The 59,021-nt window shown below is 33.2% G+C and overlaps 2 protein-coding genes across 5 annotated transcripts; one reads left to right on the top strand and one right to left on the bottom strand.

Annotated features, from left to right (window-relative positions):
* Positions 1-6,941: 6,941 nt before the first annotated feature.
* Positions 6,942-33,978, bottom strand: LOC134279367 (uncharacterized). Of its 2 annotated transcripts, XM_062761763.1 has the most exons (33): positions 33,855-33,978; positions 30,721-30,827; positions 30,448-30,588; positions 29,761-29,942; positions 29,503-29,676; positions 28,400-28,573; positions 27,728-27,949; positions 26,970-27,088; positions 26,662-26,809; positions 26,114-26,232; positions 25,875-26,022; positions 25,178-25,238; positions 20,240-20,310; positions 20,067-20,155; positions 19,631-19,793; positions 19,128-19,235; positions 18,761-18,923; positions 17,747-17,925; positions 17,531-17,638; positions 16,975-17,116; positions 16,717-16,883; positions 16,513-16,578; positions 16,008-16,146; positions 15,733-15,905; positions 15,420-15,570; positions 14,942-15,147; positions 9,656-9,806; positions 9,192-9,403; positions 8,543-8,798; positions 8,245-8,357; positions 7,821-7,985; positions 7,424-7,594; positions 6,942-7,322 (listed from the first exon to the last, which is right to left on the bottom strand). In XM_062761763.1, the coding sequence occupies exons 1-33, from the start codon at positions 33,924-33,926 to the stop codon at positions 7,201-7,203; spliced, it is 4,782 nt and encodes a 1,593-aa protein (XP_062617747.1). In that variant the 5' UTR covers positions 33,927-33,978; the 3' UTR covers positions 6,942-7,200. The 2 variants fall into 2 exon arrangements, with proteins under 2 accessions (XP_062617747.1, XP_062617748.1); XM_062761764.1 differs by lacking the exon at positions 16,513-16,578.
* A 7,165-nt stretch (positions 33,979-41,143) lies between these two features.
* On the top strand, positions 41,144-54,340 carry LOC134279366 (caspase-7-like). 3 transcript variants are annotated; one of them, XM_062761761.1, is made up of 5 exons: positions 41,144-41,512; positions 49,718-49,965; positions 51,930-52,105; positions 52,475-52,622; positions 53,841-54,340. In XM_062761761.1, the coding sequence occupies exons 1-5, from the start codon at positions 41,445-41,447 to the stop codon at positions 54,089-54,091; spliced, it is 891 nt and encodes a 296-aa protein (XP_062617745.1). In that variant the 5' UTR covers positions 41,144-41,444; the 3' UTR covers positions 54,092-54,340. The 3 variants fall into 3 exon arrangements, with proteins under 3 accessions (XP_062617745.1, XP_062617746.1, XP_062617744.1); XM_062761762.1 differs by lacking the exon at positions 41,144-41,512 and adding an exon at positions 44,981-45,071; XM_062761760.1 differs by lacking the exon at positions 41,144-41,512 and adding an exon at positions 46,948-47,567.
* The last annotated feature ends 4,681 nt before the right edge of the window (positions 54,341-59,021 follow it).

Raw genomic sequence — 59,021 nt, 5'->3', positions numbered from 1 at the left:
GTGGCAAAGTCCACGTTTTGCTGTGGCCAGGAAACCCAAAATATGTGTCGGATCAAAAAGTAAAATAGGTGGTGCACAATAGCAATGTGTAATAAAGATTCTGTGAAAGTTTCATTAAATTTCACTCAGTGGTATAAGAGGAGTTGTGGATAAGAGATGGGTACCCCAAAGCGTAACAGACAGACGGACATACCGATTACTATATATCCTCCCACTTTTCAAGCGGAGGTATAATGATATTTTGATAGATTGGGGTGTAAGAAATAATTCAAAATAGGATTTTTAGGGGTATCCCTACCCTATTGTCGAAATTTACAAAAAACGTATTGCATTTATTTAAGGAATAACTGTCTTATTTTTCGAATTCATGAAGTGATCAATGGATTGGCTTGTGTGATAATTTGCATAAACGCCGAAGGCGTTTATGCATAAAATTATCACACAAGCCAATCCATTGATCATCTTCATGAATTCGAAAAATCTGACAGTTATTCCTTATATTTACATGCTTTGATTCCGCCAATCCACGGGCTCCAAGCCTGCTTCTCTCTAGGTGTTGTCCCGCCCTGCACGTGTTTTTTTTTTTTGGAACCGCTCCAAAAGATTCATGAGGAAATAAATTACATTTACAATTGGTAATTTTATCTCGGACAAAGACATTGGAAATGTAAATATTTATAGCAAAACACCTTGAACGTATTTGTTGCTTCATACAACATTGAAATCAACTCACGCTAACTTGTAAAATCTAATAATAAACCTGAGTAACTTCGTGACACAGATTCTAAATCAAATTATATATTTTATTGAGCTATCCAGCAACCTATTGAAAACTTTACCAGTGTTTTGTAATTTGCTGTTTAAATAAATCATCTCAAATTATACGCAATGTTCGTAGATGTTATGAAAGTATATTTCATTGCAAGGAGTATAGGAAAAAACATGGGGTTTTCTGAAATTAACAGCTCCTTGATAGAACATTTTAACTGTGAAAAAATAAAATTAAATACTTCTACATTAATTTTGATATATACTCTCTTGAAATACTTATTAAACGACCCTCGTAATACATGTATAACAGACGAGTTTGAGGAAGAAGAGTGACAGACAGGCGGACCAGGGTAACAACAATATACCCAAACTTTATTTAGAAAGTGCGGGTATAATCATCTCCACCGAAGGAAATGCCTAGAATCTGGTCAAATATACATCCACACAATTAATGATTAAATGTTTAAAAATCCTCGGACGTAATGAACATTAGAAATAGAAAACAAACCATATTTCAAAGCAAAGTTTGTTCAACAACAAGTAAGGATATTTTTCTATAAAGTATAAGATTTATTTTTACCTTAAATTTGAAAGAAAACTGTTTGATTACTACATATATATAAATAAAAATATTAATATGGCATTCACACTAGAATAATAGAAGCTGTCATTGTACTTTTATTCAGAGAAAAAAAAACCTATGAATAATTGGGGAATTCACGGCTAGGGAATTCTAATAAATCTTACAAATATGAAGTATCCTGAGGAAGTGCTGATCAAGAGATTTGAATCCGGCTACAAAAGGGGGTAATTAAAAGAAAGTTTCACCATAATAAGTATGAATTGTAATACAAGAAACTTCAATAGTTATGGATGATGAAATCTACAATATTCATAGATATTGTAATATACCATATCCACAATACTCGTTAATTAAGAATCGAAATCTATAGTAAATGCTAAATGGACAGTGAAAATGCCCACCAAACTATGTTTATCTTAACAATAATGCAAAGTAAAATAAGCTCTTAGTCGCAAGTTTCAAGTCCTTGAGGAGTTTAAAGTTAAATATCGTAATAAGTGATAAGGATTTCTGTGAAAAAACACAAGTCAAGTGGTCATTCAAGTGGTAGATATCGAAAACACAGATATTCAAGTATACATGGTGTGACGATATTCTGACAGTAAGCAGAAAGGATGTATTCAGACTTTTAGAAGAATTTACATGAAGAATAGAACAAATTCCTGGAAAAAAGAAACAATTAAAAATCCTTTATTTAAAGACAAGATAGGGTAAGACCCCTTTTTTTCCCTGATTTTTGTCTTTCAGAATGATTCAGTTTATCCATAAAAATCTGTTGTCACTTGCCACAAAATAAGTATTCGATTTAAGCTTTGAAATACACAGAGGTCTCAGAGAGGTCAGAAAATAAGTCAATTTTCGAATTTTCTCATTTTTATGCAAATTTTCATCGATTTTTCAGCTTATTTTGTTTCGGAAAACATGGAGCACAAGGTTGCCTATCTACTAAATATACATATTTTATACACTAGAAGCAAATGCAGTTTACGTGTAAAAATCTCAGATAGGCAAGCTTGTGCTCAATGTTTTCCAAAGACAAAAGTATCTCAAATATAAATAAATTCCACCAGAGTTGAAAAAAATCAGGAAAATGTCTAACTTCTAAACATTTAAGTAGCTTAAATGTAAGCATTGAATCCAAATTAATGCTGGTCTTAAAGCAAGCATCATCATTTCAAGTTCTTAACTACAAACAATCAAGTAAGGGGCCAGATTTGGCCGTTACCCTATCTTGTCCTTTAGAGATTCATATACATATAGTTTTACCATACATATATACATTTTCTGTATTTTTTTATGAGAGAAAGAGAGAGAGAGAATGAAAGAGAGAGAGAACAAGAGAGAGAAAGAGAAGAGAGGGAAGGGATAGTGATATAGAAAAAATGAAAGAAAAAGTTAGCAAGCTCACATACCCCACGCTCCCCCAGAACTCAAAGTGCTGAAAATCCCGGAAAAAATGAAGGAATCGAAATTTCCCGGTAATATGCACATCTACACATTGTGTCCTAAATATCTGCAAAGTTTGAAGAAATTCTGTGCAGCAGTTTAAGATGAGATTTGCGCTGACAATCTGTTCATCCCTATATATTCAAGGTACGGCCAAAAATCAAAGTTGAAAAGTGCAAAAATTCCAAGAAAAATAAAGGATTCGGAATTTTCTGGTAATATCCACATCTACACATTGTGTCCTAAATATCTGCAAAGTTTGATGAAATTCTGTGCAGCAGTTTATGAGAAGCTGCGCTGACAAACTTGTTCATCTCTATATTCAAGGTATGGCCAAAAATTAAGTTGAAAAGTGCCGAAATTTCCGGAAAAAATAAAGAATTCGGAATTTCCCGGTAATATGCACATCTTCACATTGTGTCCTACATATCTACAAAGTTTGATGAAATTCTGTGCAGCGTTTTATGAGGAGTAGCGCAGAAAAAAAAAACAGGACTGACTGACTGACGGAATCAAAACATTTTAACCTCAAGCAACTTGTTGCGTAGGGTATAAAAATTACATAAACAAATTCTTCCAGGGTTTCAAGGCTTCGTCAAAAGTTACCTTATTATTGTTCTTATTTGCAATATACTTAAATGTTTCATACATATATTTGATGGAGGATATCAGTCCATTCAAGGTGAGTTTTTTTTTCTAATTTTGCAAATGATCCCAATATGAATTCTTTCTTTGAATATACAACATAAATATGAATCTTTCTTAAACAGTAATTATCAAAACTGGTCAATAAATCTTGTATTACTTCACTTTCCCAAAAGATGTGTGCAGTAGTTTCTGTCTGGGTTTCACAAAAAGAACAACCATATAAACCTATTTTCTTAATTTTATGTAAAAAGGAATTTGTTGCTAATATTTTATGATTAATTCAAAATTGAAATCACTGAAGTTTTGTATCTTTTGTGAGCTTAGAAGGAAAAGAAAAAATGTTCTCCCATTGAATATCATTTAAGTTAAAATTCCATTCCAGCTAGTTACACAAGTGCAAAAATTTTTTTTGGGACATTGAGAAAAATATATTGTATAAAGGAGTTAATATTGAGCTTATTTATTTAATTTTCACTTTATTGGTTTTCATCCATTCTCTAATAGCAGCTATAAGTCCATTTAACTCAAGAAAACAAGAAAAGTTGTATTGATTCCATATTTCAAAATAAACATATTTACTTCCATAAAAGAACCATCCTCTCTGAATAGATTATTTACGAAAAATATTTCAAATCATTTCTTATAATTTTTTTTTTGGCCAATCGGAATATTTTATCAAAAAAGAGTGGTTCCATAGAGACATATAGGTTCTGGTAGTTTTTTTTTTTAAGAAAATAATAGCCAGGCCTCTAAAAAAATTTCCAAAACATATTTTTCACATCTTTAATTTTCTTGAGGATGTATTTTTCTCCACAAAAAACTACACATGTAATTTATTTTTAATATAAAGCTAAATATGATTTTTTTTTTTCTTGCAATATAACATTTTTCATCCATACAAGTTAAACTCTTTAATACTAATCATCTTGAAACCGCCATCCTTAACATAAACACCCTTTTTTAGTCTAAAAGTATTACTCTCCGTTACAAAAGAGTAAAACATTTAAATATCCATGGTTATTAGTTGTTTTCTGAGCCCCGTTCACACATAGCCGCCGCCTCTACTACGATCAAAGTGTGACCTAAAACCTGTCCGATCGTGACAAATCGAAGGAGAAATACAGTGGAGTCTTCATAAGCGCAGTATCACCCCTACTAATGTGTTCGGAACCTTTCTTTTTCGGTGTTCTGCAATTTATAAAACCCGATGAGTTCAGAGTAGCTCTGGCAGTGGCTCTGGCGAGAGTAAGCGAGACTACAGCGAGAAAGGATAAATTATTCAAGGAAATGTGGCTAGGAAGTGACTAGCACGTGGAGACATGGTAAACAGAAAAGTTATGTTGCGTTTTAGTTTTCACCACCCTACAATATAATTCTGAAGAAATGTACTTCAATCGATCTCTGTTGAATTCATTCAAATTTAAATTATAAGTATTCTCTATGATACAATTTTCTGCTGTCATACATGAATTAAAATTTTTTTATACAGATATTTTGCATGGGAACTGGGACTATATTTTGTAGCGTCAGATTAGCAAATGAGGCACCAATGTGACTTTAACTGACAAATCAGCTGAATGAGAATTGCATTATGGGTTACTACGAATACTACAGGAATTTTACGCTTGATAAATTCCTTTATTGTACTATCGGTGAATACAATTGCCAGGTGGATTCCCTGGCCAATACACGTGATCACGAGTATAGTTATGTAAAAGATGTTTTGTCCATTTAAATACATACGAGAAGCTGCTCGTTTTCCTTACCCTTGAAGTGGTGTTCTGAACTTGACATTAACTACTATTAATTTTATTAAACATATTTTTTTCTAGTTAACAACAAATTAAAAACGCCCGTGATATCTTTCAAAGTTTCTAATGTTTGCATTTTGTTCATAAGAACATTTTTTTTATTTTGCACTCCATTGACATGATCATAAATTGACGTGAACTACGTTTCGAATATAACATGTAAACATATATTTTTTTTTGTAAACGTATTCAATCAACAATTGGTCAGTTGCTCGTTAATTTCCTCTGTGCGCATTAATAGCAATAGTCATATAAGGCAAACAAAGGTTTGTCAGTGTAGATGATCTTACACATTTTTCTACCAAAAGTATCGGTCGCTGAGCTGTAAGTTTTGTAGTAAATTATGGTAAGATATATTAATTGTTAACCCCCTTTTTTTAGCCACCCATTTCTGTTGAAAATCATGAAAGTCTTTCAGAAAGGTCTGGAAACACATTTTTCACAAGACATGTTTTCAGAAAAATAGACTATAGCAATTTCCTGTTTACTGCCAATTTTATTTATAAAACCGGTTCTACCCTATAACCTTTGAATAGGTAAACCTAGACCACGTGTCTTGAATTTAAATCACAATAACATTAGTAGGGGTGAGTATGATCGCGGTAGGGTCTTCGTGATCGGATAGCTCAATTCTCTCGCCACGCTTATTTTGAACATGCTCTAAACAAGCGATGCGGGATCATGGCCAACAAGAATCGGGGTAAAGTCGGGAAAAAAGAGCGTAGTAGAAGCGCCGACATCGTACAAGCAACACGGAAGCATCGTGGAGAGATCTTCGTGATCGCAGTACAGTCGGGAAATTATCAAGCACGCTTCTATACCGCTCCCACTACGCTCTTTCTACGTTCCCACTACGGTCTCTCTACGTTCCTGACGATCCTACGATCTACAATGACCTAACGCCGATCATACCATTTATCAGCAGTTTGTGAAAAATATGTTTCAAAAGTATGAAGTCCCTTACCTTGTGTATAACGTCCCTTACTTGGGAATGGACCTGTTCCAAAAACTTTTACCTGGTCAATCGTCTAGAAATTATGGGTCAGATCCATCATCCGAAGCCAGTCTTTAAAGCAAGAATGGTAGTGTCCATCCCTAGATGCATTATCCTTGCAAGTTTGGTCTAGGCAAGGCTTATCGTTACTTAAAGATGAACCTGCTCAAAAACTCTAATTTGATCAATAATCTGGAAATTTTAAGTTAGGTTCCACATCCAAAGGAACTCTGAAAGTGTCCATCCCTAGATATACATCATCCATTCAAGCTTGGTTCGGGTAGGGCTAATAGTTACATAAGAATATATTTGCTCCTAAAACTTTAACCGGGACGTCAATGCCAGATGTAAAGCTCCTCTCATCTGCGTCGAGGTAAGCTAAAAATCTTACATTGACACATACCCTTGTGCGTGTGTTTGAGGGTTTGCCTGTGTTTGCCATAAATCACAGACGTAAAATGTTAATAAAATTCATCCACATTTCCTGAGACCTTCTAAATTGCACTAGTTTTTTTTGTAGTACATTGAATTCCTGTTGTTATGACCATCTTACATCTGCATGTATTTTCTTGACTATAGTTTTGATTATCGATTTGTTTATTGAAATCTTGCTAAGCATTTATGATAATGAATGGCATTTCTACTGTGCAGATATGGAGACACTTATTTGATGTTGACAGTGCATATATATGTAACACAGGACTGATTTATTCTGTGATAAAAATTACATCAGTATACCTTTAATCATAACATCAAATAACTGGGAAAACTTTACTTATTACTTTTCATTAGGTGCATTTATTCATGATAAAGTTAACACTTCTTTCCTGAGATGATGGGAAAAAACATGAGGAATTTTACAGAATTTACAATCAATAGTCACTGAGGTAACTGTGCTAATATTGCAAAATAAAATTTCAGCGGTCCAAAGATACACATTTAAGTTATTATGCAGCAAGTTTTTCTCTGATCCACTGTAGATGACTTTTAACATTGGTATACACCCCTGGTGAATTTGGATCCCCACAGCCTCTTCCCCAAGAAGTTGCACCCATTGCAGTATATTTACCTTGAAAGAAATATTTTAAAACATTACATAAAAACTTGCTTTTAAGACAAATTGCCTTACATAAAATGTCATTCTTCTATTAAGGTTAAATAAGTACTTACCATTGACTTTGCATACCAGGGGTCCCCCACTGTCACCCTGACAGGAGTCCGCCCCACCCTTTATGTATCCTGCACAGAACATACTGGCAGACAAAGCACCTTTGTAAAGTCTTCGGCATTTCTTTTGTTGTATAATGGGAATTTGTGCGTATTTTAGAAGATTTGGTGATCCTGTAATTTTATTTTAAAAATTGAATTAACATATACATTCTGATACTGTTGAAGCATTTTTACAACATCTATATAACAAATATTCTTTACTGCACCAAATTAGTTTTGTAAACAAAAAGAAACAAAACAAATAACTAATGATTGATGTTATCATATTTTAAGGGTATCATGATGTAATTCAGTACAGAACATGTATATATGTTTAATTTCATGTATCATAACAAACCCAATTCAGTTTTCCCCCATCCAGATATATAACAATCCAGATCTTCGTCGTACTCTGTGGTTTCTGTAGGCAAACAGGCAGGCTGAATGTACAAACCCATTGTAATACCACGGCCATCTTTAGGGGTCACCTTTATCAAGGCAATGTCATTGTCATAGGTGTCAACTGCAGGAAAATTAATGAAATTAAATTAAACTTAATTGAATAAAATTAGACTTATAATTATATTTTATAATGTCATATGATATAACATTTTATTATTAAATTATATTATGAAATTACAATAACAAACAACTAGTACAATACACTATTGTCTTCTGAACAATCCTAGACATTTTAAGATAAGGAAACATCCATTAAAAATAAATGATTCATATTTGTTGATTGATGAACACAGTCAGAAGGGCACAATTTTCATACTAACCATCATACTCCTCATGCATATAAATTTCCTCTATTTGAAATTCTTCTTCGTAAGGATCTGGGTCTTTGTTGTTCAGATCCCCAACTCTAACTAGCAACCTTGATTTCACCTCACTATAATACATTAAAAATTTGTATACTTATTCTAACATGGATGAAATCTGCTCTTTAGTTAAAGAAAAGGGACTGCAATGATATTATCTACTTTAATAAAACGTTAGATATTCAGTTAAGTTCAAAGACAAGCAATATCTTCCATTATGTACACGTTGACATTATCTTTAGAAATAAAAGCTAACTCATCAAAGCAATGCGCAGCACTAAGAATCCAGAATGGACTGAGAATGGTTCCTCCACAGTGTTGGGCATCTATTTGTCTGGTTCTTGTTTTGAAGATGATTTTCCGAATGGCCACTTGCCAGGGAAACATTCCATAGTCGGCATTAAGTCCACTAAATATCTTCAGTGGAGGTCGCCATTCTTCAACTGTTCTCTCTCCTGTGTCTCTTCTTCGTCTAGAGTTAATCACCGATTCTACTGGACGATTGCCACAATCTTAAAAGTATAAAATTTTATTTTCTTTGCTGCTCACTAGCTAATTAATTAAATTCTTTCAAACTTTCCAGAAGGATTGAGATATAGTAATTTTGAATATATTGCAAATTTCGTTTTCAGTTTTCAAGATACTTTTGTCAGGACTCAGCCACAAGCTTTGCTTATAGTATTACTGTACTAGTATGTATAAAAATATTATTGTACCAAATGGGAACACCTTGCAATTCAATAAGCTTTTTTAAAATGTACAACAAATTCTCGAATTGGATGTTAAATAGCAATCAATCAATCACAATATGTAACCTGATCACACTTCAAGCATTCATCTTGCAATAAAAAAAACTTTCTCAAGAAAGAGCCAATTTAAAAAAAAAAATAACTATAGACATGCACCTGAGGGGAGTTCATTTATATCATCTGTAGAAATGGCATCATTAGAAAAACATATGACACCAGCATCCTCATTATGTCCACAGTTATTGATGCCCCATCCAGGATGATCACAATCTACCAAAGATTTCTCATCACCATTGCATGCCACGTCATCCAGATGAATACGGCCAGTTCCTTGTCCAAACCGGGCATTGGAAACTGCGGCCCCACTCCTACAATATGATTATTACGAATAGATCAGTAAGTTTATGCATCAACATCCAGTGTTTGGAAAAATTCTGGGGAAATATTCAAGTAATGAATTTTGATAAAAATCGCAAACTGGGTGGAAGAAACTAAAAAATTCCTTACCTTTCTTGATGATTTAGATACTGACAATCTGAACTCAGTGATTCCCCTACCTCTCAGGTGAGTATTAATATCTTAACAACCGTTAATCTAATTATTGTTAACTATCCCCTCACCTATATCCCAACATTCTACACACAACTTTGGCATCAAAATCATCCCAGTCGTCATCACAAACAGTTCCATAGACCCCATTGTGATTTATTTCTATGGTACCACGGTCCTTGTCCCCATTTAAGTTGTTCACTAAGCGAATTTTTGTTTCAACTGTAAAATAAAAACAAATCTATTAGGCGTGAATTATAAAATGCAGAGACCATCCTAATTCAATTCGTAATTGAAATTTTGGTGTCTAATGGACAATAACCATCTATTCTGAAAATGTGTAGATGCCTTTCCACGAGTTTGTAAATTTTGCACTCTTCGACTTCCACAGAAACACTCTGTCTCTATTTTGTAAATTAAAAATCGTTTTATGAAATTTAGAATAAGAGCATCTATGGGCAGCGGAAAGGGCAAAAATTACCATAATGAGAAAACAAACAATTATTTTAATTTCAATGACCATAAAAACTTAACAAATGATATACAATGCATAATCAACAGACATTTTCGCAGAACAAATATACATTAAAGCAAAACCAACGACCACGTACGTAACAAACATATATGAATGCAAAACCAACGATCATCTTTGCAGTACAAACGTACATGAAAACATGACAAACGAAAAAAACTTAACAAACGTGCAAGCGGTAAATCTAGTCTTCCCGACTCCGTCGGTCCCGGATTTTTTTTTTTTTTTTTTTTTTTTTTTTTTTTGGTCGGCGCACAAAAACTCTTCACACTTCTCAGGCACATTTTCTTTTTAAATGAATTCAATTATATATATATAAAAAAAAAAACTTACACAAATTTGCGTATTTATTACTGAATCAGCAGTATCATCTTCCAAAAAGCGGTAAATGTAGTACTCCGTTATTAATATGAAAACCAAAAACGGACATCGATACAGAGAGACGTTAGGTGTCGTAGATAGTAAAGGTGCATGGACACAGATTTGAAGTTAATATTTTCTGTATAAAATTACGACTTATATATATTAATAGCATTTCACACAAAAATATATTAAAATCTCATTTCATCTAAAAGTTATTAAAACTTCAAAATTTTAGACGGGTTTGATTGACACATCCTTGCACTCTCACAAATTATAGTTTTATTCTAATATTTAGGAAAAGTGGCAATCTTGTTTCAATAACTTTAAGATGAAATAAAAATAACTTCAAATCTGAAGATGGAATTAGTATTTCAGTAGAAATTGGTGGTGGTAATTAAAAAAAAAATGAACATTTAAATTCTATAAAAATTCATAACATCAAAATGATTTGATTTCAAAAGAGATTTTTATCAAACGTTTCATAAAAATAGCTAAATCTAACATTGTACTTTAGTAAAACCATGCAAAATGAAAGTATTGCATTGTTATACATTGACGTAGCATCGTTTTTGAAAGGAGGGGGTAACCAGAGAAAAAAATTCAATCTAGCTGAAAAAAAGATTTAAAAAACTTCTTTCAGTACCATTTTTTTCTCTTTTAATATACATGTACTACATAACCCTTTTTTGACCTTACTCTTAAAATTGGGAAATGTTGCTACGTGCGTGTCACATGATATTTCACTGTAATGTAAGTTACATGTATCATAATAGATTCTTGTAATATTTAAAGAACTGGGGAAAACCAATTTATGTAACAACAACAACCAAAAAAAAAAAAAAAAAAGGACGAAACGGCCTTCAGGAGAATGAGATTTTTTTTTCATTTTATGTAAATTATTTTCTTTCATTTGAAATTTTTAAGATAAATTAAAATAAAAAAAATGAAAAAATTAAAGGGGGATCCGAGATAGACCACATCTATGCTGTAGAGCCTAGGAACATAAACATGTTATGGCAAAGAGTTCTATACGAACAAGCTAATTCAGAGAATTTGTGTCCCCCGCTTAGGGAAAAAGTAAACCATGCGCAGTTCGGGGAGGGGGGTTGTCGGATCCCCCTGACTTAAGTTGAAAAATTATTAAATGTATACATGTACACATACTGAAGCAAATAAAATATATCAATATGAATATAAAGATTTGATTGCTTATTCTTTATTATGAGTATAGAAGATTCCTTTTTATATGGAATATTTATCACTCTGTAATGATGATTTTATGAGTTTGTAGAAGCCACACCTTACAAATTTTTCATTTCACATGCTGAATACTATCATTTAGTTAAAAAAAAAATTTCAGAAAAAAAAAGAAAATACGTCGTCCTGGACTCGAACCCGGATCTCCCGCACGAAATGCGAGAGACATACCACTACACCACGAAGCCTCTATTTTCACACCTGTTTATTTAAACTACTAGTATATACAAAGATGAAGACATACATGTATATATTTTCAAAATTTTACATAATGCATTGTGTCTAATTTAACCTTTATTAAACAGTTCTAATAGATGAAATAAGAATATAGAGTCCGCCGAGAACCTGTTTTATACGTAATAACTCTCCTCATGTCCCTGTGCTAAAAATAACGACATGTAATACAATAAATTCTTCTAAAACAAACGGGGCGGGACACTTTGAGAGGGGTGAGAGAGGTCTTAGGGACTTTTGGTATAAAATTCAATTGCAAAAGCTCAAAATCTTCTTGAAATATCGCCCGGAAAAGAAAGTGTTACACACAGACAGAATGTATATATTTACGACCTTGAACTTTGACCTTTTGACCTCAAAATCAATAGGGGTCTTCCTTAGGCCATAGGAAGTTGTTATGTAAAATTTCATGGCAAAAGCTCAAAGGGTTCTCGAGATATCGTGTGGAAACAAAAGTGTTATAACAGACAGAATTTGCGAATTTATGACCTTGAACTTTGACCCTTTGACCTCAAAATTAATAGAGGTCTTCTTTAGTTCATAGGGAGTTGCCATGCAAAATTTCATTGCGAAAGCTCAAAGGGTTCTCGAGATATCGTGTGGAAACGAAAGCGTTACAGACAGACAGAAAGACGGACAGACGGACGGACGGACAGACGGACGGACGGACAAACCCAAATTAATATCCCCCACTTTTCAAGCGGGGGACAAAAAAAAATGTGTGGGGAATTTTTGAGCATACAAATTTTCTGGCATGTAAATGAGGGTTTTCATTTATTAAAAAAATATACCTCAGTTTGTTGTTTTAATCGCGATTCTACGAAAACATCATTATCCTTTTTTCAGTGGTTTTCGCATTTATAGCTGAGTATTAGATTTACCGCTTTTTTGGTGGTACTGCCGATTCAGTTATAAATACACAAATTTGTTTAAGTTTTTATATATTAATGAATTTTTTTTAACCTAGAAATGTGCCTGAGAAGTGTGAAGAGTTTCTGTGCGCCGACAAAAAAGAAATCGCCAAAATAAAAAAAAAAAATTCCGGGACCGTCGGGAGTCGGGAAGACTAGATTTACCGCTTGCACGTTTGTTAAGTTTTTTTCGTTTGTCGTGTTTTATGTACGTTTGTACTGCAAAGATGATCGTTGGTTTTGCATTCATATATGTTTGTTACGTACGCGGTCGCTGGTTTTGCTTTAATGTATATTTGTTCTGCGAAAATGTCTGTTGATTATGCATTGTATATCATTTGTTAAGTTTTTATGGTCATTGAAATTAAAATAATTGTTTGTTTTCTCATTATGGTAATTTTTGCCCTTTCCGCTGCCCATAAGCATCTTATTAGAAAATAAAGTTACAAGATACGAAAGCCAAAGACTTTCATTTATAAAATATTTTCACAGAAATGTATTTATTTTTTCAAACTTTTTTTTTTACGATTTTGATATTTAGCATGCCAGTAAAACGTCAGAACCGGCGCGATGATGAAACTGGGAGGCGGCATTGTTGGGTTGATTTTTGTCCACTACCGTTTATGTCCCTGGCATATTATACAGCTCAACGCACTTTTTCAACTCACATGGTTTTTCGCACAAATTAAGGTCACATTGTTATAATGTAAAATTGTGTAACATGACAACAAAATATTTTTTGAAAATGATTTATAACTTAATTTTGATCATTTTTCATGACTTTAAACATAATTCACACATAATAATTAGTAGGATTCTTATATACTCTTGGATGATATATTATGAGAGTTTCCAAATGTTTTTTCATGGTTTCTCGTCAACCATCTTTGTATCCGTTCATTTTAAAGCATACTTTTGCATTGCCTAAATACAGAAACAGTGCAGTTTATGTAATCTTTGTATTTTCTATACATTAATATGTCACTAAACCGCAAGATGAAAGAAGTATTTTTTCATCTGTTCGACTGGTTTCCACGTTAAAAGATGGCATTTTTTCAGGTTAACTTTCTGAAATCTAGCATCATGAAAGATACCTTCCAACGCAAAATTTCAAAGTTTCAGACCATAAATTTAAAGAATTTTCTTTTCAATATTTACAATTTTCTATGTTGAAAGATAAACAATTCTTGACTATCCTATCCTTTCACATGATTCTTTAATACAGTTTTGTCAATTTTCGGCGCTGCATTTCTACAAAACCAAGAGAAGTATGGAAAATGTGCAAAGAATCTAGAAAAATACTTATCTGTAAGAAGTAAATTTGAACATTTCAACCAAAAACTTTCAAAGAAAGTTCGATTAATTAATTTGTAAATACGTATGGTAGAACCATACACATTTAACATCATACAATTTATAAAACAATTCCTTTTTAGAACATTGACATTTAAAACTTTAGATAATGATTTTAGAGAAAATGCACCTGAAACTTAAAATATTTAATAATATAGATTATGTCTCGAACTGAAACTCGATAATTTTAAGTTTCATCGCAAGAAAAATGTTACTTTAATTTGAGCGAAAATCCTTGTGAGTTTAAAAATTGCGTTGAGCTGTACAAGACAGTGATTCCTTATATTTCTATTTAATTGTGAAATAAATTATAGATTTATATTATAAAAATATAGACTAATAGATTTAAATTACAGTCCTCTCATGTCCAATTCCATTAGTCCTCGGCAATTGACGTAAAACACATTTAGACATCAACACAAGATTTATATGCCTATTTCACCTCCTCCTTAGCGTTAGACACAAAGATGCACATGAGATTTACATGCATATAAGCCTCCTTAGCCCCTGACCCATAGATTTGCCTAATTTACATTCCGATAGAATTACCAAGAAATCAACTCCTCCAACTTTCAAAGATTTGTCACAGAGAGAGAAACAAATAGAAATGGAAAAATTCCAAAATCATCTCCATTTGGAGACGGCAAAATGACCATACAAACACATAAGAATATGTGTAAATTTTTGAAATTGGGATAAAACTCTACCTGAACCATCTGTTGTGGGAGTTAGTGTGGTGGGAGGGGAATCACAAATGACGCCCACATCCTCTGAATGTTCGCAATTACTGATGCCCCATCCATTGTGTCTGCACTGAGATATAGATTTCTCTGTTCCCTGACATTTCACATCATCAAGAAGAGTTATCCCTGTACCAGGTCCAAAGTAACCTTCTTCTGCAACAATACCACCTCTGAAAATAATATAGTCTTTGGCTGTATCGTTTTCAAATTTGGATAGGCAAAAGTTTTTTCACGATTTGAAAGAAAAGATTGAAAACTATCTTGAATATTTTTACAGCTGTTATTATTCTTATTGAACTTTTACAGAATCCATTTAATAACACAAGTGAAGGCAATATCAATAGGAGAAACACCAACTATAACAATGTTTTGGCCATGAATTGATGTGGAGTTTTAGAAAAAAAATGTTAACAGTAAATCCACATGAAATAGAAAAAATTACCTGTAACCAAGCATCTGACAAATGACCATGGCTTCGATATCAGTAAAGAAGTCATCACATACAGTTCCAGTCTTGTTTTGCACGGTTAACATCACTCGTCCTTCACTCGGAACCGTTCCCTCAATCAACCTTACTCTCACCTCAGGAGCAGCTGTTAAATTAGCTTATGTGATGTAATTTTTTTTATTTTTAATAAAGAATTTAATGGCACAGGGATGCTTTTCTTTGTTTTATTTATTTTTAAACATCTGAGGAATCACAATGGTGCAAACTTGAGGAAGCAATATAATTTTTATACATCTAAAGATCTTACAAACAGACTCATCTTCACAATCAACACCAACGTCTTCTTCATGTGTGCAATCCGAGATTCCCCATCCATCATGTTGACAATCATGGATGCTAGATTCATTTCCGTGACAATTCAGACTATCAAGCCAGATTGTGCCCTTACCAGGACCATACAGCTTAGAGGGTTTACCACCACTGAAAGTTAAATTACCATCTGTATTTCCCACCCAAATTTTACATGCATACCGTCTAAAACCATACAATGTACTCTGATATCAAAGCCCTGTCAATATCTACCTGTATCCAAGCATATGACAGACAACATTAGCATCCTTATTATCAAAGTTGTCATCACAGACAGTTCCTGATCGTCTTTTGTACCATATCTTTATCCGACCTCTACTGGCAACCCCACCACCCACCAGTTTAATTCTCACTGCAATTAAAAGTCTTCTGTAATATGGGAGTAGAATTTCTATGCAGGTACATTTCAAATATCACTTAAATTGCCAAGAAGCGGAAATTGTAGTAGTATGGTCACAGTCACATCTTCCGATCAAGGGGTCTTGCTGTATGAAAAAAGGGACAGTTGAAGGATGACCGAGATTAGGAAGACAGAAAAGGAGATGGGAAAACAATATATTGGAATGGAGAGAACTGAGCCTGGCTGAATCCCAGAGAGTGCCGGAAGATAGAAACAGATTGATAATAGTGGTGGACAAGTCTTTAAAGGATTAACGATATCCATGGAAGACAAGGGGTAAGTGAAGGTGATATTTCAAATTATATGGACTCATATCACCTATGGATGATTGTATAGTGGACTGTGTAGTTGTGGTGGATTTTCTGGTTGTAATTTCAGTAGCACCTACACAGAAGAAATAAAATGATACAACTCACAAATACGAATCTTTCTTTTTTATTTCTTTGAAGGATTTTGTCAACACATACTTGTTAACTGTAAACACTAACTTAGAGAAAAAAAGCAATGGACCTATTTTAGTACCTTCACAAATGACCCCTGCATCCTCTGTGTGACCACAGTTATGTTCTCCCCATGGCCTTCTTGAACAGTCAATAAGAGACGATTCGTTGCCATGGCACTCGACATCATCAAGCCAAATGGCACCTGAACCAGCTCCAAAGGTTGCATCAAACTTGGCCTGGCCACCTCTAAAAAGTTAATGCATAGAAAATCGTAAAACTATCTAAAACCATTTGGTCAGGTGAACACTTAAGAAGCATATTCAATTATGTTCCTTACGGATAACCAAGCATTCTGCAGACAACAGCAGCACTTTTATCTGACCATCCATCATCACAAATAGTCCCTTTAAGTCCATTTCTGATTATTTCAACCCTTCCACTGTTTGGTCCATGTCCATTCACCAGATTCACTTGTATATCTGTATTGTTCATACATTTATATTTTACATGGCTTGTTGAATTTAGTGTCAAAGTATGGTGGTAATTTTCACACATTGCCATAACAAAACAATTATGTAGTTTTCAACATATACTGATAAATGCATTTGTAGAACATTTTTTGTCATATTTATATTTTTACTCCTTGAATACTTTTTTTTAAAAAACATTATTACAGGTTTGGCATGATACCTGATAAATTGATGTTAAAATAGGTAACTTGAATAATGTTTGCAACAGTTAATGTAAAAATTCTGTAAAATTTTGTTAAAATAATAAAAATGTGTACAAAACTTTGTATAAATTTATTTATACGATGTCACAAGTCGTATGTATCAGGCAGTAATATTTAGTTTGTGTAATTTATCATCCTTGATGCATTTTAAAACTCCTACCACAACTGCTTTCGTCCGACCGATCTGAGCAATCAGCTGTGCCATCACATACTTGTTGAGGTGTTAAACATTTATTATTATCACATTGGAATTCTTCTTCCGTACATTCTTCAATGAAAACATATTTTATATAGGTGAAAATAAACCTCTTGATACATTGGAAGTTTCATAAAGCCTCTTAAAAAGTGTTCAGTCGTCAATCTTAAAATGTGTTACCTTTATATGGATAACACACAACCCCTGCAACTTCATATGATGTGCAGTCATGATCCTTCCACGGTTCTTTTTCACAGTCCTCCAAAGTTCTTTCAGTGCCATTGCAGTTTACCTCGTCCAAGAGAAAGTTTCCATTTCCATAACCAAAGGAACCCAATCGTGTAGCTTTCTCTGCTCCTCTATTGTACATAGGTTTTTGTCAAATGGCAAAAAAGTAATATAGAGCGAGAACTTACCTACATTCTGGCAGTTATCAAAGAAGTTCTTAAAGCAGTTACGTTTTCAAAGACATTAATTTTGTTAGCAGTTGAATTTCCTCTAAAAACAATTGTTAGTGAAATTCTTATAAAGTTTGTCCTTTAGTATCCCATTAATTACGTCAGAGTACATGGCGGCTGTAACAGTCGACGGGGGACGCTTAGTCCTCCATAACACTTGTTCCAAATATTCTGAAGTTTTTAGAGGTCCATGCATTCTCTGCTTCCTATTAGTATTGTTCCAGTGGTGGACTTTTGGACCTGATTTCAGTTCATTATCTGTATAGTTCTTATTGATTAATACCGGTATATGAAAATAACGACCTGTATTCAAATTAAAAAGTCCGTTCAAATGATACAAATCTGGAGCAGAGCAAAATCGCACCTCTAAAACATTAGAGGTGGGATCAGCTGCCAGAAGTGAGCATCCCATCCCGACCAGTAACAGCCGCCCTAAACTTAATTCTTGTCATGACTTGGAAGTAACAAGAAAATCTGTCGACAGTTTAGTGTGAAAATAATGGCTTAGCTATTAGTATGAAAAACGTTAGTCAGCATTTGGTTTCATGATAAATTACAATTGCTGACAAAGTCATTGTATCGATCATAGAACTTAAGATGAGACTGTTAAACGATATTTGTCCCATCAACTTGTTTGTTTTAGAAATTGTTCCTATGTAGAAGTTGATCTCTTTTGTGTTGAATCATTTGTTTTTATTTCAATTGAATGACTAATTCACAACAAACTTTAGCTTACCCTTCAAAGCCCATCATTCTGCAGACAACTCTTGCATCTCTGATGTCCCAGCTATCATCACATATAACTCCCCATTCCCCATAGTACTGAAGTTCAACTCTCCCGGAATGGTCATTGTCACCGCCCACTAGGCGAATTCCCAAGGGAGGGACGGTATTCTCAACTACATAAAAAGTATATCGATCATTCTGGCCTTTGTAAAAAACAATATTTTGCATATTAACAATGTCTCCAATCTTTTATTTTTACCACTTTCAAAAAACAAAATCTAATTTTAGTAAAAAAAAAAGTCTACTTTCAAAAATGGTTCGTTTAAAAATTGCCAATGTGTTAATCGAAATAAATATTCAGTAATCTCAATACTCACCGCATCCCTCCTCATCTGACAAATCTCCACAGTCATCGTGTGAGTTACATTGTAAATTTCGCTCGATACAGCGACCATTTTTACACTTGAACTCCCCAGGACACCCTCCTAAAACAGAGTGATATGTAGAGACACATATATTGTATCTACTCTGACAAAGAAATGTCTGAAAGATTGTATTATAGTTGACTATTTAAGGTAGTGTGTTCTAACAGTGCAATTAACAGAGTTGTCAAACCACTTGTGAATATTGTCATGAATTACTCGCAGAAATTTTCAAACAAATTAATGTATTACATGTACGGGATAATTTGTCATGTAATAATATTCAAAGAAAGTGAATCTTTCTTGAAATTGGATCATTGTAATAAAATAAGTATTAGTGATCAAATTGCCTGTCTAAAGCAATTAAGACAACGTTTTGAATGAAATTTATGTCAACTTTTGGGAATTACAAAAGCAAAAACTAAAACCCGTATACATATAAAGCCCCAGAAACGTACTAATCTGCGATTTGAGTTCATAGTAGTCATAAACGGCTGAGTAATCGCCACTTGTTGAGATTCTCTCTCTGTTTTTTGATGACAGAAAACACTCTCTTTTCCCAATAACATAATGGAAGGATCTACAGACAAACCTAGTAGACTGCAAACAGTATCTGGCACACTGAAAGAAGAACAAACGAACGTTTGACTGGTGAACTACTGAAAGGAAGATTTTGTTAAGTACATGATTAAGTTTACATCCTCTAATGTTAACGATTAATTTGTTTCCTTCCACAAAAATTAACCTGTTTAGATTATACTGACATCATTATAATATCTAAAATATCTGTATTATATCCTTTGTGACCTGTTCGGGTTCAGAAGTAATTTGACGAAATATATTTATCTGAAATAATAATACTTTGTCAATTCTTACAAAAGCTATCTTAGTTACCAGTTCTAGTGCTATATTTTCATAGGCCACCTCTCCCGACGACATGATCGCAAAGTTTCCACGTTTTGTAAATAGTGGGACTTTGTATTCTGTAACAGAATTGCATGATTTTTGTCATTAGATGTGCTGCAGAAGGAGAAATTCTGATGACACACAAATCAATCCCAGCTCACCACAGTTCTCTTCATCTTCATTATTTTGACAATCTCTCTCGGCATCACATTGAAATACTTCAGGAATGCAGCTGAAAAATATCAACATGAAAAATTACTTGTTTGAAACAAATCAAAAAATAATTATCCTGTCATAAATAATAAAAACATATCTTAGATTGCAAGCGTATAACATTAATCTCATTATATTCTGAATGTAAATTTATATTTAAAAAATAATTATATGAAAACTGACAGTTCCAAAAAAAAAAATCATTGTTTTTTGTCTTAATGATCGTGAAAATCTAGAAAAGGCCATAGATATATTATTAAACTTCCGTGTATCCATATTTTAATAGAAATCTTAAAAAATCATAGAAGTCTTTCTATTTATAGAATTTATATTTATTGAGTATGCGGAAGACAGAAGAATGGTCATTAAGTAATTTGTTTTTAGTGATTTCCTCCTTCGACATCCATTATCAGCAAACTTAACTACAAGTCGTAGATCAATAAACAGCAAACCGTTTGTGATGCCAATGTAAAGTGCTTTTTAGTGCTGTAATTTCAGTAAATTGAACACAATATTTTTTCACTCTGTAATACACAAATACTAGTAATATAAATTCATCAACAATATGTATTTGCAATTAACAATGAAATATAAAGTAAGGAATGATTTCGATGAATTTATGATTTATGAGATTGTTTTTGAAACTTGTAAATAATGAGTTCCTATTTTGTAATTCTATTTGGTAATTTTAACAGTTAATAGCAATCAGAGACAAAGTGTGAGTTATCAATTTGAGGCATCCTTATCAAAGGTTTTATGACAGCCAAAAAAATGAAATTTAAACATCAGCCGTCAAATTTGTTTCTAGATTACACTCCTTCTCAAACTTATTAGTTTTATGAGGAGGAACTAATCTGGAGATATGAAGAAAGAGAGATAATAAATAAAGATTCAGAATACATAAAACTTGGAAACACAAACTTGAAAGTTGGAAAAACCAAGATTATATTAGGAAAAAAAACCAAAATAAGTTGGAAACAGAAACTGGACTGCAATGTCATTAGAAAATTAAGCAATTATATATATATATATATATATATATATATATATATATATATATATATATATATATATATATATATATATATATATATATATATACACATATGAAAAAAGTGACTTTTTTCCTTGAGTGACTTCGGAGTTATATCATTAATCAAAAAGGTTGATTTTGACTCAATATATCACTTCTGAATTTTTCAAACCTCATCAAGTTTTACTGAATATAAAAAAAACTGCAAGATAATACATTTCTATAAGCTTTATAATGATTATCGTTATATACTAATTAATTTAATCAATATTTTATTATATAAAGTAAGATTACATAATTGGATTGGACATCAGGCATGGCCTATATAAGTCCTCTCCAAGGTCAAGGTTACAAATGTTAAGAACTGACAAAAAATACAATGATGAAAATATTCCTTATAAGTTACATTAAATTCTTTTGTTAACTAACGGTGGGAAAAAAGGAGATAAATTGAATTAAATTATACAGAAGAATTATTACTAAGCTTATGCATATTCGCTATACAATATAATGACCAAAAAAAAATCTAAACAATTAAGATAAAAGTGCAAACAAAACAGCAAAACAGAATAAGTAAAGTGCAAAGAACTAATATTTAAGAAAATACAAAATAGAAGGAAATAGTAACATTTAAAAGTAAATAAATTCAAGCAATGACACTGAGTAAAGAGAAAGATAATAAAGTGCAAGGACAAATTACCAAAGAAAATACAACATATACATGGAAATTGGAAATGCTGAGACTTGAAATTATAGAAAAAATAAGAAATATCTGGATTTATTTTTTATTTAATTACAAAATACTATCAAAATCTTTTTGATGACTTGATGTACAGTTGAACTGCTTCAAAAATTGAACAGTTAATTTTATAAGGTAGTTGCCTATCACCAATTAGCAAAATATTCAAAATTTGATCAGGAGACATTGTTTCTAGTTCTATTAAACTCTGAAGACTTTCAAAAAGTATCATTCTCTGATTATAGTAGGCAGGACATCTTAAGAAAAAATGATAGTTATCCTCGTTCAGATATCCAAACTTAGTACAAGATGCTATTTCACTTAAGTATTGATTATACAGGTGAGCATTTAAATTACTAGATTCATTTCTTAATTGACAATGTATAATGTTTTCCTTGCGATTGCCATAATGAAAGATTTTGACATCCTTTATTCTATCTGCAGCAGGTTTCTTTAAGACATTTTTAAAACATGAAAAAGATTCAATACATTTTGTTTCAAGTGGTAAATTGTTCCATAATCTAATAGTAGAAGGCAGAAAACTGTTAAAATATGAGACTGTCCTTGCTTGAGGTATAATAAAATTAAAATTATCAATATTTCTAAGGTTGTAACCATGATTTGGTGGCATAAAAGGTGTGACCATTTCTTGTAAATAAGGAGGGGATATACCATAAACAGTTTTATAGAACAACAAGAGTTTTTGTCTTTCCCTTCTCTTATTTAATGATTCCCAACCTAATTCTAAATACAAAGCATTTCTAGATGAATTTTTCCTGAGTCCTGTTATTATTCGGGCAGCTTCTACTTGAACGTTTTCTAAAAGATTTGAGAGTTCTTGTGAGCAATTATCCCAAACAATATATGCTACCATATTCTAAGATGGGTCGAATAAAAGCAAAATAGACTTTTACCAATGCACTTCTATCTAGCAGATGTTTCAACATTCTTAAAAGATTTAGTCGAGAACAAGCTTTTTCGTATAAATTATTTAAATGAGATGTCCATTTTGCATCACTTTGAAAAAGAAGTCCAAGATGGCAGTGTGACCTAGATTCACTAATAATGCTACCATTACAGCCAAATTGGACTGGGGGATGGTTATTTGAACTTCTTGTAAAATTTACATTACAGGTTTTGGTTGGATTGAAATCCACACCCCATGTTAAGGCCCATTTATTAATTTTATCTAAGTCAGATGTAAGTGATATTGCTGCTGCATTAACATCATTATCTACCACTATAAACAGTGATGTATCATCTGCAAATAGCCTGGTATTATTAACTAAATTATCAGTTATGTCATTTACATACAGGAGGAAATAAAAAAGGACCTAGAACAGAACCTTGAGGAACACCAGCTGATATAGGTTTAAAATTTGAAAAGAACCCATTTACAGCCACTCTTTGAACTCTATCATCTAACTAATTTTCTATCCATTTTAGTAATGTACCTTGAATTCCATAAGATTTTAATTTAAAAAGTAGACCTTTATGCCAGACTCTATCAAAAGCCTTTGAAATATCACAAAAAATGAATCTGACATCTTTGCCTTTATCTAAATTAGATATAATTGTATTATAAATTTCCACTAATTGGTTGACAGTTGAGTCATTAGGTTGGAATCCCGACTGGTATTTTGTTAAGATATTATTATTTTCTAATATAAAATTGTACAAATATTTAAAAATATTTTTTTTCCATAATTTTGCAAACAGCACTAGTCAGTGAAATTGGCCTGTAGTTATTAACTAAGTCAGGACTACCTCTACCCTTAAAAACTGGGGTAATATTAGCTTGCTTCCACACATTAGGTAAACGTTTTAATTCAAATGATTTATTAAAAAGTTTTGCTAGTGGTTTACAAATAGAGGAGGATAATTGTTTAAGAATTTTTGGTGTTATCCCATCTGGGCCAGGAGGTTTATTTACATTTAAATTGTTTAATTGATCAGCAACATCTTGATATATTATGTTTTATATATATATATATATATATATATATATATATATATATATATATATATATATTTTGCAATTGATTTCGTAATTCGCCACCATTTTCCTGGTGGTATATCTCTATTAAGTATTTTACTTTAGCATGTCTAACCATAGAAATTACTTCATTTCTCAGCTCTCTGAAACGACCCCATAACTTTGGGCAGTCTCTATGTTTTGCTTTTCTGTGTATACGATTCCGTTGTCTTATCCTTAGACGTATACTATTATTCATAAATGGTTTATCACGTGGTCTAATTGTGACTACCTTTTTAGGTATATGTTTATCTAAGATAGCATCATAAGCGTGTAAGAAATTATCATATATTTCATTTATGTTTGAGGAATTAAAGACTGGGGAATCCCAGTTGATTTTATTAAGATAATTTTCTATATCTTTAAAATTAAATTATCATAATTTCTTATGGTGCGTTTGTAAGCATATTGTTTGAAAGTTTTGTATTTTATATCAAAACTAACTGGTGAATGAGTACTACAGAATGGAGATGTAACATACACATTATCTACAATACTTGGATTATTAGTGAAAACTAAATCTATACATGTACCAGGGGTAGTTGAAAAATTTGTTGGTTCATTTATCAGGTTTAATAAATTACTTTGTAGCATTCTTTGTTTAAAAACATTGTTTCCACTACTCAACATACAACATTTATTAATTAAATGAGCCAATTGAGTCAGCTGACGCTTTTTTAATACCACAATAGTGCACTAAATTCAGAGTGAATGGCAACTCATTATGATTCACAATTTTTAAATATATATATTTAAATGGATTTTATAATAATATTAAGAATCCACACGGATTTCTTACCATAAACTCCAACTATACCAACGATTATTGATTCTCTCAAATTGTAATAAAGAAATGTAAGATATGTATTAAATTACTAATTGAATGTATTTGCTATATATAAAATATTGTACTTTGATGTCCAACATACAGTAAAACATCATAAGACTTCACTTTCTATGGACAAGGACCTATTTCCATTGGTAAATAGGTCCTTGAAAAAGACTAGTTGTTTAATCAAATATGTCTGATAATTAATATGTGCTCTTTCACATTGAACAAAGCAACAAGCAATACTTACACATCTTCGGTACTTGAGTGGCAAAAAAACTTGTTAGTGGGACAATCAATCTGTGCAGTAGCTGAAATTTAGATTTACTACAAAAGTAGCTCTTTGATTCTTGTTTCATGAAGCTACAGTGTTTTAATCAATTGACTCAGAGACTTAATGACACCATGCAGACGTTTGATGCAGAAGCAATCAAATTAGAGCCCATAGATGCATTAATGTGTATTCTCTGATATGTCTTGCGATCATCAATAATTAATTTTTTCTGCATTTGAGTACATCAAACCGATACTGTGATTAACATTTACTCAGCAGTTTTATGGCTGCATATTGAGTCATTCATTTGTTTTTTGTTACAGTGTTCGGTACGTGTACATATACATATAGAGTTGAGGAACACGTGATGTACTTTGCTAATATTAGCTTTTACATGCTGGTAATTTTGATTTAGGACTGTATTCGTAAACATGAGGGTTGGATCTTATTATGATGGTTTTAACTCTGAATAATATGGTAATCTTATCCTTGTTAAATTGCTTTATTGTTTGAATAGATATTGAAAAACAATTGCATAATGTAACATTGTAAATTCCCAAAAGGAGAAAATCAGCAGCTTCATATGTATTTCAAAACTAACCAGTGCTAAAAAAATAGAATTTTATGAATATTTTATTCATTGAAAATTAACACGTGATGAAAATGTACTCACTAGTTGTAATTGGTGGTTCAGTTCGTGTCACAAGATCTGAACATTGGGGCACCACACAATAATCGAACTCGTTACGGTTAACCCTTACCCAGCACCACGGCTTGGTGTCCCCATCAGGATTTCTGCACATATTATGATTCCCTAATCCCTGGATTGTAAATATAGTAAAGATAGATATCTATTTGGTAACACCCAAAATGAATGTCCATTTCAAAATTTAAGCAGAACTTGACACCTACTTTTCCAGGGTGTGTATTGGGGTTAACTTTAGAGGAAGACCTCCAGTTCTGACAGGTGTAACCTTTCACTGTTCTGTTGGTAAATCCTCTGTAAGATTCGCCATCCCTAACATAGCAATCTATAACACATATTAAAGAACAGATAATCATTCAGACGGTTTTTTTTATCACAATGAGTGTTGAAAAAGAAACTGGTTGTGATAGACAGACTTTTACAAATAGACTTTTACAAATATTCAAAAAAAACTTTAATTTTTCTCATGATTTACAATCTTTATCTCACAATTTCATTTGAAGCTATGTAAAAATTGAACCAAAATTTCTACTGTCGTTATAAATGTAGAGAAGGTCAAACAATGAACCCTTAATCTATCAGAGGTGAGATAGTTTGTCAAAGGGGAATAGCCAGCACATGATATTACTTCAAATTAAACACATACAAGTGACAATGGAATACATATTGATACTTTCAATTGTGTTTGCATGTGTGAAATGAATTCTTTATCTAGCTACAAAACATATGATATGCTCTACCTTATTCCTCTTACCTTCATTAACTACCTTGGTATGAGTAGGCCTATCTAGAGAACATTTTTGTACAGAACAGTAAGCAAAGCGGTTACGATCTGCATCCACCCAGCACCAAGGCCTGGAACTGTTGTCTGGATTACGGCACTTATTATGATCACCTAATCCCTGAAATGAAACCAAGATGAATAAATAAATAAATAAGGATATATGCAAACATAAAAAAAACATTTTAATAACTATTTTTTTTTCTGAAGAAATACAATGTAGATTAAAGAGAATTTGAAAATCTTTAAATTTTTATGGCTGTGTGTGTGACTATTCATGCCTTTCCAGGATGAGTGTGTTCATTGATGTATGATGATTTGGACCACTTCTGACACGTTGTCCGTATTGTTGTTTCTGTCTGTTCACCTCTGTAGGTCTCCCCATTTCCTACGTAACATTCTGTAATGGATAAAAAAATATTTACGAAAAATTTCATTTGAAATTTTAAGATATATCTATAGTTGATCATTGATAAATAAATTTATTATGCATGAGGTTGAGAATTCAACTTCCCAGATGCATAGATGAAGAATAAAAAAAAAATATGCAGCATAAACTTTATTTGAAATTCTAAGATATATCTATGGTTGATCATTGATAAATAAATTTATTATGCATGAGGTTGAGAATTCAACTTCCCAGATGCATAGATGAAGAATAAAAAAAAAATATGCAGCATAAACTTTATTTGAAATTCTAAGATATATCTATGGTTGATCATTGATAAATAAATTTATTATGCATGAGGTTGAGAATTCAACTTCCCAGATGCATAGATGAAGAATAAAAAAAAATATGCAGCATAAACTTTATGATCGTTACCTGTTTTCATTCATCTTTACTATACAAACTCTTATGTCATTGTTCGCCTTCCCATTATAAATGATCTTTACAATTACAAAATGAATTTCCTAACCTTTTAAGTAACTTTTGCTTAATCGACATGAGAATTTCTAATTGACTAAATTGATGACTTGAAAATTAAGGAGAAAAATCTGAAAAGAATGATAAATCACCGTAAATTGTGGATCAACTTGCCGTTAGATTGTCTGGTGACCGGCTTGTCCAACTTCTGTAGTGGCTTCTCACATACGAATCCAAACTTGTATTTCTTTTCTTTCCTGCATTTGATGTCATCAAAATAATAAAACTGGACAGACACCATTGAGCCATTGGGATGTTGGTATTGATGGACCAACCCTACACAGTATTCACCCCTCTTCTTGGAGGGTTGTCTATTGAAATTTATTGGCTGCCAACCTTAAGGTAAAATTATAGTTAATAATTCAAATCTTAAATGAACAGATTATGAAAATAGTCAAATTGATTTTTCAATATGCTTCCATATATAGATTCCTTATATCTATTTTCTAAATTATTTATTGAAAATCATCGCAACACTATACATGTATACATTATTCATTGTTAGGTAGACTTTTATCAGCAATCCTGCGTATTTTCACAATTTAGATGATGTTGAACATTTCTCCACTGTTTATAACAATTTATACGTATTATTTCTCAAGTAGTGAACTAAAACACCTAAGTTTCTCGTTATATTTTCGTTTTTTGCCATTGCAATTTATTTTTTTAATAAAATTTTAGGACCTTTTGAATTAATTTTTCTATCAAGTCCTATACAGTCTTCAATAAAGGAAAAAGATGAACCAAACGACCAGTGATCGATGACAATAAGATGTCTTACAATACCTGGAAAGAATCCAGTGTAAGTCATATTGGATTTGATTGTTTGAAGATTTCCTTTCTTGTTTTTCGTCCTTTGCCTTTGTTGTCCTCTTATAGCTTCCTTTGGAATGCGTAATAACTTTTCCCAATACCAGATTGACTTTTTACGTCTTCCTCCAATCATCCAAATGTTGGTGTCTGGTGAATATTTTTAAAAATGTCTTTAATGATGAGCGTACAATTGATTTTAATAGCATTTATACTGAATGAAAGAGATATAGGAAAAAGAACATGTCACAGTAAATTCAGGTTCTCGATTTTTGTGTCTGACGTGAAATTACTTACACCAAGGATATTTCATTGCATTAGAAAATGACTTCACAACTGACAAGTTTAGTATCAGGACAAGCAATCAGTGAAACAATTGCTTGTTTCTCGGGCCCTTGATGAGATTTTATGGGAAGATAATTATAATTGTCTTGTAGTAAACATTTTATGACTTGCTTTACAAGAAAAGAAATTTTAAGTCATTTTGATTGTTTCATCTATAAAATAAATGGCAGTAAAATTGAATCATTGCCATATGCCATTTACATAACGGTAGATAGTCTGTCGTAACTCAGTGGTTGTGAATGTATCGTTGCCTAGTGGCTGCTTAGTAATAAAAGACTTTGCGTCCCATCTGGAAGTTTGCATGTTCGAATCAGGGATGGGTTTATCATTAACTAAAGATGTTGTTTTCACACAATTCTAATATAACCGTAGAGTGTAAAATTATTTATCGTTGATCAGTCTTTCATTTCTAGTTTGATTATTAAAGTTGTTAAATTTATAAACAGAATATTGTAGAGAATTTCAATTTTTCTGACAAGAATACTTTAATTAAAATTATCTTTTAGTGATCTGGCTTAGTACTTATTTAAAAAAAACTAGAATATCTGGAAATTAAATTTTGCTCCTGTAAGGTGAAACAAAAGGCAAAATAATCATAAATATATTTATCCTAAACCTTTATAGGTTCCGCTATAGTAAAATAAATGACCATCGAGTTTATTATTAGTCACACGATCTATCCGTACTGTCTTTTTCCTGCTTCTAGAATATTTCATGCTTACTCTTACACGTACCCCGTTCCACTGTATGAAGAAGTCGAGATAGGAAGTTATGTTCTTCTATGGTTTCAATGTTGGTTAAATGGCCGCCCTCCTTAGAGCAGATTCTACCAGCCTTGTGATAGCTTTTGACTGTTGTATGCAGTTTGTAACAACCCTCTGAACCTGCGATCCAACCTTCTTCACATCCTGAGTGTATAAACATTCTGTCAAAATCTCTCATACTGCAGATGTAAGGTTTTGTTCAATCTAATATATACTTTTCTCTTTTACCTATGTTTTCCTTGCAAGCAACAGAGGCTAATTCCCTAGATGTACAGTCATGATAAATATTGTAAGGACAGGATAGGAACTCCTTTTCTTGGCCAGTACAGCTCACTTCATCCATAAGTATGTCACTTGAATTCCACGGACCAGAGCCAAAATGGGACTTGTCAAATACCCTCTCGGCACCCCTAAAAAAGAATAGGAGGAAATACTCAGTATCATTTTCACCATATTATACATTATTAGCTTTCAGTTTATCTTTCTAGTTACTATTGAGTAATCAAATCATTGTATTAGTCCTACCTTTCTCATTTTTTTCACTATATTTTTGGTGCAGGGACCAGGATATTTTTTAAATTTCACAATTTGATAAAGATATGAAGCAACTAAAAGCTGACTACAATTTGACTATGATTCTATCATATTTTGAAGAAAAATATCTATGACACTTACGTAAATCTAAGAAAATTTAGTAAACTTTTAAAATTGAATTACAAACGTACAATGTATGAACTAGTTTTTGTCGTGCATCTGTTTATTTACTGTTATTTAACGATATTTTTTGGAAGTTAGTCGCCGTATATCCTTTAACTGTATATTTTTCGTCTAACTGTGAACATTCTTTAAACAAACTTTCAATCTCGATTCGGATTATTCACAATTTCGTTTTTCTCACTCTAGAACGTTTGTTACCTCGTAAACCCCATTTGTCTACAGGCCACGTGGCCGTCTGCGATATCCAGATTGTCGTCACAGATTGGTCCCCATTTCCCGCCTCTGTTAACCTCAAGACGACCAGCATTGTACAGCGACCAATTGCCATGATTACCAAACCTTAGTTAAAAGATTAATAGCTCCATATTATTTTATGAAATGAAAATTAAAACTGATTAATAAGTATTCATATTAAATGTTTTAATCTCTGTTTTGGCAAACACATAAACAACACATATATTTTATACACACCTCAATCTTTGGAATGTATGAGGCGCTGACACATTGACTTTGGACTCGTGAGCGATACCTGCAGACTTGTCCTTCCTACCCAGGCTCTTTCTACGTTTATTGTTCCTCTTCAGATGAAAGACAAATGTTGAAAAATTTGAAAAAAGTAGAAATTATTATAATATTGAATTTGATCAAAAATCAAATATGTTTTTCTTGCATCATATTTAGTTCATCTTAAAAGATTTATGTTCATCTTCAGACTGACTGAATTCATACAGTGGGTTCTTCCATGAAAGGAAAATTAGAATTTTGCTTAGTTATTTTCTCTTTGGAGTCTTTCAACAATCTCTCGGAATTCTCATGGATGGGTACCTAATTTTGTATTCATATAAAGCAGAATTTATTCAAAATTTTATACATGAGAAGAAAACATTTACTGTCGCCTTCAACTCGACTCGAAGTTGACAAACACGAATCTAATGCATTCCATTTGATTCGAATTAAACTCTCCGTGTGAACAGGGCATTAGATATATCTTTGACGTATTATCAATTTACAATAGTCACCCCATTCATATTTCGACACGGTATATCCCAGTGATCTTAAAATAAAAGACTCAAAAGAGTCTGTTATATCTTTTTCATATTCGGATATTTAACTAGAAAAAGATGCTAATGGTAGCCTCATAAGAAAACGTGAGTATTTCAATTATTTAATCATCAACCTCCCTTACATATCATTATGTAGCGATAAAGCCTTAGATCACCTGCATATGGGTTTATATACATGTGTTTCAGTTGATTCGATACGAAAGAGCATTTTGTAGGTACAAAAATATCTAAAAAGAGGTAAATTACATTACTGACAAACACATTGATTAAACAAGAATATCAACAGTCTCGTTTTAAGGCAACATTTTGTAAGTTCTTTGGTCGATACATTGATCTTGTCAAGAAATACAATCCATCATTTAGTCAAATGACGTTTTACACACTGAATTTTCTACGGATTTTCCCGTGTGACCGGTCGGCATGGGATGCTCACTCCCCTATGGCATCTGATCTTAATTTTGATATTTTAGAGATTTATACGTGTTTGCTTTGCTCCTTGTTTGCATTGAGCTTAAATACTGTTCGTTATATTAAAAGACAAGTTATGATAACGGCCCAAATATAGCCCTTTATTTGATGTAAAAATCAGAACACAGCTAAAATGTTGATAATTTATAGTTAAGGACTTGAAATGATGCTTGTTTTAAAGTAAGCACTAATTTTGATTCCAAGCTTACATGGAAATCACAGAAGAGTGAAGAAGTAGGACATTTTTCCGAACTTCCTCAATTCTTGTGGAATTTCGCCAAATTTGAGCTACTTTTCATATAGGATGCTTCTGATACTAGTGTATGAAATATATAATTTTGGTAGATATACAACCTTGGCTCTATGTTTTCTGAAGCAAAATGAGTAGTAAAACCGATGAAAATTTGCCAAAAATGAGAAAATTTAGAAATTGAAATATTTATTGACCTTCCTGTGACCTCTGTGTATCTCAAAACTAAGAACCAATACTCATCTTGTGGCAGGGGTGACAAGAGGTTTCTATTGACAAACAATTGCATTATTTTAAAAGACTTCCCAATCTAGGGGCCAAAAAGCTCAAATCTGAATGGAAAAGTAACAAATGTGCTGTGCTATCATATATTAAATTGTTTGAATTCCTCAGATTTTACTTTCTAAATAGCTTCAGCCTTGTTTAAGATTGAATAGAGGTACTCATAGTCTGAATTGTGCCTCCTCGCATTCATGCTTGTATAAAGTCATATGAGATTTAGACTGATATTTTAATATGTGGAGATAACGAACAGTATTCAAGCTCCAAAGTCCACTAATCATTACAAAATAGGAGCAGAGCAAACACGGACCTCCGAAACATCAGAGGCGGGATCTGATGTCATAGAGCAGTGAGCTTCCCCTGCAGACCCGCCGTATGCTCCTTGTCATGATCGGAAAATAACGGGAAAATTCGTCGACAGTTCAGTGTGTAAATAATGACCTAACACATCAGTATGAAAATGTCAGTCTGCATTTGACTCAATGATGAATTACATTTACTGACAAGGCCATTGCACGAGACTGCTGATATTCTTGTTTCAGGAACTTGTTTGTCAGTATTTAATACCTCGATTTAGAAACTGTACATTCGCAGAGCATGCTCTTGCGTATCGAATCAACTGTGAGATATTATCCCCGTATGCAGGTGATGAAGGTAAATGCTGCATAAGTAAGGGAAGTTAACTATTGAAAAGTTAAAGTCATCCAATTTATCATAAAGCATTGATGTTAGATAACCATAAACATCTTTTTAAGTAGAAAATATGAAATAGATGTTTCAGACTCTGTGGCATATTTTATTTCAAGCTCACCGGGATATATCGTGTCGAAATAAGAATGGAAATAGCTTTTTTGATTGACAATACGTCGTCGATATATCTATATGTCGAGTTGAAGGCCATAGCATGTGTTTTCTTCTTTTCACGTAAAAGATTTTAAACAATTTTTGCTTCATATGAATACAGAAATAGGTAACGGGTATGTTATGATAAGTTTGTTTTCCTTACAACATTAACATATAACCACATCTGTAATAAGATTCATCAATTATGAGGCGCAGTTTCCAAAATTTACATCATATTTAATGACAACCATCTCTGACTTTTTTCAGATATATGTGTCTTTCACTAATTAACAATTTTCAATTGTCAATGAGTACATGACTAATTAACCAAAGTCCTTCAAGTCTTAGACAGAAAACAAGTCATTTAATTCGGGTTATTGACAAAACCCTCGATGCAATAGGCTTTTTTCTGGATCCACTGTACGGCCATTTGTTTCTGTAATAATTTTTTTAACCCATGGTATATAATAATAACACTTTAGGTAAAACAATCGTTACAGAAACAAGTGCCTGGAGTTGTGGCCACATTCTGGTGTATGCACACTATAAAAGGATTTTAGAACTTAAATTTCTCTTTACATTTGTAAAGTTTCCTGGTTTTTAGGTATAATAGCCGACAATGTTCTTCGTCGTTTGCAGCCTTACAAGCTAAACTTTAAATTGTCCAAAGCGCAAGAAATGTTCTTATTTAAATTTACCTCATTTCCTCGACAGAAACCATCCTCCAATAAAAGGAAAATTACAAGATATGCGAGAACGGGGAACTTCATGTTTCGTACTGGGTCAGCTTGTCGCTAGTGTTGTTTTTACAATGATCATCTCTTAAGATTGAATCATAGGAAATCTGGACACTCCAAACTACTTAGTTAGGGACTACTTATCATTTTTATGATTAACACTTGCATAGCTGCAGAGAGAGAGAGAGAGAGAGAGTGATTCTGCATCGAGTATATATTATTATAGACAAACATCGTACATTCCTGTTCTTTCAAACGGCTCAATATTCCCGTCAAAAAAGATTTAAGACATTTTTTGCTCGTAGGAGTCTTCAGTCATTTTGTAGATTGCGTGATTATGTTTCTATTTCGCATCAAACCACTAATGCATAATTCACAAAGTAAAACAAAGGACAAGTGACAATCTAAGCCCTGCTGTAATTGAAGGTTATCTTTTTTCCAATAGAATCCATATCCCCTTTTATGATTGCATATTATTCGGAAGAATTAGCGAGTACGATGTATAGCTATATAAATATTATGCATCCTCGTTACCCAAAACGCTAGCACATTTTGGTCTGCAGATTTTAGCACGCAACGAGTCTCAAAATAGACAGGATAACCTAAGAACTACATGCATACAAAGTATTGTAATGGAGATTTGTCATTCCTTTTTTGTAACACGACCTAAGATAAAAGTAGATCATTCGGTCATAATATTCCATTACAAAATTTGATCATCGGAGTACCATCCTTTGCACATAGTCTAGTAACATTGAGGTTTCCTAATTCTTATAGATTTGATTTCGTTTTTGTTTGTTTGTTGTTTTTTTTTTTAATTCCTATACGTTTTCTTTGGAAGATGGAGGCTTTTTCAATTATATACATTTAAGAAAAAAATATGCTAGTAAATATTATATAAATGGATCCCAATATATTGCTTTTGAAGAAGAACTCTTTTTTTTCATAGAAACAGCGGAGTGAAGAAAAGAAGGGAAAAAGTGAAATCCATTATATATTATTTAATGCAAAAACGGGGAGAAATGTGAATGAAACAAGTAAGCTCTCCTCATATTGAAAAAAAAAATGAGTAAAAATGAAAATGAAAAGTATCTTGTGTACCTTTTTGCCGAACTCAATCGTGTTAGATTTAACGAGAGCTTATCTGTCAGAGTAAAATAAATTATAAACTGGACAATTATATTTTTTTCTGTAATATTTTGAGGCAAATTGACCTGGGATATACTTAAGTGTATATATGAATCATAATGATTACATAATGGGTATCCGAAACAGACACCATCCAATCTATATCTTATCTAAAATACTGTATCATAATGACTTTCTACGATTCAGTACTAAATTCAATTGCTTCTTCGAGCATATCATTTCCGCTCTACCTAAATAGGAATTTTAAGGAGTAATTCGTCCAAGTCCTTAATTTCGCAGAAAAACTTAAAAGTAAAGAGAAAAATGTCACATTAGTTATGTTATAATTTTGTATTTGATTTTATTTTCGTTAATTTTTTACTAATATGTATACAAAAAGAGAAAGGGAAACAACGTCAGCTCGAATTTACACAGGGTCGATCTCGGAAATGACTCGTGTTTTCAATAAAATACCTTGCAGTTAGTGAAATAACGTCTGGGATCATTCTTTAATAATCACTCTTTAATAAAAAATACCATCGCGGTCATTTAAGAATCGAGTAAGTCGTGTGTTGCAGATCCGATATCCTGTCATGCAAGTGATGTAGTTTAAGTCGTCCACTAAATTCGCTAAACATTGCATCCAATATTTAACGCGAGATGTGATTGGTCAATGGTGCTTTTCTAGAACATCTAATGATATTACGCTCCGCCTTTTAAATTATGGGTTTTTCCAAAAATGTCGTCTGTTCTGGGTTCGAGCCTCTCTGTGAACGAAAAAAAGCTACCGTATTTATTCAAATCGGAGATATTGTACCTTTTAACTGCAATTAACAAACGAAAAAGATGATTTTAGTGAACGCTGGATCTTTACTTTGTGTTTTCCATCTCCGGAAAGACTTAAAAACTGTATATATTGTGCTATTTTTGCTTCGTTTTTGTGGAGTACTTAATTTACATCGACTCGCACAACGGGATATCGAGTTAGTATTACCCAACTTAAACGCTATAAAAAGTCACGAGGTTTCTGTTTTATTAAAGAATATTTATTGTAGTATGATTTCTAGTTATAATTTAATTGGCTACATTCTTTTTTCTGTGAAATACGAAATATTTCCGAGATCAATCCTGTGTAATTCGGGCTGACGTTGTTTTCCTTTCCTTTTTTGTATATATAATTATAGTGATTACCTAAAATCAAAAACAGTATGTTACCGGCCCCTGTGGAAAATGTCACATTAGTTATGTTATAATTTTGTTTAAATTTAATATCTAATATTTTCATTAATTTTTGATCGATGAATCTATGAATTAAAAAAATAAGACCCCCACTGAAAGTTGGCATAGGATAGCATAGGTTAAAAATGTTAATAACAGATATTTTAATTTAAGGACATGCGCAACGTAGTTTGAATTTCATTGTCCTTTTCCTTGGAGTTGAAGAGGTCCAGTACTTATTGGAAGGACTTGTATGCTACCCTTTTAATTTCTATACATGCTGTACCCCTCTTCTAAAACAGATTTGGAATTTTAAAAAATCAAGAATATGTGTTTAGTATTTTATTATTTCTTTCAATATTACAAGAATTTATTTTCTTTTGATTTCTTTTGTAAACCCCAGGCAATGCTTGCCGACTTTTTGTTTACGAACATCTAATGATATTACATGTATAATTTTTAAATTAAAATAGCCTGGAAAATTATCAATATGTTAGATACACATGTACGTTGCGTACGTCCTTAAGACAAGTCATTTTCCGCTAGAATTGAATGTTTGTGTCACAGATGTGACGTGTCTGGCTTCTAAAAAGGAAAATAAATCCAAATCATCCAGAGACACACGGGGGATACATCATTATTATGACCGAATCCCAGATCAGTCACGATCGCCGTCTCCCGATAGACGGCTAGGAGTATAGCCACAGTTTTCCTCCAAATCAACTTATTTCTCATAGGTCCTAGCGTGACTGCTGAATTTACGAGAAATATCCTAAATCATCATTAATTCAAATAATCTAATGTTTGGTAACTGTCCTAGAACATTTCTAAAAATCAATGCAAATTGACAATCATTTTGTACTTGTGGAAATGGTTATAGGCTATTGACAGCTTTTTTTTCGTCTCCTCTTTGCTATGATGAGACGAATTTTAAGCATAAATGGGAAAAGAATGCGTTATTATGTTCCCCAAACGGAGTTTGGGAACATATTGTTTTTACTCGGTTTCTTATTATTATTATTATTATTATTATTATTCTTTTTTTTCTTCTTTGTTCTCCGTGTGACTTTTTGAAATGTAGAAGTGTTTTTGAAAAACTGCTCACCCAATTGAGCTAAAACCTTTTTAGGGTTAATAGGTGTGTAGTGTAGGTGTGCAACACGAAGGTTATTTTGCGCGCATACGCATGCACGTGCGTGCGCGTGAAATGAGTGAATTGACTGATATAATTAATATAGCTATTACATTTACATTTTTTGATGAAATGATTTGAAACTCATTATATAAAGATACATTAATACTGTAGATAATGTGACACTGTCAAATTTGCACGAACTCACGCGCATGCACGTGCGCTTCGCTCTGATTGGCTGAAACAAAAAGCTCAATATCTTTTCTGTTTTTTGACGAAATGCTATGAAATTTAAAACATAGGCATACTTTAGGATGTACTACAATATGATATATAACAATTGTCATGTAAGCACGCGCATGCACGTGCACTGCAATCTGATTGGCTTAAACTTTAAATGGCTATAACTCCTTTGTTTTTCAACCAAACAGTATGGGATTTAGAACATAGACAGACATAATGGACTCCTACAAGGCGGTGAAGTCGTCATGCACATGCGTACACTTGTGCTTTGCTGTGATTGGCTGAAACAAAAATCGCAATATCTTTTTTAATTTTTGACGAAATGCTTTGAAATTTTACACATAGTCATGCATTAGAATGTCCTACAATATGATATATAACAGTTGTCGTGAAAACATGCGCATGCACGTGCGCTGCAATCTGATTGGCTTAAACTTTAAATGGCTATAACTCCCTTGTTTTTCAACCAAACAGGATGGGATTTAGAACATAGACAGTCATAATAGACTCCAACAAGATGGTATGGTCGTCATGCACGTGCGTGCACGTGTTCTTCACTCTGATTGGCTGAAACAAAAATCTCAATATCTTTTCCGTTCTTTGACGAAATGCTACGAAATTTGAAACATAAGCATACAATAGGATGTCCTACAATATGATATATAACAATTGTCATTAAATCACAAGCATGCACGTGCACTGAAATCTGATTGGCTTAAACTTTAAATGGTTATTATTCCCTTGGTTTTCAACGAAATAGGATGGTATTTAGAATATTGATAGACATAATGGACCCCTACAAGAAGGTATGGTCATCATGCACATGCTTGTAACGTGAAATGAGTAAATTAAAAATATGCTTGAATAACTGTATTTTTTAATACTTCTGGATTTAATGCTTTGATATTAAGTCTATTTGAATATATATACATAGTGTAAAATAGATGATATGATCATTACCCACATGCATTCACATGAGCTCGCATGTAATGCTAAAATTTAAATATATTTCGTAGTCTTCTGGGAAAACATTGTTTAAGTCTGAATTGCACAAAGTATGTCTTATTTGATAGAGTTTAAGGAAATATGGCACCAAAAGGGAGTTGGGGAGCGTTTGGGGAACATATGTAACGGTCCCCGTTACAATTAGCCCTAGTTATTATTATTATGTTCCCCAAACGAAGTTGGGGAACATATTGTTTTATATTGTTTCTTATTATTATTATTTTTCTTTTTCTTCTTCTTCCTGGGTACTTTTTTGTCCGGGAATGATCTCGTAAACTATACATCCGACTAAGGTGAAATGTTTTTAGGGTCAGTAGACATGTTATGTAGATTTGCCCAACGAAGGTCATTTTGCGCGCACGTGCTTGCAAGAGCGTGCACGTGCAACATGTGAAATGACCGATTTAATTGATATAGGCGTTACTTTTTAAATTTTTGATGAAATGCTTTGAAGCTCATAATATAAGGATATATTAGTAGCATAGACAATATGACATAGTCAAAATAGCAAGATCTCACGCGCATGCACGTGCGCTTTGCTCTGATTGGCTGAAACTAAAGTGCCAATATCTTTCTTGTTTTTTGACGAAATCCTTTAAAATTTTGAAAATAGCCATGCATTAGAATGTCCTACAACATGATATATAGCAATTATCATGAAAACACGTGCATGCACGTGCGCTGCAATCTGATTGGCTTAAACTTTAAATAGCTATAACTCCGTTGGTTTTCTACCAAACAGGATGGGATTTGGAACATAGATAGATATAAAACTACAAGAAAATATGGTCACCATGCACATGCATACACGTGCATGTATGTGCGCTGCAATCTGATTGGCTGAAACTTTAAACAGCTATAACTCCCTTGCTTTTCAACCAAACGGGGTGGGATTTAGAACATAGATAGATGTAACAGACATCTACAAGAAGGTATGGTCACCATGCTCATGTATGCAAGTGCGTGCACGTGAAATGAGCAATATCAAAAAAACATTTGAATGAGCGCATCTTTTTAATACTTTTGGATTAAATACTTTAATATTTAGTATATTAAAATATATAGATTGTGTAGACAAGATGATATGGTCATTACGCACACGCATTCACATGCGCACGCATGCAATGCTAAAATTTGAATGAACTATGTACACTTCTGGGTAAACGTTGTTAAAGTCTCAAATGCATAATAGTTTGTCTTATTTAATGAAGCTTCCAGATAATATGGCACCAAAAGGGAGTTGGGGAGCGTTTGGTCTACATCTGTAACGGTCCCCGTTACAATTAGCACTAGTTATTATATATGGGTTCTTTTTTTGCGGACTATGCCTTTTTATGAGTAGTGTTCATTTAATAAGAAACTTCTTATTTCTTCTCCGGTACTTTTTTGTCCGGAAGTGTTCTCAGAAACTGTTCACCAAACTAAGTTAAAACCTTTTTAGGGTTAGTAGGCATGTTGTGTAGATGTGCCGAACGAAGGTCATTTTGCGCGCATTCGCATGCACGTGCGGGCGCGTGCAATGAGTAAAATGACTGATATATTTAATATGGTTGTAACTTTTATATTTTTTGATAAAATGTTTTGAAACTCATTATATAAAGATATATAAGGTGTGTAGATAAGATGACATGGTCAAATTTGCACGAACTCACGCGCATGCACGTGCGCTTTGCTCTGATTGGCTGAAACAGAAATCTCAATATCTTTTTTGTTTTATGATGAAATGCTTTGAAATTTATAACATAGACATGCATTAGGATGTACTACAATATGATATATAAAATTTTTCAAGAAATCACGCGCATGCGCGTGCGCTGCAATCTGATTGGCTAAAACTTTAAATGAGTATAACTCCCTTGGTTTTCAACCAAACAGCATGGGATTTACAATATAGATAGACATAAATGACTCCTACAGGATGGTATGGTCACCATTCACATGCATGCATGTGCGTGCACGTGCGCTTTGCTCTGATTGGCTGAAACAAAAATCTCAATATCTTTTCTGTTTTTTTACAAAATGCTTTGAAATTTAAAACATAAGCATTCTTTAAGATGTCCTACAATATGATATATAATAATTTTCATGAAAATACGCGCATGCACGTGCGCTGCAATCTGATTGGCTTAAACTTTAAATGGCTATAACTCCCTTGTTTTTCAACCAAACAGGATGGGATTAAGAACATAGACAGACATAATGGACTCCTACAAGAAGGTATGGTCATCATGCACGTGCGTGCACGTGCAAATGAGTAAAATAGTGTAGACAAGATGATATCGTCATTACGCTCAGGCAATCACATGCGCACGCCTGCATTGCTTAAATTTGAAATACTTGGTATACTTTTGGTAAAACGTTGTTTACGTCTTAAATGCATAGATTTTGCCTTCTTTAATGAAACTTACAGGGAATATGGCACGAGAAGGGAGTTGGGGAGCGTTTGGGGAACATCTGTAACGGTTCCCGTTACAATTAGCACTAGTTTAGTTCTACGACTGCTTCATTATATAATAATTTCATGAATTCTCTCGAGTTTATCGTCCAAGAGACACATTTTTAATGCTAAAAAATACGGGCGCCATAGATAAGTTTCTGATGCGGGGATATCATATGTTATGTCACAGGTTTTCTGGCGATATGCTTGTCATTTATTTCTCTCTGTTTGGGACCCAAGGGTTGATGTTATGACTGTAATGATTTTAATGTGTTTCAAATTCAAGAACTAGAGCCGATCGATGACAAAAAAAAACCCTGTAAGCCATATGTTGCAATAAAACAGTGTAAGTAAGAAACAGGATACGAGGTGATACGAACGTGCTCCGATGTCGTCCCCGCGGCGAAGTCCGGTGGCGATAGATCATGGATCCCCCTACTTGCTCAGGAAGGCAAGGTGAGACAAAATGATATTTTAAAGTTAATATTTTTGTTTATTCCTTCTTCTTGTGAAAAAAGGCTGTTTAAAAACCAAACTGTAGACTCGATATGTGGTCCATTTAATGAAAAAAAAAAAAATTGCGATTTGTATTTAAAATAAAATCCTTTTTATTTGTTATTCATATTCGAAACTTGTAAAAGTTTTTAAATTTTTTAATCTTAAATCTTGTGACTTAAAAAGATATTAATTTTCGAAAACGTCATTTGGATGCGAAATCATTATTCAGATTATAGAGAAAAGAGATCACAAGTTGTGGCATAAAAAGGACAAAGATAACGAATCGTAATGAATGAAAAAATCTATTAACAATACAGGAACCCTTCAAAGACGGGACCAGGTGCCTAAGAGGAGTGAGCATCCCTGTTCACTAGTTACACCTGCTGTAAAACTTATGTATTGATCGGACAGACGTACATTCATATAGTCAAAATAAGCATAAATAAAGGCAGCACAATTGGTAAAAACATGTCAGTCAAAATACGACCCAATGATAAGTTAGGTTTTTAAACAATGTCATTATTATTAAAATAAAATTTGCGAATCGCTGACAGAAACGAGGTTGTTGAAATTCCAGTTTAAATTTATAGAAAGAAATTTACAGGAAACAACATTTCGGGTAAAAGTCAACATGGTTCAAAGAACTCTTCTTACATTATGATTTTATCAGCAGCTACCACGGTATATCATCTTTTCGAATTTGATTGGTAAAAGGAGTAAAAATTTTAATTTTATCCCGGGCACAAGATGAGGGTAAAAAAATAAGATTTATCTTCAGAAACCTGGTCTCCAGAATTCCATTTTCGTTTTCGCAATATCTATATTTTCTTTGGATTATGAGTGGTTAGGTAATGTTGATGTTCATACGACTTGATAATTTTCATTTTCAGTATAGAGACTTATAATGCGGAAATGGGGATGAACAACAACATAAACATTGTCTCATAAACTCCTCTTACATTTTATTTTATGCCTACAATAGTTAAATCTTCTGAATTATGTTTTTTTATTGTCCAGTTCATGTGCATCAACAAGGAATAAGATTCTTAAATTTTTCTGTCGTAGGCCAGTTGGGGTCAACATTTGGAATGTGATCAGTGATGTCATGTAGCTTTGAAAAAAAGTTTATCAAAAATAATTTAATTAAAAAAACAAACCGTTTCAAGTCATACTTTTATGTTTAGAAACGCTGAATATTTTTTCTCATTTATTTCTGATGAAACCCACATCTTTAATCAAATTGTTAGCTAAATAACTAGAATCAGTCTTTTCAAGTATTTTTGTGCAGTGGGCTTATCAAGGAAACATATCATGAATTACAGATCAATATTACAATATTTTACGTGCATGTATTGGTGTTTCCGAATGACTGATACGTTATTCCCGGCATTTAAAGGCCAAAAAAAGGATTTGATCGTTTAATTTAGTTAAAGTGTATTAATCTTCAGATTGGTCAAGAATTTATTATATGAAATTCTATAATAAGAATCATTGGGTCACACTCTCACCTGCATATTACTGGAAAAAATCTTTAATTTATATTTAATTCAAAAAGTCTTTAAATGAAGCTTGAACATGAAATCTTTTCATGCAACAATTTTTGTTATATGCCTCTCAATGTGCTTCATTCTAGGACTTCTAAAAAGGTCAAATTAAAAGTAAAATTTTTATCCCGTAAAAGCAAAAAAAATTAACATGATATGAAATTAGAAGTGATTTATGGATTTAGAACCTTGAAAGTGTATTAATTGTTGCATGAAAATATTTAATTTTCAAGAATATATTATATTTTACTAGGAATTTCACAGAAAATTCTATTTTTAGTAACCATGGCACACTGTTCATCGAAATCAAAAACTGCACATTTTATGTTTTATTTCATACATGTGTGCATTTCTCTCATATCCAAAACTGTAGAATTGTTTAAAAGGAATTTCCAGAAAATTGTGTTTTTAGTAACCATGTCAACACCGTTATGAAATCAAAAACCGAACTTTTTTTAATAGAAATATGTGTGCCAAGTAATATGAAATCAGAAAAACTGTGGAAGAGTAGCGTTTTAAAGGAATTTCACAGAAAATTCTATTTTTAATAACCATGGCAACACCGTTCAGCGAAATCAAAAACCGATGTACTATTTTATGTATCTTAGTGTAGTCTACTTGTGTGCCAAGTAATATTGAAATCAGACCAACACTGTAGAAGGAGTGGCGTTTTCAAGGAATTTCACAGAAAATTTTATTTTTAGTAACCATGGCAACACCGTTCATCAAAATCAACACACTATTTTATGTATCTTAGTGTAGATTACTTGTGTGCCAAGTTATATTGAAATCAGATCAAAACTGTAGGAACAGTAGCATTCTAAAGAAATTTCACAGAAAATTCTATTTTTAAAAACCATTGCAACACCGTTCACAATTGGTTTTTTTTAGATGTCCGTGTGCGAAGTTTTGAAATGAGATTGCTAGCAAAGGAATTTCACAGAAAATGCATTGTTCTAAATGGACTTTTGATGTATCTTGATTACTTGTGTGCCTATTAAATCATCAAAACTTTAGCATTTTAAAAATTTCACAGAAAATTCGTGATTTTCATTTGTTTCTCAAAAACCGATGCACTATTTTATGTATCTTATGTATCTACTTGTGTGCCACTCTATTGAAATCAGATATTGTAGGAGGATGTTTTGAAAAATTGTTTACAGACAGACGGACAGCCCGTCTGTCATATTATCCAGTTCATCATCTATTTTAAAAAAGCGGCGATTTCATTTGGAATTTGATGGTATCTCTAAATGTCAATTTAGTTTTAACTCTGGGGGCAATTCATGGTTTTCCTACAAAAAGCTTAAGTGTGGTTCCAGGAATTTTTCTTATTGTCTTAATTTAAATTGAAGCTAACTAATCTTGTGAAATGTGATTGTTGTTGTCCTTAAGGTGTAGAAAGATATTTTATTTTTATCTTGGAGGCCAAGTTTGGGTGTCGAAAAGCGACGTCTATCAACAAAAACAACGTTGTAAGAGGTCTTCTTGCTTTCTACACAGCCAAATTATCATTTTAGAATATGTGTTGGTGTCCTGAAGATGTGTAATAAGGGTTTGAATTTTCATTGACATCTAGACGTCCAAGTGGAGGTCGATTGTCCCAAAATTCATATAGAATTTTATTTCTTTCGGCATTTATTTCTCTAATTTCAGGATTTATATTATTTTTTTGAAACATAAAATACTAACATCAGAATTTCATTAGCAACATGCTCGCCCGGTACATGTAAATTTTCAAGATTTAATGTATAACTTTTTTGTAAAATGCAACTTCGCTTGTTTACCGGATATAAGGAAAAACGCATAAATAAGCATACACTTACGTGCATGTATTACTGTATTTTTAAAGAATAAAATTTGGAGATAACGAAGAGTACTCAAGCTCAAAAGACCATCGAAACAATACACACCAGGAGCTAAACAAAGAAGGACCTTTAAATATCAGACATGGAATTAGGTGCCATGGAGGAGTAAGTATCCTTTGCGTACTGGTCACACTGAAAACCCCATGACAATTCAGTGTGTAAACGATGGGTTGAACAATTGGTATGAAAACGTCAGTCAGCATTCGACTTCATGATACTTGTAGACAAGGTTATTGTATCGACCATAGAACTTTCGAAATGATGACTTTATATTATGAACGAGTCGAATTTCTTTGACAACAGCCTGTCGCGTTTTAGAAATCGTTCAAATGAAGAGCATGTTCTTGCATATGAATCAACTGGGAGACATAAACCCCGTATGCAGGTGATAAGGGTTTATTGTTACACAAGTGAGGAAAGCTGGTGACTGATAGAAAAAAAAATGAAGGAATCAATTTTTATCAAGTTTTGTAGTGAGATTACCATTAACGTCTTTCTCTTGTAAAACATCCAAATTTGAAATAGACGTATCAGACTAAATAGTATCTTTCATTTATTAAAGTTCACTGGGATAAATTGATTCGACATGTGGATATAAGAAACTAGACATCTCATTATCTGGAGGGGGGCAATTTAGTACTGTAAGATGCATGGCATCCTACTGTCTTGGGCTAGTGGGTTAACCCTTTAGCTCAACTGGTAGAGAACTGGACTGGCAAGCCATAGCCCCGGGTTCAATCCCCAGCAGAGGCAATAAATTATCTCTGTGACAGCTTGACGAATTTTGCTTGAAATATTCAGGTTCTTAAACATCAGCTATATATTTTTTAGGGATTGAGCACTCACTCTCGAAATGAAATAAAAAATTAACATGCGTCATAAAACAGTACTTATTTAGAAGTACAATGAAAGGAAAAACATAGAATACTCTTTATGTCAATTCAATCAGGAGAATTAAGGATGAACTCACTTATCAGGAAACAACACAGACCATCATATCTGTAGAACTTCTATTGCCAATCAATCTATAAGGATACAGAAAGGTTTTCTTACAGAAAAGCCAATATTTACAATGTCCTCTTGAGTTTTCAGTTAACAGATATCACGATCGTAGTCTGCTGTAGACTTAATAGGAAACAATAACATTAGCCGTGACTTGTGTCTTGTGAAGATAGACTGGCGGGTATTTAATGACTGACCGCCCTGGCGCTTTTACGATCAACGAGCATCCCAGATGATTGAAAAAAAATGTTTCCATTTTATAAGTTGCTAAGTTCACATTTGGCAGGCTTAGTTGATAATTAAACATTACATGGTTTGTCAGAGGTATTTGGTAGAAATCGATATCCACTAATCAGTTCCTCTTGAAAAAGTAGAGAACATGAAGATTTTACGGACTGTAAGCTTCTATACACCCCAGAAGAGGTTTCTTTGATAATTAATCAAGCATTCTGATATTGATTTTAGAGACGCATTAAACGGGAATAGGAAATATTATTTCACAAAGAAAAGGAGTTTTATTTCGATAAAATCACGAGAAATGCGTCGATGAAGCCGCTTATTGTGTTCATAAGCCCCATCCGAACGAGTAAGCCTCTAACTACTAAAAACTGCCATAGGAATTAACCAGTTCGCTTCCCGTTGCTAGAAAGGGTAGAAATTGTATCCTCATTCGATGGATTTGTACCCCAGTGGAATCAAATCAAAAGCTTTTAGTGTTTCCTGGTATTTACCTTGTACTACAGTGGAACCCAAGTGGTCTTAGGTGGCAAAGCAATAACAACCTGAGAATGAGAATAATTATTGGAAATAAAGATGACCTGTCTGCACCATGGAGCTATCGTTATTAAGTACTAATAGATATAGTTATATTTCAACTGAGAACAGTTTCATAAAATCATATAATATTGTAATTACTTTCTTTCCAATGGGAGATGCTGGAAAATTTATTATTTTCACCATTCCTGTTTATAATTATAACCTACACTGTTATAACTGGACAAATTATTGTCATTGAATCATAACGCAATTATCAGGAACGTGAGGAAACGGGAATATCCTCGGAGAAAGTGTCAATGTTCTTAAGTTAGAGTTTACCGGAACTTAATAATTCCAGGCGAAATGGTTATAGATGGGAATCTGAAAGTTAACGATATTACTGGACACAAGCACATTGTTTCTATGAGTAGCGTTCCAGTCTCTTTGCTTTACGGCAGTACTCACGCGCAGTTCATTGATCCTGACTATTGGTGGTAGGAGAATGTGGATAGGCACTGATTGTTGGTTGTCGTTTGTAGGATTACCGGGTAGTACAAAAGGAGACGCGTTTATGAGACTAAGTATATATTGTTTTTACCAGTGATGAGACCATGTGTGTCAATCATTCATTATTACGCAGTAAACCTAATGGTGTATAGGGTGTTTCGTTGCTTCGGATGCCATTTTTAGGAATTGTTTTGTTGCCTTTGTTCGGCAAACTTTTTATTTTGGTTTGACTATGATGACTCTATGTAAGTCGCTGGAATCCCTAGCGTCATCACGTCAAAGTCTCGCGACATCCGTCGAGAATCAGGAATCTCCCTACCTTATTCGAAAAGTCAGGTAAGTCTGTTGGAAAATGTTACATTTTTGGGCAAATTAATTACTTTTAAACTACGAACACTTATTTTCGTTCAAGAATTCCTGCAAAAAATCATTTAAAATAAAAATCATATTAACATACCTAGTCTATTGTTTAAATTCATCATAAAAAATAGTTTTTACAGTTTAATTCAGTTGTCCTTATACATGCATGCATCAATTTTCAAAAATAATCATAGGAATAATTTTATCAAGGTATGACATTAATAAATTAAATAATGCCAGGCACCTTGCCCGGTAATTAAGGAAAAGTATCAGGCAATAACCACACGACCCCGGAAGTTAATTTGTTTGGCACAGTTTCTGCAACTGTTTAACTCTTTGATGTTTCGATAAATGGCCTTTAAGGGCCTGTAGAAAAGGGTAAAATTATATGAGGAAATGAGACGGTTTTCTAATTGGGAATCGATTGTTCCTTACATGTGCGTATCAAAATCCGAAACTATCGTCTCTCAGGTAATCAATGTTATTGCACTCTCCATTAGTGAAAATTGGAGAACTGTGAAGGATGACTGGTGCCTTCTTACAAGACGATGGGATAATGCAATGAAGACCTATACTTTCTCCGTCTTTAAAATTGTTCTAAGAAAGTCGATTGAATAATGCACGATATGCGCCGTTATTTCCTTTTTTGATACACTGTCAGACAAATCTATAGAGAGTTGTTCACATCATCATGTAAATGACGAAGATTCAACCCTCCAGAAAAGTACAGAATTACATTTGTCTGTTATACATGAATTGATTAATGCCTTTGATGTTGCCAATTCTTACAAATACTTCACTGATTAAAATATTCACAGAGGTAAGGCCGAGATTCCCACTGGCACATTTTCTGTTCGATAGGAAACAAGAAATTTTCAATATGTTTCGTTTTCAAAGTTTATGATGTGGTACAATAGTTTTATTTTTGAACCGAGGTGCAACATTCAAATCACTATAGAGAAATAAGGGTCTTTAATTCTCTTTGCCGTGGACAAGCTTTCCGACTATATTCATGAACCTATAGGCGAAAGCGTGTCCACTTCTCTGCAGTGTTTAAGGTTTTGCTTGTTAATTTGTTTAACGTCCCTCTCGATAATTTTTCACTCATATGGAGATGCCACCTCTTGCCGGTGGAGCAAATTTTGACCTTAGCTTGGTACTAAAAAAGGGCCATTTAGGGATCTTTTTCGTGCCAACATCTACTGAGACCTCGAAGGATCGATCTCCACGCCCCACAGTGGGATTCGAACCCACGATTTAAGGATCAACTAATTACTTCGCGACTCTACAACAGACGCTCTATCACTGTACTACAAGGGCGAAGAGAAAAAGGTGTATGTATAAATTAGTTTGAACATTTTTATTTTACACACAAGTACTATGAAGTTGATATTAAGAAGATGTTGTAAGTTTTTGATTGACAATATTGATGTGGTTTTTGGTGACCAGTTTTTCCATAAATATGTTGGGATTCTCATGAGTACCAATTGCGCCCCATTATTTGCAAACTTTTTTGTTTTCATTTGAAGCAGAGTTTATTCAAAACCTTATACTTGAGAAAAAGAAAACACCTGTTGAACTTGTGGCATTTGCCTCGAAATTTAGATATATTATCGACGTAAATATCAATAAACAATGGTTATTTTCATTCATATGTTGACACGATATATCCCAGTAAGCTTGAAATGAAAAATACCACAGAGTCTGACACATCTGTCTCATACATGTACCTGGATATTTTACTCAAGCAAAAGAGATAAATGGTAACCTATCACCCAAGCTTAATGATATACGTGATGTCTTCAGTTTTTCAACTTCTCTTACTTATATAGCAATAAACCCTTATCACCTTCATACGGGGTTTATGTCTCTCAGTTGATTCGATATGCAAGAGCGTGCTCTACGTTATGAACAATTTCTAAAATTTTGCTTTGCTCCTAATTTGTATTGTTTGAATGACACGTACTTTTGAGCCTGAAAACTGTTTGTTATCTCCATATATTTCATTTCAGATCTGAATTATCAAACGACAATGGAAAAAATTGTTTATTGGTAAACCCATGCAGAAGTTCACATAAAACCGCGAAACAATACATGTACATGTACATATGCATTGTGTTTTTCAGTGGGGATCGTAGGTCGGTTCGTCCGGGAGCACCGTCTGAGCCCAACGAGTACAACTTCAATTATCACAAACGTGGCCTTTTTATCATCATCAACAACAAAAACTTTCACCCGTCCACAGGTAAGGAACCACGTGATGGAACTGACGCAGACGCAGAGAGGTTAGAAGAACGGTTCCAGGACCTCGGGTTCGATGTCCGGCGATATAACGATGTCTCCTCGTCCAAATTACTGCAGCTCATGAACGAAGGTATAAAACAGTCAGCTGAGAGTAAATTAAAAGATCCTTTTTACTGCATTATTTTGTGTTTGGATCTTTAGATATTGTTGGTTTTCAGTTTTTGCTTTTTCGGAAAAAATTCCTTTTATATACAGTTTTAATTTCTTTTGAAGATGCTTAAGAGGTTTATCTTTACAAAGAACTTATCTTGCCCCATTACTATCAATGGTTTCACTGTTTCTTCATCTTCTTCATTTAATGTATTTTATGTCCATATATGAACATCTCCCTTTCAGAGTCACACAACCATTTTCCATTATGATTATTTGTAAATTCATGAGAAATCAAAGACACCATTACAATGTCTGATTACAACATAATGACCCATTCTTCATCTATTGACGCCTGATTTTCTCAAATTCTTAGATAACCCTGCCAAGTTCTTGCAACACACTTTATTGACTTAGTAGAAAATGATGAAATTCCTTAACACTAAAACAAGAGCATTACAAAGAGAGGCATCCCCATCACAAAGAGCATATCTATAAATCAAGGCAACATTCAGCCTCGATCCTGTTGCAAATTGCAAATCTTTCGTTGCGCAGAGGATAAACAAACACACACACAAACATTAGTATACCCCCTCCAATTCCATTGCGAGGGGATAATAAGACCAAAGTACGTGAATCTTCCGTGAATGAATATTTAGATTTTACAAGAAAAGAAAAAGACTTGGATCATTACCGCAAAATGTAACCCGAACGTATGGATCCATGTATAGATTTATCAGGAAATGCAGTTTATGACATTTAGATTCAAATATTATTGAATTTATTTCCGTATAAGACTTAATAAATGAGACCATTTCAAAACATTGAATCACACACTAGTAAGAGAATACTGCAGAAGAGGATAAATAAATTATTGACCTGTTCATAAATCATTGTTTCCTATCCTCTTTGTAAGAGATACGATTGACCAAAGCAAGGATTTGTCAATTCTCCAATAATCAAAATGGAAGACTCATTAGTAAATGTCGGTTCTTGTCCAAATATGTAGACGAGTCTTGCATTTGTGACAAATTGTCATCTGTTTTTAGGATTGGAGACCATTCATTGAACTAAAATGTTTATCTAACAACTAATGAAACCATATTTCTTTTGACAAGAAATATGACTTGTCATGATGTCTAAAAACTTAAGTCGCCTTCCCCAATTAATATATTCTACATAGCATGGAGAATCTAGCATTAGTGCTTTGTGGTAAATATGCAGGCGTGAATCGTTGTAGTTCATGAACCTCATGAATTCCCAAAACTTAAACTCATTTCTTATATTTGATACTTTCTGATGATTAGACATATATTTTTGTCATTCAACCATATTGCTGAAAAAAGCTTGTACTATTTTTGTACTTTATTTACATCGCAATGGAAATATTCGTATTCCTCACACGGTAGTCCATGAGAATTTTTTTTTAATTTTCAAATAAACTTCAAGGCAAAATAATTGGAAATGGAAATATATAACATATAAAAAAATAATTCTTGGCCAAAGACAAATGACAGAAATGTAGAAGGACTATTGACAAGTAAAGTACAGAACTTTATTATGATGAAAGACGGCAAGCAACGGCAAGCAATAAGGGGTAAATTGACACTGTATCAAATCAAATAGAGCTGTAGAACAAGACGAATGTATAGCCAGTGGTACAAAAGGATGCAATTTCAACTGATAATCAATCGATGCTTTCCCCTCAAATCATTTTTGCATTCGTTTTTTTTAATGTGTTTGTGTTTTGTTTTTGTTTTTTTTAAAGGCGAGGGGCGGATTCATGTTTATTTAAATGAATATCCCAGAATATTTACAAACATGTCTTTGTCGCCAATTGTAAATGTAATTTATTTCCTCATGAATGTCTTGGCGCGGTTCCAAAAAAAAACCACGTGAATATCCCAGAGTATATTTATTTATTTGATTTTGTGTTTTCTCCAGCTGCTCAGCTCGACCACTCTGATTCCGACTGCTTTGGCTGTGCTATCCTTAGCTACGGAATCGAGGGCCGAGTGTATGCCACTGACGGAATGCTGCCTTTGGATGTCCTCATCGTCCCTTTCAAAGGAGACAAGTGTCCTATGCTGGTTGGAAAACCTAAACTTTTCTTTTTACAAGTAAGAGTTTGAAGAGTTTCTTTATGTCTGACAGTTAACTAAACTGTATAGTAGGTTTAAAATTGTTAACATATGAACTTTATGGTTAAGATTCGTGATTATCAAATTTATTACGAGTTAAAACAAAGCAAATTTTAATTTGGTACTATTTAATACAGAAAACTTTTAATATTTTGACAATTCTTTATTGTTATTAAATCTATACTGCTTGAGGTGATGGACTCAAATGTCATATGATTTATAAATGCTTGTATCCATTAGTCTCCGAGGCAGAATGCTCGGGTCACACTAGGTTAAGACATGATTTTATTAATACGATATTAACGCTATGGTTAGAGTACACTCAAGCTGATTTTTTTTAATTTGCAGTCCTGTCGGTGTTCAAATCTGGAACAATCAGCTGAGGATACGGTGTCGTATAAAAGCTTTCTCTCCGAGGAGTCTGAGCGGAGTTTTTCCGGAATGAGGCGAATCCCGGTGGAAGCTGATTTCCTTTTCTTTTATTCCACAGTGCCAGGTGACACCATTAATATAAAAAAATAAGGCCGGGGAAGATAATTTAAATAAGAACTGCCGACAGAAGGTTATCAAATAACGGAAGAAAAGGGTTATTATAACGTAATCAGACACTATGCTGTCTTTGATAAAATATGAAAATAACGAACAGTAATCAATATCAAAAAAGTAAATTGGAACAATGTATGACTTTTAAAACATCAGAGGTGGGATCAGGTGCCATGCAAAAGTACACATCCTCTGTCGAGTAGCTACACCAACTTTGTGCTGTGATTCTCTTGAAATTAAGAGAAACATGTTTTCATCAAATATGGTTAAGAGTCCCTAAAGAAAGGGCCGTGGAGAAATGAATTGAATACAAAAGAAAATTACTTAAGGGAAGAAGTAAGAAATTTGGGAGATTAATTCCCCGCTTGAGAACAAATTAAGTTGATAGAAGACCTAAAAATGAAACAGAGATGCAGTTGAAGAAATGAAAGAATTGACCTTTCTTCTTCTCATCTCAAAGTCAATAGGGGTCTAAGAGAGATCCGTTACTTAAAATTTATTGCAAAACCTAAAAAACTCATATTAGCATTTGAAAACTATGCAATGTATAAATTCCTGACTGTAGCCTGTCTCATTTTGACCTCAAAATCGATCTGGGTCTTCTATGAGTCACGTGGATGGAAGAGTGGGAGGGGGGGGGGGTAATATATAAAATTTCATTGAAAAATCTCGAAAGGCACTTGATATAGGAACATTTTATCTGATTTTCCGAAGCTGACATGTGATCTTGAAACCTCAAATTCAATAAGGATTTCTTTTTTGTCATACTGTGTCAGGTCAACGCATAATCTGAAAGAAACTTTGCGCCTGAAATGTGAAATTTTGTTATAAAATAATATTTTTTGACTTATAGAAGACTTTTTTAACGTCATCATATCAAGGTAAGGTAAAAAAATATATATATATTCGTTCTCTTTGAGCCTTTGCAAATAATCCTAAGATTATAGGAATATATAATCAAAATAAACATATCAATATTATTTGAAAAAAAAAATAGTTTGTTTATCATAACTTGCCTCTTTGATTTGTGATAAAGGTATTGTTGCGTTGCCCTCTCCCGGGTCTCCCCTCTCTCTTCCTGGTTTTCCCGATGCCTGCAAACATGTACAGATATTCGAATCAACATGTAAACGATTCCTTACAACATGCTTCATATTGATATGATTTTCAGGTTTCTACTCTTGGAGAAATCATCAGGAGGGTTCCTGGTTCATTCAAGCTTTGTGTATAGTCTTAGAGAACTATGGCTCCAAAATGGAACTTCTGCACATGCTCACTCAGGTGAACCGTATGGTGACCTACGAGTTTGAGTCGTGTTCGGATGAGGAGTTCACTGATGACGTCAAACAGATGCCTTGTATTGTGTCCATGCTCACCAGATATGTTTACTTCCGGCCAAAGAAACCGGATATCCGGGACTAATTATGTTTTATGTTGTAAGGCTATGAAAAATAAAAAATGGGTATAACCAAGTGAAAATGGAGTTACTACATGTACATACCACGGACAGAAAGTAGTCTACAATTTTAGTAAAAGGAAAAGCCATTAAAATAACTAAAAAGTTGATATTAATACTGTCTGAAGAACACCTGATATAGAAAAAATCATAATAAAGCTTTGCTTTACAACAGATCCCCACGAGCTTCTAAATTATAAAAATGGAAGTTTTCATTGATTTATTTTTTATCAATACATTACTGTGTTAGTTTTGACGATTTATACTGTGATATCGTTATTATGAGTTCTTAATTCCTTATGTAGGAAAACTTCTTGTCATGCTTCTTCTGACGTTTATAGTGGGCGAGATTCTGACGTTTATTCTTTTTTTTTCAGTGGGTTTTAAAGCACATCTTTTAATTATTCTTTTTCTCTTTCTCTCTCCTGCAAGAGAAACCGAAGTGCTTTAAAGCAATATGATCTTTTACATTTTTATTGCAAATTTGTGATTAACTAATTTAATGACAGAAAAATAAATCATTTATAAACTTCTGTTGTTCATATTTGCTTTTTTTTTTTAGTGCAAAATTGAATTATTAAATGATTTCATATAAATAAAACTGTATATTCTTTGTACAGAAATATTTCATCTGAAAAAATTTTAAACTTTATTCTCTTGGTCATAAGGGTTTAAATTACATTCAACTTAATCATAATAGCACATTTTACCAGTAAAATAAAATTTTCAAAGATACAGCTCATATTGCTTTAAGCTATCGAGTTTCATGATTTCGCTCAGCCAGATACTACAAAATTAAGCCATTTTTGTGTTTAGATATTTATTATTATGCCCCCCTTCGAAGAAGGGAGGGCATATTGCTTTGCTGCTGTCTGTCGGTCGGTCGGTCAATCTGATGGTCCATTTAGTTTCCGTTTATTTTCTTCGCAGAGGTTGCACATACTGAAATGAAATTTGGTATACAGATATATCAGATGAATATCTAGGTCAAGTTTTGTTTTAGGTGTGATCGTGCCATTTTTGACAGAGTTATGCATGCCCATTGGACTTAGAAAAATTCCAGTTGTTTGCAGTTTCCGTTCCATTGCACATACTGAAATGAAATTTTGTCTACAGATATATCAGATGAATATCTATGTCAAGTTCTGTCTTGGGTATGATCGTGCCATTTTTGACAGAGTTATGCCCCTTGGACTTAGAACAATTCCAACTGTTTGCAGTTTTCGTTCATTTTCTTCTCAGAGGTTGCATGCACATTGGCGGATCCAGAGGGGGGAGGGTTCCAGGGGTTGGAACCCCCCTTTATTTTTTGCCTAGTGGAGAGAGAGAGGGGGGGTAATACGTTTTCTGAGATTATATATTTGTACGTCTTACATATATTGAATAGATAGATTTTCACACATTTAGTTTCCTCCATTATACTTTTTAAAGAGAGAATGGTAGAAAATATTCTACTTGTTTTTATATATCTTGTATATTATACCCTGGTATGTAATATGCGATGTTCCATTTGATATTGGATTCTCGTCATCTTTGGCTGTGTTGACTATGTTTGTACCCTTTTTATCATATCTAGATCTTTTGAAGGAACTAACATATCATGTAACTCTTTATTTTAAAGCCCACCCGCATCCCACCCCAAAAAAGTTATTCAAATTCTGAAAGAAAATTCTTTATACTCTTCGGAAATGATACAAATCCATTCAATTTTAAAGCTTCCATAGTTATGAAATGTGTAGGTTTTGTGTGTGTGTTTTGTTTTGTTCGGACTGGGAGTAAACTTTTTTTTTAATAAAGGACGTAAAATAAAGATAGTATTTACTATAACCTTAGATTTTTCAATACAAATCTGTGAATCTTTGCTTGAGAGTATGTATGGGGGGGGGGGTAGAGGGGCACAACCCTGGAACCCCGCCTTTCAAAAATTGCTGGATCCGCCCCTGATGCACATGCTGAAATGATGTAAATTTAGTATACAGATATATCGGATGACTATCTACATGTAGGTCAAGTTCTATTTTGGGTACGATCACGCCATTTTTGACAGAGTTATGCCCTTTTGGATTTTCAAAAATCCCAATTTTGGGGGAGGGGGGCATGAGTGTTTTACAAACATCTCTTGTTTTAAAACAATTTGATGTCTGTGTAAACTCGAACGAGTAGTAAATATAAAGGGGTAATTTTTTTCATATCTTAACGAGTCACTCAGCAGTCAGCATCATGACATTGATAAAAGATGGTTCTATACGAAATCGAGCAACGATGATTATCATATATGTTCTTGAGAATTGTTACACCATTAAAAATTGTTCTTTATAAACCTATACCTGAAAAGTCTTACAATCCGATGTTAGACCGTTGAGTGAGACTGGACCTGTCTATGAGATACTGGACCGTTTACGTCACACAAAGGGTTGTATCAGCTAAATCTTATTTGCATTCGTTGATGTTCGACAGTGACGGAATTGACCGAGTAACTTCAACTTACATCACGGAAGCCAGTGCAAGATACATATAAATGCATGAACATGTATATAGAACAGGTATAACAAACATTTTTTGACTTATTTTCTCGGGCAAAATGCGTTTTTTCGACTCTCAAATCAAATTGTTAGCCTTCGGCCTAACGGCATCAGGCAAGATTCTAGGGTCCGACGAAACGCATGTTGCCTTGGAACCCAGTCAAAAAATGTATAGTATTAATATTTACTGAGAATGCAAGTAGGAAAGAACTGTATAATTTTTTTTAGGTTTTTCGTTTCAATTTTGTAACTCTCAAATTCATCAACTTTTTGTAAAAAATGTGGCGTGCAGGATGATAAGAAGATTTAATATATAATCGATATCGGTGATATTTTTTGTAATTTTATAAGATCACTTTTCACTTGGGACTTGAGGAGGATTCATCCATCAGCAAAGCTGCAAGTTCTATTTTAAAAATAAAAGGAAACCTGCGAACATCATAATTGAGATCTGATAGCTGAAATTGCAAATGTGTTTGTCGATGTGGTAAAAACGTTTCAAGTCAGTTTAATCGAGGCTTCTTTTGTCAAGAACGGTATTGTTGCTAATGTAAGAGAGAGAATAAATAAACTTCCGGTGATTGCTATGAAGAATTATATTATTTTCATTTTTTGAGTCTCCGAAAGCAGAGATTCGGGGTGAATAGTTTCTTTTTATCTATTTGTTTTTGTTTATAAGGCCATTCCAAGTTTTTTTCTATGTTTAGCGTCCGCGTGCGCCTTGATTTTTGACACCCCATATAAGAAAAAACACACAACATCAGGAGTCCTGAAATTGATAAATTAAGTCGATTTTTTTTAATTTTGTCAATTTCCCCAAATAACACTGTACAGTAAGTTATATTGGGTGTATTTTAAGCATTTAATTAAGCAGTTTATTTAGATCAAATCATTTGAAAATTACTTTTAAGCCTGTGTTTTATGTTTTTGCTCGTGTGTTTATTGCGAATAGTTAGGTAGGTTTTTGAAAGATGCCATAAAAAACTTGGAATGGCCTAACTGAAATTTTGGTCATAGCGGGACTTGGGCTTTCATTTTTTACATGTGTGTTCTTTCCATGACAAGAGCTTTCTTTGTGTAATAAAAATACTTTGGAGATTGACTTATACTTTGAAAACAAATAATGTTGGTCATGGGCTGCCAAACGGGGGCAACAGTGACTGTCAGTGTTTTACAAATACATCGTGAACATGCCTATGTAATAATTGACAAAAAGGGGCTTTTTTCGTAGAAAAGGGGAATTCCGATTCTGAAACAAAAGCACTCTTTTATCTAATCATGGAGGAACGGATGATCAATAGTGCCTTATACTAGTGAATGAACAGTAGAAAAGATTTTATCTAAATAATTATTTGGTGAACAACCAAGGTATCGTAGGAATAAGATTAATCAGCGCCGTAAGTAGAGGAATAACTATACTCAGAGTAGTGAAGAGAGATCCCGTGGTGTTACATTGCAGTAACAGGAATATATAAAGGTAATGTCTCTTCAAACTGACCGACCATTGCAATTCATAATTTAGAGCTTTTAATATGGTGGAATTATTTAAGGAATCACTGTCTAGTTAGGAGGGTATGTCAGGGCATCAACAATAGTGGGAAACATGGGATAATTTCGCCCGTTATGCTTATATTATCCCATGTTTCCCACTATTGTTGATGTCCCTGACATACCCTCCTAACTAGACAGTGATTCCTTATATTTCCATTTCATTGTGAAATAAAATTGAAAATTTAGACTTTAAAAATGTAGATAAATAGATTTAAATCACATGATGACTTCCATGTCAATTTCAATAGTCCTCGCCAACCGACGTCAAATACAAAGGCAGCCGCACGAGATTTACATGCATATTTGGCCTCTTCAGCGTCAGACACAGATGCGAACGAGAATTGCATGCGTATTAGGCCTCCTTAGCTCCTGACCTATCGACCTGCCTAATTTACATTCCGGCAGAATTATCAAGAAATAAACTACCCCTAACTTTCAAATAGTTATCACAGAGAAAAAAATTAGAAATGGAAATATTTTGGCATCATAAGTAAGGAATTTATTATTCAACGGGATGGTCAAATTTATTTTTAGTAAAATTTTGTTATAATTGTTATAGAAACAAGGTGCTCAATAATAAGGGAGTGAAATGTAGCTAATTGACCGATGCTGGAAAGTGGAGAAATTCTCCCCAAAAGTGCGCAAAAAATATTGCGCCGTAAATTGCACTTTTTTTGCATTACGGGATCTGTAGCGTTTTGGTCAAAGACAAATTATGTAAAACCATAACGCTACAGATCTGCAGCTATCTCTACAAGTGATAAACTCGCTTGATTAAAATTATTTGTTAGATTGCTGAAAATTTACTTAAAGCGAGTTTATT

This window comes from Saccostrea cucullata, unplaced genomic scaffold, assembly GCF_032062105.1.
Source record: "Saccostrea cucullata isolate Sc308-1 unplaced genomic scaffold, CSIRO_AGI_Scuc_v1 ctg82, whole genome shotgun sequence".
In the NCBI taxonomy this organism is placed as follows: Eukaryota; Metazoa; Mollusca; class Bivalvia; order Ostreida; family Ostreidae; genus Saccostrea; species Saccostrea cuccullata.
Note: the sequence above shows the minus strand (reverse complement) of the source record. Positions and strands in the feature narration are given on the sequence as shown.

Excerpts from the sequence above, each read along its gene's own strand:
- LOC134279367 (XM_062761763.1), bottom strand. The coding sequence starts at position 33,926 with ATGAAGTTCCCCGTTCTCGCATATCTTGTAATTTTCCTTTTATTGGAG. Across the intron at positions 20,311-25,177 it reads CACTCAAGTACCGAAGATGT|CTGCATTCCTGAAGTATTTC; the intron begins GTAAGTATTGCT and ends GATATTTTTCAG. Across the intron at positions 18,924-19,127 it reads GTCAGATGAGGAGGGATGCG|TTGAGAATACCGTCCCTCCC; the intron begins GTGAGTATTGAG and ends CTTTTTATGTAG.
- LOC134279366 (XM_062761760.1), top strand. The coding sequence starts at position 47,464 with ATGATGACTCTATGTAAGTCGCTGGAATCCCTAGCGTCATCACGTCAA. Across the intron at positions 49,966-51,929 it reads ACTGCAGCTCATGAACGAAG|CTGCTCAGCTCGACCACTCT; the intron begins GTATAAAACAGT and ends TGTTTTCTCCAG. Across the intron at positions 52,623-53,840 it reads CTTTTATTCCACAGTGCCAG|GTTTCTACTCTTGGAGAAAT; the intron begins GTGACACCATTA and ends TATGATTTTCAG.